This window comes from Empidonax traillii, unplaced genomic scaffold (genome assembly GCF_003031625.1).
Source record: "Empidonax traillii isolate 1590-97213 ecotype Southwest subspecies unplaced genomic scaffold, ASM303162v1 scaffold1104:size183874, whole genome shotgun sequence".
Lineage (NCBI taxonomy): Eukaryota > Metazoa > Chordata > Aves > Passeriformes > Tyrannidae > Empidonax > Empidonax traillii.
This window is the reverse complement of record NW_020956297.1, coordinates 1-70,008: the sequence shown is the minus strand read 5'-3', so window position 1 is coordinate 70,008 and position 70,008 is coordinate 1. Positions and strand designations below refer to the sequence as shown.

General features: G+C 47.7%; 2 protein-coding genes across 11 annotated transcripts; one reads left to right on the top strand and one right to left on the bottom strand.

The window, feature by feature from the left end:
• Positions 1-20,395: 20,395 nt before the first annotated feature.
• On the bottom strand, positions 20,396-45,139 carry USO1 (USO1 vesicle transport factor). Of its 9 annotated transcripts, none has more exons than XM_027904925.1 (26): positions 45,036-45,139; positions 44,737-44,823; positions 44,552-44,616; positions 40,685-40,764; positions 39,694-39,705; positions 37,286-37,386; positions 36,318-36,420; positions 36,105-36,160; positions 35,721-35,841; positions 34,217-34,395; positions 33,633-33,773; positions 32,796-32,884; positions 32,131-32,285; positions 31,790-32,001; positions 30,952-30,972; positions 29,124-29,234; positions 28,353-28,471; positions 27,975-28,156; positions 26,976-27,097; positions 26,165-26,303; positions 25,260-25,423; positions 24,591-24,680; positions 23,767-23,853; positions 22,364-22,462; positions 21,700-21,915; positions 20,396-21,319 (listed from the first exon to the last, which is right to left on the bottom strand). In XM_027904925.1, the coding sequence occupies exons 1-26, from the start codon at positions 45,099-45,101 to the stop codon at positions 21,242-21,244; spliced, it is 2,895 nt and encodes a 964-aa protein (XP_027760726.1). In that variant the 5' UTR covers positions 45,102-45,139; the 3' UTR covers positions 20,396-21,241. The 9 variants fall into 9 exon arrangements, with proteins under 9 accessions (XP_027760726.1, XP_027760728.1, XP_027760727.1 ...); XM_027904927.1 differs by having other exon boundaries at positions 23,773-23,853; XM_027904926.1 differs by having other exon boundaries at positions 31,790-31,995.
• Positions 45,140-47,720: 2,581 nt separating this feature from the next.
• On the top strand, positions 47,721-66,474 carry G3BP2 (G3BP stress granule assembly factor 2). Of its 2 annotated transcripts, XM_027904923.1 has the most exons (12): positions 47,721-47,852; positions 54,857-54,975; positions 55,795-55,876; positions 56,844-57,017; positions 57,338-57,428; positions 57,701-57,803; positions 58,670-58,850; positions 59,803-59,901; positions 63,662-63,764; positions 63,982-64,110; positions 64,287-64,405; positions 65,140-66,474. In XM_027904923.1, exons 2-12 carry the CDS (start codon positions 54,881-54,883, stop codon positions 65,410-65,412), a joined length of 1,449 nt encoding a protein of 482 aa, XP_027760724.1. In that variant the 5' UTR covers positions 47,721-47,852; positions 54,857-54,880; the 3' UTR covers positions 65,413-66,474. The 2 variants fall into 2 exon arrangements, with proteins under 2 accessions (XP_027760724.1, XP_027760725.1); XM_027904924.1 differs by lacking the exon at positions 59,803-59,901.
• The last annotated feature ends 3,534 nt before the right edge of the window (positions 66,475-70,008 follow it).

Sequence of the window (70,008 nt, the reverse complement as noted above, 5' to 3'; positions counted from 1 at the left end):
GGAGCCATGGGAGCTGCTTCACTGTGTGTGGCTATAGGCTGGTTTGCTCCCTGCAGGAGCAATCTGCTGGGCTTCAAACCTGAGCTGACCCAAGAGGGAACCGTGCTCGATGGAACTGCCAGAGCAGTGCAAGCTCAGCTCAGAGAGCCCGCAGGCTCCAGCTCTAGACATCAGTCCAGAGGAAACCTGGTATCGTGTGCTCCTTTCTGGGGAGCGAGTCCTTTCAACAGGCAGCGAGGGGACAGAGGAGAGAAGAGAAGAAACCTGTAGGAAAAAGCCTTTCTGAAGCTCAAGCCCATCCTTCATTCTTGCTCTGATCCCAGTGCTTATGCAAACAGTTTGCTAAGCCTTAGGAAGCTGAACCGGTTGGCTGCTGACGTAAGCAGCTGTCAGTGCACTGTCTGAGGGCACCGCTGTCTGGCAGGGGGGAGGACAGTGTGAAACCAAGGGCTGCTTTGACACTCCTGGCCTGGGTCGGCAGCACGAACCAGGGACAGAGCCAGTGGTCACCTTTCTCTCTGGTTTATTTACAAGGCTCAGGCAGCTCATCTCAGCTGCACAGCACAGCTGAAAGTGGTCAAAAGAGCATTCAGCTACAGCTTTATGTTATAGACCACGTGAGGCACGTAAAAAATAAATGACTGGGCCTCCTCATTCTGACACTTCATAGAAACGGTATTATTCTCAAAAAAACGTGTATTATAGACACTTTCTTATTTACCAGCTTATTTCTCAGTTTGTTAGATGCATTGAAATCAGGTTTTCAATTCTTTTGTCCACAGCCCCGAGGGAACAGAACATATATTAAGGAAAAAAACAGAGATTCATGTCTCATACAGAAATTCCCATCTTCTGGGGTCTTGAGGAACACTCAAAATATTCCCAAATTAGCAAGAACTTGCAATTCTTAGTCTAATATGTCAGAAGAAGTTTGCATGGATTGTGCATACAAATTATTATTCTCCTGCCCTGCTTGAAATGTAGTGATGCCGGGAATAAAGCTGGCTGCTCCTGTCAGTGAAGCTGCTGCAGCGTGGAGTCCTGGGCATCCAGGGCCTGCAGAGCCCTGGCCAGCATCCTCTGGCTCTGGAAGCAGACTGGTGTGAGGCACTTCACCAACAGTATTGGCTCTTCAGTGGGCAGGAGGTACTGGGGCCTCGCTTGTTCCCTGTAACATGCACAGTTCCTTAGGTTTGGAGTTCCTTACATTTGGAATATGGAGCTCACCGGGAGAGATACATTTTGTGGATTAAGGCTGTGCTCCTTCTCCTTCTGATTTACAAACAGCAGAAAGCAGCAGCATCCGAACTATGCATTTGGTGGGCGTAAAAGAATGACTCATTAGCTTAATGGAGAGCTATCTGGGCAATAAATGCATGAATAGGAATTGTGACAGTGACTCACCCTTTGATTGTATGCCTGGGTGGAACGGATGCAGGTACCATTTTGCTAGGGACTGGTGTAGGGCAGGGTTCAAGATGGGTTCAGGGGAGGTAGGATGCTTTTTTCAGAGCTTAACTAAACACCTTTAGCTGTAAGAGGGCGTTGCCAAGCTTCACTGGATTCAGACTTCCCAAATAGGGTCAATCTTACTGGCTGGAAAGGTCATGAATCTACTTAGCTAGATTCGCCCTGCAGGAACTGTCTGCAGGATCTCACAAAGAAAACCTAATCATGTCCAAATCGTGTCCAAAACAGAACCAACTTCCATCAGACCCTCTGTGTTCAATCCTGCCCCCTGCCCGTGTCTCCCCTCACAAGTTACCAGCTGGTAGCAAGCACTTTAAAGTCTGACAGGAGGCTGAGGCTGGTCGTGTTTTGGCGTCCCCTAAAGCCCCTCAGCACTGCCAGGGCTTGTGGCCACAGGTGGCCCCGAGTGTTCCTAAGCTATGCCCCTCATGCCTGTGGCTCTGCTGCGCCTAAAACTTCCCAGAGCTGAGGGAAGGGTGCATGTGCTCCCTGAAATCCTGGGCAGGAATCTCTCTCTGTGGGTTGGAGCTTACGCTTTGATTCAGAAGGGGCTTTTGTGACTCGTCTTGGACAAGTGTTAGCCTAGGTAGGGCTTTTGGAGCGAGCCACAGTTTTGATGCCTGTTCTGAGGAGGAGGTTTCGGGAGGAGGACTGTACCTGCCTGCTGATGAGCCTCAGTCGAAATGTTTAGTAGTCATAAGATCCTAAGTCATTAGTTGCTCTTTAAAGTTCTGGCCTGGAATTTCTGATGGACGGTAGATGCCAGAAAGTGAAATTGCTCTTATGATCAAGTGAATCCTCCCAGTACGTGAGGGAGTTACAAAACTTCATTGGCACCATTACACAACAAACAATTGCAGCTGGTTTTGGGAGAAGAGTCTCCACCCTGAAGTATGGTCTATAGCACTGCTCCGCTCACGTTTTTGCAGGGACAGAACTGGATTTGCAGGTGCTGGTAAAGTTGCTCTGTGTGAGGCCGTACAGTAGCAGGGGCTGCAGCTGACCTGGTTGAGTTTGTGGGCCTTCTGATAACCACGAGAACGGGGCACCCAGACCTGCTGATGCAGATAGGGATGTAGCACTTCACTGCTGTATGTTTCTTCCTTCAGACTTACAGCTGACTTCTCCAAAGCCAAGTGTGGCCAGTACTGGGGGGCTGGGGTGTCACCTGCACCGGTGGTGTTATCCAGAGACACTGTGCTCCCCACACTAACCCTGTAGCATTTGTAGAGATCCTTCCTGTCATTCCCATCAGTGCAGAGACATCTTCCTGGAGGATCATCTTCCCAGGTAACCAGGCAGCACAATCCACATGGAACTCTGAGCACAGGTGTTTGATGTGGCTCCTTCCCCGGGGCCAGCCAATTTCCCACCCGCCGCAGCACTCGGAGTAACAGGACAAACAAGCAGCGCCGCCGTGGCAGCGCTGCCAGGTGTTTTGACACCAGGGAGTTGGGGGAGTTCACATGGAATAACAAACAAATAGCGTGGATGGAAAAATACTCTCCCCCTCTAGCAACTCTGGAAAAGCCAACGGACAGTCAGTCCAAAGTGCCACGCGCCTCTTAGGACTCGGTAATTGAGTGAAATCATACGGACTCGTGATGACAGGGCACAGGAGTCTAAGGGCACATTGCTCAACCCTCTTGGCATCTTTCTGGATCTGGAGTGGCTCTCCTTCCGGGGGACACCTGCCAAGGGTATCTAGCAAGGGAACAGCCCAGCTAATGGAGCTTGTTGGAGAGAATGCCTTTAGTCCAACCTCAAAATGCAGGTCAGCACCTACACACATCAGTGCTCTGGGTGTGAATTGTGCTGTTGGCATAAATATCCAGTCAGGAAACTTTACATACACACACACTGATTTTAGCCCCCTGTGCCACATCCATGCAATACCCAGTGAGGTCAGGGAGCAGTTTTACTTGGAGGACTTAGTAAGTATTTTAAGCTTTGTGTAGGAATACAGGACTGGAAAGTAATTCCTAGTGCCTCAAATCCAGCCACTGGCGTGGTAAACAAACACACTGTATAATCCTGTTAATTCATTTCTCACGCTCCATTTTAAACCCACTTAGTTTTCCTGCCCCAGCTTCCCTGGCTGAAGGGACACAGGAGGGTTCATCCTTCTGGGTGCATGCACAGCTCTGACTCTCCCTTTGATCGCTTTTAGGCACAAATTTGGTTTCTAACAAGTTTCATATCCACCTAGCTGGTTTATTATAGGCTCAGAACCTCAGAGAATTTGATGAATTTGAAGAAAAAAAATGAACAAAACCCAAAGCCACAACAGCCTGCAATATTTGACACTCCTGCTTATCAGAGACTCAAACCTAATTCTTTGTGCTGGTTTTGTATATGCCTTATACCTAGAAGAAAAATACTTGCAGCAAAAATGCAAATCCTTCATTCCTACCAAGCCAACAGTGGGTGAAGGGGAAACAACTTCTTTCTGTTGCAGTGCTTTAAACAACATTTAGTCTCTGGGTGAAAGCAGCCACCAGCAAGAAACTCAATGTAAAATAAGCTTTTCTTTGTTCCCTGGAATTGTGAGCCTGAAATGTGGCCCTGATTTAGAGGTATTTGGGCATAAGGTAATGATTCCCCTCAAATGGTGCTGTTCTCCTCTCCAGCTGGTTTATATTTGTATCCCATGATGTTCCCTTGTCCCCTTTGTATGGCAGATCATGAGCAAATTGTCTGTAAGGTGCTTGGTCCGTGAAAAACACAAAGGACATGAAACATGAAATGTACTCTTTTTTTGTAAGTATTTAGGAAGGTTTATTTTATTTCTTTTTTTTTTACCTGTCTGGTACCACAACAAACACTGTGGTTTGTCACTGTAGGATCTTGTTGTTTCTCACTCCTCAAAGAAGGGGTGATAACATCAGCAGACTGCTGGGGAACAACATCATTTGATGTCTGCCACGGGGCTGGTTGTGTGTCAGGGTACAGCTCTCCTGAAGTCCGTACAGAGGTCCCTACTCAGCTCCGGGAGGATCAGACCGGGTTTTATGTTCTTTTCTAAAAGACCAGGACCCAGGAACACTTAGTGTGAAGAACAGTCGGTGCAGGGGCAAGTCCTTTGTTTGTGCACTCAGCTGCAGATCAGACACGTGATGGCAGTGCTAATTACGGGTCAGATCCAGTTGCCATTCCACTGGGCATTTTCCACATCCCGTGTGATCCAGCTTGAGCCCAGCAGAGTTCCTTCTATCCATCAGCCTGTTTCATTCATCTCTCTGCACTGTCTCATGTGCCACAGAGAGCCCAGGAAAGGGAGAGAGGGAGGGAGAGGGTTTGGAAGAGGGAGAGGGAAGAGGGAGAGTCACCTCTGGTGCCAAGAGCATATCCCAAAACCTGCAGCCAGCCCCAGTACCTTGTGATTTCTCTGAGTGTCAGTCAGACTCCTCTCTGATGAGGTTGGTGAGTACTTATCAGCACTGCAGTAGCAGGTGTAAAGCAAAACTCAGGGCCCAAGCCTGAGTATCAGGGCCCTCCACAGAGAAAAAAAAAAAGAGCTTCTCTCCCAGTGCTACGCCCTTCCTTTCCAACCTCTCCCCTAAATCCAGGTTACCCAATTTCAATATGATTTACCTCACAACTGCCACTCTGAAATGCTTTCCTCCTGTCACCCTTGTCTGCCCTTCACTATTAACCACTGTCACATGCCTTGCATCGCATGACTTAATCGTTTGAGACTTTGGACTCGATTTACATATATAAACAAATAAAAAGATACACACCTGCAGTTGCTGTGGCCAGCTGGCAACTGCCTGAGCAGTAGCTGCGTTCCTGGATCATGACATTTAGCAGGGCAGCAGATGGGAATTGCATGGAGTGCTCCTCGTTGACAGCCATTGGCAGCATCAGTGCCTTTGCTCTCTGTGGGCCTGCTCTCATGAAAATCCAAACCCAGCCAGCTCTGCTCCTTTCTGTGCAAGCAGCTTGCATCTGCTGCAGCACGTGAGCTGGGAAGTTCAGCCATGCTGTGGAAATAGCTGGGAGTCTCCGTGCAGAACTGAGGCAGCAGCATCCTGGTTGTACACACAGGCAGCACACGGGGACTGGGCCTGTCCGAGAGCTTGCCATGGGAAAAGAGAATTGGAAAGGTGGATAGGTCTTGCACTGACAGAATGCAGACAATCCTGCAAGACTTAAGGCACAAAAGGTGTAGCTAAAGCCCTGCTTAGTTTCAAGGGCACGTTAGGTGCTCAGCACTTTCTGATAAGGGATTTGGGGTACGACATGTGAGGGACTAAGGTTAATAAACAGTCAAACCTGGTTTTAATCCTTACCATTTCTCGGCCTTGCTTGAAAAGCATTGGTAGCTCCTGTGGCAGGAATGAGAGTACCCACATATTTTAAGTCAGGCTTGTGTTTAAACACTTGAGTCAATTAAAACTCTGGGGCAGCACAAGTTTCATTAATAATAATCCAGTGTTTCACCACAGGATACTCTAATTGTTCCTCATCAGGAAGATGTGATCCCAGGAACAGAAAGATTAACCTTCTAAGAAGCTCAAATGATAACATTCGAAGCACTACCCTAAATGATAATGAATTGCCTGTTCATCTTGTAGACTTTGATGATAACAACCAAAACACATGCACGTTGGGCAGCTGGTTTGGGGGACAGACTTCCACTGGATAACAGCAAATTTTTGGGCAACAACTTATCACAGTTTAGGGAGTCCCAGTATGTCATGGTACTTAGCTCTTCCAGTTCAACTTTCATAAGACCCTTGGGAACTTTGCAACCCAATAATTAAGCCTCTCTGCTCTGTTGAGAAATAATCATGTAGGAGCAGCACAGCATCTCAGCATAAGCAAGGAAAAACCCAGATGATTGATGTGATTTGGGAAGTCCCATGGGTAGATGGCATCGGTGCCCAGACCCAGGGGGCATCTCTAAACTTTACCCACCATGGGCCGCATGGTGACTGTGCAGGAGGCACGGCCTGTGGAATTAAAGTAGCAAATTAAAGCAGCAGAGATCACCAACAGAGATCAAGGCTGTCTCAGAGACACGTGGGGAACACTTTATAAGTCAGGAGTTGTTCTCTCCACCTAACCCATAGCCAGCCTGGCCTTCTCTCCACACTCTACCACTTTTGACTCAAACACCTTTAGCCAGGAACCATGCAGGAAAGGTGTCTGGAGCCAGTGGGCAACCACACGACAGACCAGCCTGTGAAATCACTTCTTTCTTTGTGTCTCTCATTTAGATCCCTGCATCACTTCTGCTAAGCCCTGTTGGGGAACCAGAGCAGGTTGTGCAGAGATGACACAATCCCAGGGGAACAGTTACCAATGGCTGGCACCAAGAGAACACCTGGTGTGGGCAGTGGCTGGAGCTCAGCATCCTAGCAAGGTAATTAACTCTTTCCAAAATTCAGGATAAACACGGGATAGAAGCTGATGGGAGCATAGGTGACAGAAAGGAGACAGATCCAACCTAGGTGAAGGGTGATCGTGGGATTTATTCACAGGGCTGGACAAATGGTATCCTTCCCATGTGCTGCCCAGCCGTGGTTTCCATGGGCTGTACCCTGAATGAAGGGCCCTTCCTGCCCAACTCTCTTTGGACTCTAGCCTTATGGGTGGGCAAGGCTGGGAGCAGTTGGGTCAGAACCTCTCTCTGCAGCCCTTGGGCTGCATCCAGTGGAGGAGCAGATGCCTGCTGGGGTGCTCATAATGGGAGAGGCAGCCCCTGGAAGCAGCAACCACCAGCAGCACCTTGGCATGTCAGCACAAGGCTCCCGGGCACCTGGCTCTGTTGTCTCCCTGTGACAGCAAACGTGCCCTTCTGCAGTGACAGAACCCCCTGCTCAGCCCCAGAGCCCAGTGTCTGCTGGCCCCACGGGCACCCTGCTGGCCCCACGGGCACCCTGCTGGCCCCAGGCACACCAGGCACAGGGCAGGAGCCCCGGGGGAGCTGGGCTGTCCACGGGGTGTGCCCGGGCCAGCGCTGCCGCACTGCCAGCTGAGATGCTTTCCCAGGGCAGGTTACAGCCGGACAGAAGTCAGCATTAAAGACAGATCCAGAGATATAAAAGCTTAGATTTCCAGCGATTTACTTTGCCACATCATTCACAAGCACACTTTGATCTCGAGTCATCTGTTGCTATAATTACTGAGCCATGGTTGATGCAAACACACTTCCCACTGTGGCTGGGTCACTGCAGCAGGGACTTGCTTGCTCGAGCACTGACCCAAGCTTGTGTTCCCATTCCTTTCTCTGTCCAAAGGGCTTCCCACCCAGGGTTATCTGACCAGTAACTATTCTTTGGCTATCAGAGCTTTGTGACTGGCAGTCAGTTATCCTCTGCCACAGGTGTGGAGCTGTCACTGCAGAAAGAGGCTCTGGTACAGGGGAGGGCTATACAGAGAGCTCCTGGCGGGCAGACAAGCTGCTGAGCCGTGCCTGGGGGCACTGGGGATCAGACAGTTGGGTGCTTATCTGCGGATGATCGCTGCACCTTTTGATGTTCCCCTGCTGCTGTTTGGACAAGCCCATTGAGGAGCTGTTCCAGAAAAGCCACTCCACTGTACGGTTTTAGCAGAGTAAGGCAGGATCTGATCCTCCATGTAAACACACCTTCAATAAAACAGGTGCATTTTATCTTGTGCAGCTCCCTGCCTCCTCCAGCGAGGTCAGCCCCGTGTGCCTGCCGCTGCTCCTCTGCCTGGGGATGGCATTCCTGGGGACAGGCCACAGCTTGTCCTGGGTTTCTTTGATGCTACCTGCAGGCTGCAGAGGATGTGTTGATGTGGAGTAGAAAATGCTGCTTCATGAGAAAGGGAGAAGGGAAACTGCTGGAAGCAAGGGTGACAACAGCAGAAGCCCCTGACATCCTGGGGATGAGAGAGAGAGGAGTTACTCTAGAGATGCTGTTCCCCCTGACTGTGTGTGCTGACATTATTGCAGGGGCATCTGGATGCCTCTATCTTACTCAGGTTTGGTGGGTGGCATCCCCCCAGTTTTAAGGTAGAAGCTGCCTCGGTCCTATCTGAACTCACTGTCCTTTCTCTCCTTTTCTGCCAAGAGCAGAATGACATCAGGGGCCCTGAGTCATGGACAGCCACGTTAGCCCAAACCTGTGCCCTCTGGTCTTTAAAGAAACCCTTCCTAAAGCAGGTCTCTCACACATGTTAAAGGCCAGTTTAACCGAGGAGGCTGCAGCCAGTCAGGAAAGGAGAGGACTTTTTATTGTTTTATCAGTTTGCACTTTGCTGTATCAGTGGTTTCCATGTTCTCTCACTTGTCCTTCTCATCCGTGCAGTTTCACTTGCTCCTGGGGCACTTACAGTCAGCTTCTGTATCTGAGCAATTGCCACACAGTGATTTGACTTAAACAAATAACGTAACAAGTAGCACACAGGAAATGAGAGAAGAAAATATTTATGGGAAGTGGAATTTTTGAGGAACAGACCACTTAGTGAAGTTTGTTTCAGATGCTCTGCTAGGAGGCTCTTTTGCTTATATGTCACATAATTTCTTAGGCAGGAGACGGGGGGATTTCCGTGTATATGCAACTGTAAGTTCTTTATAATAAAACTACAGAAGGTGCTTAAATGGGAATAAAGACTTTGAAAAGGCCAAGATTTCAGAAGCCAAAGATCCATGTGGGAAGTACCAGGTTAATTCTCACTGTTTCGGTGGTAATACAATGTCTAAGAGGAGGAGCCTTTTCCAGGTTTCTGTTGCCTTGGATCAAGATCTGAGTAGCTCATGGTCCAGAGAGCAGCTTTTCCCAGGCCTCCAGACATCCGCCACCTCCTCGGACCTGAGCACAGTGGTGCCCAGGCAGGGTGCCTGTGCTCATCAGGCAGCCTCTTGGCTTCCCAGCCATGCTCCTCTGCAGAGTATTCTCCTTTCTTTCCTTCAGGTTTCCTTTCCGCAGAGGCTGCTCCCCTTCCCTTATCCTACCTCCAAAGAATACCTGTATTTTCCACGGGTTTCTTTGTGTTACAATTTGCTTTTACGGTTGTGTTTATTGCCATCTTATATCTCAAATGCAACGTGTCATCACTGCCTTTTGACATAAAAGTATTGTCACCATTGTCAAAAGCAAACACACAAATCTTGTGGCAACAAAACAATTGCATTATCAAAACAGCAAGTTTGTGTTCTTTAGGATTCCCGTTCCACGGGAAATTGTCAGCTCTGGACTTTTGCTCCTATCCAACCATGGAAAAAGCTACAAAGTCACTGCTGATTGAAAAGAGTCTCCACATACTTCAACCCTGCTGTTTTTCAGACACTTCCAGTGACTATTGACACAGACCATTGAATATCTATCATCTCGGGTCATTGCATTCAGTTGCAGGTGCTTTCTGGAAGGAAGGAACCTGAGAATAACTCCCTCTGCATTAGCACCACCAAACTACTGCAGGATTCCAGGCCGCACGTGACCTCTGGCTCTGCAAGGATCAGCCTCACTGGAGCTCCTGTGTGTAACATGTGAAGCTCCTGTGTCGCAACAGCCCGCTGCCAGCTCCTGGGTAGGAAGGCGAGTGGAAAAGTACTGCCGAGGTGGACTTCCCTCACCCCCTCATCAAGGGCCAATGACACAATGGAGCACGCCTGGGCTCCTGCATTTCCCAAGCCTCCTCTCTGCTAGGGAGGGCCCTCTTGATGTCTGCAATAGATGGGGCTGATAAGGTGTGCCCACGGCAACACCGAGGAGTAGGTCACACGAGGCATTGCTGGGGATGGCAGCATCGGGAATTATGTCACGTCTGCTTGATCAATGTATCACCACCTCCACTGCAGAAGGGATCAAAGCAGCTATAAATAGTTTAGGTAACCTGTCCCCCGTGAAGGCCTGTAAAGAATATTGGTTTTTAGGTCACAAAACAAGCAATTATGTGCCAAGAGGAAATCGCCCAAATATTTGCAATGCGTGGTTGCTTTTCTTAAATTCACCTTCATGGTGTGTCAGTTCCAAAGGGTCAGTCATGTTTCCGGAAGACACGTGTTTCTGTAATGACACTGGGTGTCCAGTTTAACCCTGCAGTCTGACCCTGGCCCTGGGAAATGTGGTGGGTATAGAGACATCAGGCTGGGAACCCCTGAGCATCCTTCCCCAGTGCCTGCCTTTCCTGGCACCTAATGGCTGCTCCACAGCTTTCTCAGGCTGCCAAGGAGCCAAGCCCCCTGCTTCTGAAACGAGTAATACTGCCTGGGAGAGAAGTGGTGAACAACAGCCCACTCTGACCCCCCTCTGGAGCCTTCTTGTATGTCACGGGCTTTCCTGGTAGGAAAAAAAAAGGCAGGAGAAGCCCACCCGTGGGGAGAGTCCTGATGGCAGGAAGGAAGTGGTTAGCAGGTGACATTCAGAGCTCCCACTCATAGCCAGCCCTTCCCTACCAAAAGGAAGTGCTCCTGCTTTGAAGTTTATTTGGAAAGCTTTAAAAATACTTACTAATTCAGGAACACTCTGCAATGTAAATATGCTCCCTTGGTACACTAAGAATTAGATAACAAGCTCATACCTCTTTTAGGAACACAGCCTGTCACTGCCACAGCCTCTCAGAGGCCTTGAGTTATTCTTTTCCCTCTGTTCATAACGAGTGGTTTCCGTGCCAAAAAAATTCCATGTGGAAGTGTGTATGCTTTGTGTCTCTCCGATCAGTTTTGTGTCCCATCTGTAGCACTAGACAGAGAACTCCAAAATTCACCCAGCCCAGTCCATCTTTGCCAGCAGAATTAATCAGTTAAAATGAATTCCCATTTCCCAACGAGAGCATCCGTGGGAATCCAAAGGAGTAAGTGGCCCTTGTGGGGACGGCCCTGCCCCGCTGGGCGCTGCTGCGGGGCCGGAGCCATAGCAGAGTCTGCAGGAGGGACGGGTAGGGCACGCACCACAACAGGCTGCAGTGGAGCCAGGTGCCACATGGGAGAAGGTCAATAAACCAGAAGACGTAAGTGATGGATTGTTTCTGCAAGATAAATACACATAGAGTTATCTGGAACCAGTGTGAACTAACGAGGGCATGCGGGGGCAGGGGGCGGGTGGGAACGGGGAAGGGAAAAATGGACTGCTCACAAGGGTGGGTGGGTTTCAGAAAAGGTGTATAGCTCTAGCAAAGATTCTGACCAGGTGAGATGAGCTTCCAAGAGGGAAAAGTATGGACTGTTGTCCCAGACAGCTTCCTCCTTGTGAGTATTGGCCATGTTTAAGACCATTGTGCCTTACCTGTATCACCTCTGGCTCTTGCCCTGTCATCTATTCAGCTTTTGGATGTCTGTGAGGGAATAGTAAAGGTGGGACCCAACACACTTCATGTAAGCAGCACTCTTTGAAACACTGCAGTCCGGTTCTACCAAGAAATGTAGCCTTCCTCGCAGCTCATGGATGTAATTCCCTTTCCTCATCCTTCAGCCAGGCCTGCATGCCCTGAGTCTGGGGCCCAGCTGGTAGACACTGTCTGGCAGGAGTGCACCTTTGACACTTGCATCATGATTAAGTGCCAGTGACTCAAGGAGGTCAGGACCAGGTCTTCAGAGAGGAGAGAAGCTCCCATTCAGAGGGAAGCGGTCACAGCAGATAGCGAGGGCTGGTTTTTCACTCGTTTGATAATACTACTGTAGAACCAAGGGAACGAACGTCACTCTCACTCAGTCATCCGCAAATAATCGACCTAAAGTAAACCACCTCCACTTACTTCTCCTTCAGGTGTAGGCAACTTCCAGGTCCTGGCTGGGTGGGGGATTTCCTGTCTGCATTTGGTTTGTACCTTTTCCAAGGCTGGTGGTTTGCCAACTGGTTCGTGCCTTCCATTAACACCTGCTAGGTGTTTAATTCCTTTTTATTTTTCAACCAGGGGAGTGAGGCCTGACTTCTGCAACTGGCACAATCCATCCTGGCAGCTGAGTCTGTGCCTTCTTCTGCCTGCTGTGAGCCAGAGGGTGTGCTCAGTTTTGTTTTGCCAAAAATTACCTTGATAGTGTAGAAATAGAAAACAAATGGAAAGAAAGGAGCAACACGGAAGCACAACTTCCAAGTTCTCTCTGTTCATTTGCCAAGAGGCTGTGCGGAGCCATGCATTGCCCCCTCGCTCTCTTGGTTTGACACCTTTTGAGAGAGAAGCCGTTTCAAATGGGGATTTCCCTCCCTCCGTTTCTTTCTTGGGGAATCTGGGACTTGGGGCTTTCTTTGGAAACATGCACACCTGGAAATCTGTCTGGAAAACCACAGCTAGAGATGCAGGGAGAAGCTGAGCCTGGGCTCCTTCCTCCCAGGCAGCATTGTGGCCTCTGGAAGGTCTGGGTCGGGGCACCAGATGGGAGCAGACAGCTGAGGCAGGCACTAGGAGCACATCTTTGATAACATTGCTCCACGGAAAGCAGCGCTGCTTTCCGCTACTGGCAGAGGGGACTGGATGTAAGGAGGGGCTTTGGGGAAAAAGCAAAGATTCTCTGTGCAGATCCTGGTCTCACATGGACTTACAGCTGCTGTCAGTCCTGTCATCTTCTCAGAGATGGAAAGATGTGCTACATCATCCATCCTCTTATCCTGACACTTCAGTTGGGACATTCTTCAGGGAAATACAGCAGAAAATCTGCACGTAACAGACATTTATGGACAGGTCAAGCAGCATGTTACCTGAGGAACAACTGCTTTGACTAATGTCCTGTTGCATACCATGAAGCAACTGGGAAGATGGAATAATAGTTATCTGCTCAATCAGAAGTCTGCACAGACCTCTGATGAGGAGCTGGGAGCATCACCAGGAACATTTAAACCAGAGCTGAAACCTGAAGAAAATTTCTGCATAGCACCCCACTGCACTGCAAGGGTAAGAGCAGAAACGGGGGGAAATTTCTCCCTTGGTCTTTTCTGTTGAGGTCAGACAGGAGGTTTTTAGAGCAAAGGGCAGAGTGACTCAAGTGTATGTGAAACTGCCGGGAAATGGTCTCAAGTCCTACACTTGTGACATCAGAGCACTTCACCCCGAGCACCAGGCCCGGCTCAGGCCCTCGCACGCGCTGTGTGCAGAGCAGGGGCACTCCACTCGAGATGGCCAGCTCAGGGATTGCAGGGGGGATGTAAGTGCCTCAGAGAGCACAGCTAGTGCTCAGCCTCGGGCAAGGGGCATCTGACACTGCTGCACCAAGTGCAGACACTGCTGGGGACTGCTTCCCACGCGTGGGAGTGCGTGTCCAGAGGGGTCAGCTATGCCTGGGCCCTGCCAGTAAGAGGGGTGAGTAATGGGGTACCTGCAGCTGAGCTGCTCAGAGTAGAAGCCTTGAATGGGCTGCCCAACCATCACCCCTCTCCTTCCCAGTGAAGCACGTAGCATGCAAGATAACATTGGCTCCAGACAGCTGATGACAAGTTGACTGTAGGTGTCTGAGAGATTTTAAAAAAAAAACAAAAAAAAAACAACAGAGAAAGTTTGTTCTTATCCAAGCGGATTTCCTGGAGCGATGAGTGAGCCTGGCAGGTTTCCACTCTACCTTTGGCATATGCCTGTACATCTGGGCGGGCTGACACAGCCCCATCCCTTTCTAGTGAGAAAGGAGCGGTTGCCCTCACAAATACTGTGTTAGAGCCTGCTCTGTCCTCACCTCTGCTGCAGCAACCCCAGCCCTTGTGCAGCCTCTGGGGCAGCTCTGCAGGAGGGAGCAGGGGAGAACTAACCTGCATCTTGCTGCTGTCACCTTGAAATGCCACGCTTGCTGTCTTTGCTTGCTGCTCTGGGCCAAAACCCACTGCCTCTTCCCACCAACAGCTGCAGTAATTCAGACCCCTGGCTGCCCCCCTATTCCTGTACTCACTCGTGGCTGTGACAGGCCAGATAAGCCCTTTGCTCCTCACCGGACATCCTGGCAGGTGCTCTCTTCTTTAGCCACCTCAGAAAATGTTTTCCCCTTGTTTTAAATAAACCTGTGTCCTGACACTGAGCCAGCTGCTGCGACTATTTCGGGTTGAGGATTACCAAATTTAGGCAGCAGGACAGTAAGTTATATTACAGCTGTTTGCCAACAGCTCTGTTTAAAACCAAAAGCTTGGAAACCATTCCATTTGTGTAATCTCTGCATCTGCAGTGCTTGAATTCCAAACCTGCAGCTCAGGCTGGCCATGATATCTGGTGGCTACACTTGGGCTCAGCGAGTGCTGGGGTGTCTGGTAGCAAAGCATTCCCCAGGATCACTGTGGCAGGCGCAGACTGATGCAGAGCCATGCCTTGGAAACCCTTCCCCGCGTGTAACCTCAGCAGCCACAACACTTGTGTTCCTGCCTGTAGCGCTGGCTGGTTTGGTTCATTTGTGGGTACACCATGACATCTGGTGGCCACACTGGAGCTGCAGGTCCGTGAGTCTGTGACTGTGATTCTGGCTGGTTTGGTTCATTTGTGGGTACACCATGACATCTGGTGGCCACACTGGAGCTGCAGGTCCGTGAGTCTGTGACTGTGATTCTGGCTGATTTGGTTCATTTGTGGGTACACCATGACATCTGGTGGCCACACTCGGGCTCAGTGAGTGTCGGGACATGTGGCAGCAAACTGTTCCCCAGGATCACTGTGGCAGGTCCCGATCGATACAGAGCCGTGTCTGGGAAACCCTTGCACACGTCTAACCTCAGTGGTTTCAACACTTTTTCCCTTAGCCTGCAGCTCTGGCTGGGTTTGGCCCATCCGTGGGTACACTCTGACATCTGGTGGCCACAGGGGAGCTCTGCAACTGTCGGGACCTCTGGGAGCAAAGTGTCTCTGGAGACTTTCAGAGCACACCCGGACGCATTCCTGTGTCGCCTGCTTGAGGTGACCCTGCCCTGGCAGGGGGTTTGGACCGCATGATCTCCGAAGTCCCTTCCAACCCTAACAGTCCTGTGAGCCTGTGATTCTGGTTGGGTTGGCCCATCTGTGGGTACACCACGACATCTGGTGGCCACAGTGGAGCTCTGCAAGCATCGTGGTGTCTGATAGCAAAGCCCCAGGACCACTGTAGCAGGCCCTGATGGATGCAGAGCCTTGGTGGAGGATTAACAAGGCCTAAATAATCACCTTGGCACTCTTCACTTTCCAGACATTCGTTTCCCCCCGAGCCACCGGGAGAAGAATGCAGCCTGCAGCAAACCCGCAGGCCCACACTCAGTTTAGACTGAGTGTCCTTGTGAAAGTTCAGCAGGGAGAATGTGTCACCAAACAAGGGCCATTTGTGCTAATGACTTAAACCTGAGCGTCTCAGGACTCACCTACTTAGAGGGGAAGCCTTGTTTCCCCTTTGTGTTCGGACAGTATGTGTCTCTTGGGTTAAACTGGGGTTAAAGAACTTAAAGAAGTTCTTTATCCAGTGCCATGTCCAAGTCCGAGATGGATTTAGAGGTGTAAGCCCACCCCACAGAGGGAGCCTGTGGAGTGGGAGATGTGAGCGTGCAGCAACATGGCCCCTCTGCCGCCAAGGCAGCAGAGATCCTCCCACAGTGCACCTGTTTCGTGTCTTAAGCTGCAAATAGCAGCTGTGCAGACACTTCGTTCCACTCTGCACTTCGTTCTGAAAGAGGAGGTAGGAATAGAGAGGACAGGCTGAAACTTGGAGTGAGTTAGGTGATACAGAATGAATAAGAAAAGGTCTTTCAGGCAGCATCCATGAGAGTGTGTTCAGGTGTAGGCAATAAATCTGTCTTCAAGGGAGGAACAGGTGTTGGGAGTTCAGGAAGCAAATTTAGTTATGCAAGTGCTAGCAAAGCTTCTCCTTAGACTTGTGCACTTCTACCGTTTGGATCATGTTCTGCTGTAAAACTAGGATCAACAGGATCGAGGGTGTAAGCAGACAGCTTACCAGCTGTCTTTGGCCTCAACCTGGCTCAAATGTAGAGCCAAGAAGCCAAAGAACAAGATGGTTCCCTGCTGTGGATGCAGAATTTGCCTTCCTTGGGCTCACCACATGGCTCCATGGTGTAAGGCAGGGTGTTTAGGATTCCCTGCCCTGCCTAGAGCCCTGGCTGCACCAGACAACTCAGCAGCCGTAAGGGAAGCTATGGGAACCCCTCTTTGCTCATGAAACTCATCTGAGAGCTTTTCCCCTGTGTGAAGATGGGGCACAGTCCTCCTGTGCTGTCTCTGATGAGGGCAGAGACCGCTGAGCTGGACACATATCCATGCTGCCCTGTTCGTTTTCATGGTGACACTTCCAGGCACAGCCAGGGACTTGCATAAAAGTCAGACTGTTCTTGCCGTGCCTAAATGGAGACGCAGCAACAGCAGAGTCAGAAATGGCTCACTGCTGTAGCACGGGCCAGATGTTGTGACCTGTGTGCCGGGGGTCAGCCCTGGGAGCTGCGAAGCCCCTCTGTTCCCCTGGTGTGTCACGTAGCCTGGACACTCGGGGCCAGCACAGAGATATGATCTGGGTGCAGGGGCTGTGCCTGCTCACATGGTTTGGGGTCCCAGCTGTCCTGTGCCTCAGGTCTCGCCGACAGTCGGGGCTAATTCATTTTCTTGGTGCTGAGCTCATCTGTCACTGGCTGTCCCGGGGCCAGTCTGAGGCCCCTCTGTAACAATGACCCTGGAGTATGTACTTTCTCAAGGGCCTTCCCATGTGTAAAGGCACCGGCCTGAAGAGCCACATCCCTTCCTGACTGGCACTGGTATCTCCCTCAAGCAAGAGGCTGTCTGCCCCGGGAGTTGTAAAACATGTATCCTGCCGGCGGCCTTTAATGACCGCTGCGTGTCCCCTCCCTGCACGGCTGTGGCACTTGCAGCCCCAAGGCCCAGCACTGCAGCAATGTATTTTGGGCCTCGGCCTGACCTTCACATGAGCCTCGGGGTTCAAAGCCATTGCACCACCATTTGTTCCCAGCAGCATGTCCGACACCAGAAACAGTGTCATGAGATTATTGGTGTTTTGTAGAAGTGATAGGAGGTGACCGCAGGCTTGCCCAGATGCAGTTCTTGTTTCTGAAATGTTGATTCAAATAAAGGTCACGTTCTAGCACCTGCTTCAGGGAGCAAAGGAGCTGGGTACGTACAGTAAACCCCACAGCCTGCACAACAGGGCTAGAGAATTAGTAGAGCAGCTTGTAAGTGCCACAGCTATCTGTTTAGTGACAAATTCACCATCTGCCTCCACAGAGAGGGCCTGTGGGCTTTCAGAAGTCAATGGATCAGCATGCCAGGTGAACATGGCAGGGAACCACCTCCCAACACTCATTTCTGCAAAGGGGCATTGGGGAGGCTGTTCCATGCACAACTGTGCCATGCCAGTGTGAGTCAGAAACAGGCCAAGTGGTGGAACAGAGAAATAACAGCATGACAGAGTGCCACCTCAAATAGCAGTTGAGAGGGGTAGCGAGCAAATAAAAATGTGCTGCACTTCCCTTTTCACAACCAAGTTGTGCTGCAGAAGCAAAGTGCACGGCTTGGCCCGCAACAGGGATTTTGCTCTTGCTTGATGGCAGTTGTCCTTTTGCAGCTGCAAAATGAGTGCACAAGGCTGAGGTAACCCAGTCAGCATTCTATTTGAAGTGGAGATGCTGCTTGCTGAACACTTGGGCACTCAGGGGGAACAAAGAGGAGGAAAGGTCCTGGTTCTCCTCCAGGTCTCTGGGGGCTGAGGGACAATGGCAAACCTTGCTCGTGGGAAGGATGGGCTCAGTGAGTGACGTGGCCAGGGGAGTGGAGAAAGGTTCATAATCGTCTTGGTGGAAAGGAGAATGACACCGCAGGTGGTGTGGGGGCACCTGAGCCATCCCCAGGTTGTTTGCCAGCAGTAAATCCCTCTCACACCACTGACAGGCGGCCAAAGAGCAGCCCTATTCCCCAGACCCCACACCTGAGTGCCTCACCTGAGTGCCACACAAGCCAGGCCAGGGATTTCCTTGCTTGGCAACCAGTTTCCACCTTCAGTCAGTCTCCAGTCTCTCCCCATTCAAACCTCCCCTCATTGCTGTAGTTTAAAGAAAGTGAGACAGTCGTTCCAGTAAAGCATTTACAAAACAAAGATCTCTCAAGCTTGTATGCAGAGCTGAACACTTTGGTTTGATTTTATTTTCTAGGAAGAACTTCACAAATGAAGAGGGTTCGGCAGCTTTTGAGCTTGGAGGAGCAGAGGCTGCGTAACACAGGTCAGGCTGCTTTTGCTTCCCTGAAATCTGTATTTTGCAAACAACTGATCCAGAAACAGCGTAGCGGCGCCTACCTCAAAGAAATGCCAAAGCCTTCCCATGTTGGGGCAGCACGGACCTAACCTGGAAACCCTTCCTGGAAAGGGTGTGCACGAAGGGACCTGCACTGCCTGCTCTGGACATGGTGTGTAAGCCCCAGCTCTGGACTCCAGGTGGGTTATGGTGCTCTGCTCTTGGCATACCCTCAACAGAATTCTTTGCTCCTGCTCTTCCCTCCTGGTGTTCTCTGCCACTCAGCACCTCAGTTTCTCTGCATTATTGTTAGTAGGTGCAACAAGTAATAGAAATGTGTGATGCGTGTCCCTTTTTGCTGGCAGCAGTTGTTTGCTTTGACAAAGAGGCTCTGGGGAAGGGATCCAAACACTGTGCAGAGTGAGGACAACCACCGTGTGTTCACGATATCCCAGTCACAAGGGGACAAGAAAAGATTCAGAGAATTAAGAATCATTTTTATGACACAGCCAAGAGTGTAGACAAGCAAATACCTCCTGGGCAAAGGCCACCCATGTGACAGCAATACAGTTATCGCCAGGCATGTCTGCTGCCAGCAGGCAGACAGACCACTGGGATGGTGCAATAAAATAATCCACAAAACGGTTTGTCTGACTGGGAAAGGTGCTTTGGGCAGGCTGCTGTTAGTAACCATTTTATCTGTCTCCTGAACTCCCTACCTTACCTAGTTAGGGCTGAACTTCCCAAGCGTAACACGGCAGAGAATGGCAACAAAAACCATGTTGTAGCATCCCACCTTTTTGGGGAGGGCACCCAGCGGGGTCAGGTCACAGCATCCCTCATGTGCCTCCTGCTTTCACATGCTGAGGCCGAGTTTATTTTTCATGTGGTTTTGTCTCATTGTGCAAGGCCAAGGTTCCTTTATCTTTCCCCATCTGCCCTTCTCCATCCCCCTTCCCTGGTCTCTGGAGGCCCACGTGCCTCCTCAGGTATGATGTGATCACCTTGCAGGAGTACCTGTTCATTCTGCCCTCAGCCTCTGCAGAGACCTCGCAGAACAGCTCCCAGAAGTCAGTAAGGTAAAAGCACCTGGGGCAGTGTGAAGGGTGTGCAGAGCAGACTGTGAGGTCACAGGTCACCCAACAGGACACGGGGAGGGAGGAGCAATGTCCACACTGGTCCAACCCTACAGGGCACATCAGCTTTTCAGGTTTTCCACACACAACAAAGCCACGTACACAACTGGCACCGCTGCTCCTCCACTGTCCCCTTCGCTCTCTCCTGAAGGATCCAGCGCTTCCAAAGACGAGCAGCCTCATGGGACAGCTGACAGCAATGGGGAAGAGCTTCAAGCAGGGATGGGCAAACTGTCACCAGCTCCCTGGGGGTGGCACTGCTGCCAGTGCTCGCTGGACACGTGGGTACTGAAGCTGTCACCTCTGCCAGGGCTCTTACAGAAAGGTGTTGGTAAAATTGACTTCCCAAGCCTGGCAGCTGCAGCCCTGGGCAGTGCCCCCCACTCATGCTCTGAGTTGGAATAAAAACAACATCCCTGCAAAGCTTAGTACCATTTATGTCTGTCTTTCCTGCTGCTCTTCATGTTGCCCCCTGACTAAGAAATTATTTTGCTTTTAAAAAAGGTCCAAAGAAGTTAAGCAGTTACTGAAATCCATAGTGTTCCAAAAATCAAAAACTGAAGCAGGTGTACTCTCTGTCTCAGGTGGAGAGAGCTACAGGATGTGGTATTTCATTACTTGCATGTGCCAGAGTGGATGAGTTTTAGACTCTTATGTGTATTAAAATATATTTTATTAAGACAAGAGAATAAATGAGCTAAGTAGACATACCTATTTTTATTACCAAAAGAAGAATTTGATGCATTTACCATTTTCAGTTTTCTTTTAAAATTTTATCTTTTATTCACGTATCAAGACCCAATAAGTTATATAAATCAGAGCAGTTTTCATTTCCTCAATGAAGTAGTCAACAAGATTTTAACTGTTTATGCTGACGCAGTAGCATGTTAGTTCTTTTCCAAGAGTGGACTGGTCTTGGGTTTCCACAGAGATTCTTCTCCAAAAGGCTACCTTTCTGGTACAGCTTTTCATGGGAACTCTTCCATGGTACTAGCAGAGCACTGTCGTTCACCAGGAGGGTCTGAGTGCAGCCAGGTCAGGTGTCAAGGCACACACCTGTGGGCAGGTGCACCCCAAGGACCAGCCCCCCAGGCTGGCAGAGGCCACCCCAGCCCTTCTGCTTCCCACTGCTCTTTAGAGGAAGCCACAAACTGCCCTGAAGCTCCACACTCAAGGCAGGGGCAATGACTCCATGTGACAGGTGTTAAACCAAATACTTTTGTATTTAATTATAGACAAATGCACAGGACTGTCAATGACAATGAACCGAGGCACGAGCATTGTCATCTCCCTGCTTTAAACAGTGTCTAAAGCAACTTCTAAACAAGTACAACTTGGGATATTCATGTAAAACTGAAACTGTGATTTGCTTGCTTTACCTAGTACAAAGGGTTTTCAAACACTCCAGTAACTTGTAACTAGGCCCAGGGTTGCCATTTCCCATCTGCTTCCCGTAAGCAGATATTTTGCTTTGTATACCAGTAATAGATTTTTCCCCACTAACAATGCAATCCCATTTTCATGGTAACATACAAAAGCATTCTAGTCTTGCTCCTCTTCATCCCCATCCTCATCTTCATCCCCTTGGTCTCCAGATTCAATATCATCTTCATCTTCGACCTGAAATTATTAAAAGATCTGTTGTGAGCAGTAACACCTCTTACTTGATCCAGCCACTGGAAGGCAAGACAAACGCCTAGGGAGTGCAGCTAAGCTTATAGCTGACCTCAGATCATCCTCCAGATCAATTAATGCTTAATGCATGCAACTGTCAGAATGTCACAGTTTTCACTTCTCTGCTCATGGGGGCTGAGTACTGGGGATGAGAGGCAGGGGCCATCTTTTACTGCTGGCTGCCAAATGAAGTTGAGAAAGTAACTGAGGTACATTTGGCATCCCTCTGTTCATAGAAAGAGGCCTCACCAGACTCATTGGATCAAGCTTTGCCATACCCAGACTGCCTCAGACCCAAGGACTCATGGCTCCATTCCTTTGCTTACCGGTACACCAAGATCCTTCAGTTTGATCTTGAGTGCAGATATCTTCTGATCCTGGTCAGCCAAAAGCACCAGGAGATCATCCTGTTCTTTCTTGGATTCTGCGACTTCTCGCTGCAGTTTGCTCTTCTCATCTTGCAATATCGCAACCGTACTACTGGAGGAGTCCAGCTGCTGCTTCAGCGACTCCTTCTCCTCAGAGAGGGCTTTCACTTCACTCTGGCAACAGGAAAAATCCCACACCAGCTTACAGTACAAACACAGAACAGCTGCTCCCTAAAAACACATTCCATACGCTACCCTGACCAGCTCTAGCCCACCTCGTGCCCTGTGGCCTTGCTCCCACACACACACCTACACATCCTGACCCAAAGCATTGACCGGCACAAGTACTAACTGGGGCTCCCTTCTGCCCTGTCCAACTGCACTGTCCGTGCCAGAGTACAGCTGACTCCTAGACTTGTCCTTACTCAGTCTTTTAAGGCAAACAAGGCCTACATTTCCCAAGGGAAAAACAGGAGACATCCAGCTTCCACTACATGGCCTGAGACACTGAAGATGCTGAGGAAACAAACCACTTCCACCTAAAGCCTTTGCTATTGTAGAAACCCTCCTAACTAAAGGCTGATTATGTAGTGGCTTAGTTTGGTGTTCACCCACTACCCACCTTCAGTTCTTTTATTTCTTGCTCCAGTCGTGCCTCCAATTCAGAGCTGGTTGCTGCTGTTGCACCACTGTCTCCTAACACAGGATCTGGAGTTGCATTCTGTGGACAAGGAATTCACTATCAGTGCCTCACATACCAACACAGCAAGCTAAGACAGTACACAGTCATTTCTTTAAAGCATCTTTTCTTTTTACAGCATAGCCAAGGTATGGTCATTATATACATCCTGTGCTGCAAGGCATCAGCAAACAGATCTGTGATTTTGGGGTCTCAGGGAACTCATGTGCACAGGTACACATATGTTCACACAAGGAAAACGCAAGGTGCAAACTTTTATTACATAGAAGCCAGAGTTAACACAGACTGTTAGAGTTTCTTTTAGGCAGACCCCAAAACAGCCAACCCACTCAGACACTTGTGAGGGGCCAAAGATGCTTTTAGTAGATTTCATGCCCAAATGTCTCTATGTGGCTACTAAAAATAGCCCTAGTGAAGCCTCAGCCAGCCTTGCTCAGTTTTAATATCCATAATGTGGCAACTGTGTGTCAGCTACAGTGGCCACCCAGCACAAGTTGCAGACAGTTGCCTTCCCAGTTGTACCACACTTGAGCCCATGCTCCAAGTAAGGGAGGCAGGATGGAGGATGGCAGTGAGGTGGCCTGACAGCTGCTGGCACCATGGGACACAGACACACCTCTGCCTCACGAGCACACATGGCCAACACACGTGCAGTGGCATCTCCCAGCACAGCAGCTGACACTTGTGACTGTAGCAGTGTTCAAAGCCTTCCTCTCTGAGCAGCTGTCCATTAAACACTTGTTTGTCAACTGGTTGTGTGGCCCCTGTTCCTGCAGCTTCAGCTGTTTAGTGGGTGTGATGTCTGGAACACTTCCATACAACGTGGTGTTCAGGTTGTGTAGCTCCATGTCCCCTTCTTAAGCTGTTTGCTAGTGCTGAGGACAGTCACATTGATTTAGCTGTTCTGTGAGGCCTTACTGGTTTATCACTCCAGTACCCAGCCAGGAAAAGCTCTGCAGCATTTGGAGGCCTGCAAAGACACATGCACTTCCCCTTTGCCATTCAACTGTACCTCAACTTTCTAGTCAGCATCCTCATTTGCTTGTAGGAATAATCCCTTTTGTGAACATGATATCATAGTTGTGTCTCACAAAACTACTTGCTTTTATTAGAGTGTAAGCTTAAATCCCCAGTAGTTGCTATTTGCTTGTTTCAAAATCCCAAGGAGCAGTGCCCTCACAGAGCACTAGCTTGACTACCAGTCCCCTCTGTGTGTTCTTAAAACAAGCTTGGTTGAGGACAGCAGCTACAGACACTGTAAATAGCAAGGCGAGGCTGGAAGATTTAGTCCCCAGTAACAACACAAGCAACTTGTACACTGGTACCATTACTTGTAGCTTTTGATTCTCCTTCTGAAGCTTGGAGATTTCTGCAGACTGTAGTTGTATCTGACTCCTGAGCATTTCTAATTCCTTTGGGAAACAGACAAAAACTTAAAGTTAATTTGGCAAAGCAAGGTAGTTATTCACGTGATATTTTTGTCAAGTTCAATGCTACCAGACCCACTGCCTCACACCAGCAAAGCTGTCTCCCTCTCAATGGGAGCACAGCAAGCATTTCCCTAGGAGATCAAACTACACAGCAACATGCACTGTTTTCTACCCTGCTCTTAGAAACCATTTTCTCTGGAATGCCCAACCAAGGCACCTGTCTGAGCCCCAGTCACGTTTATCAAGGTGTTTCACACCACTTACACTCCCATGGGCACCTTCTGTCCGTTATCCCTCTCAGTGCACAAACCCACTATGACTTACTAATCCAGGCACGATTAGTTTTGTGGTCAGGCAAGCTCTGCCAGGTATTTTCTTGAGCAACAGCTACCTTAAATCGATGGATCTGCAGTTATTTAAACACTTAGTCTGTGCTGTACAGCCAATACCTGGACACTTCCATAGCAACATTTAAACCATGTGCTTTGCAGTGGATGAACACTTGTTCTTGTTCTGCCTCAAACCTGCTTAACAAAAACTTTTTTTTTTGGATGCATAACGTTGATGCTGCAAGATTAGGAGCATCATTACAAAGATAGATGATTCCAAACAGCACCACATTCACGGATCAGTGCTCCTCCCTTAAGGGGGAGCAAGCTCCCTTCCCATCCCAAGCTACCCCTGTTCAGCCCAGCTTTGCTGAAATGCCACAAGTTCACCTTCTGGAGCTCACTATTGTGCTCCAAGCCACCAGATTTGCTGGTCTGTGAAGACTGCTCTGTGGTTCCCATTTCCAACTGGGAAGAATTCTGTAAGAGCAACACAAAAAAAAAAAAAAAATCAGCCTTAGAATGAAACCCCTAAATATAGTCATGTTGTCAGAAAAGAAAAAAAAACACAAACAAACCCCAAGTGTTCTTGTGTGATCAAAATTCGCAGCAGAGAAGCTGCAAATAGACTCAGAAAGGCACATCAAAGCTCTCTGGTGACATGGGAGCAGCTGAATGGTCTCTCCTAAGGGGGGTGCAGAAGTGTCTCTCCCCAGTGCACACTAAAAGCAGCATCTGTCACCTGCACCGTGACAGGCAGGCCAGCAGGAGCAGGTCCTTGGGCATTACCCCCACTAAGCTCCTAGGAGATGCCCACCATTTTTTCCCACCCAAAACACACTAAAACTGATTGCAAAGCTGCACCAGTTTCCCATGCCAGCAGAGTGAAGCAGCACAGGCTCTGCTCGAGCCATCTCCTACCACGTTGCCTGCTTCCAGCACGCAGTCAGGCAGGATAGCGTGGCTGCCAGCACAGTCAGGACATGCACAGCTTCAGGCAAGGCACACTGCAAACCAGGAATTGGCAGCTGGATTGAGTTCTGCTGAGACAGCACTTACCAGTTTTTCTATCACAGAATCCTTTTCCCTTAACTGCCCTTGCAGCAGTTCATGCTTGTTTTTCCATTCTTCCAGCTCCTCTTTCAACTTGCTCACTTCTTCTGTCTGAATGCCATTCATCTGGAACGTGTCACTGTGGGAGTTATGGTGCTGGGTGTCCTTTCCTACGGAACAAGGGTTTACAAAGATCAACCACACATCATTCTAAAGCTGCCTTCGAGCACACCACTTGGAGTGCTTACTGCCTGTCCCCCTTGTGCCCCACAGGGCAATACAGGCCATTCTAACTCAAGAAGTAAAGCACAGTATGTAAGGGTTATTTAAGAATAATAAAAGTACACGATAAAGAGCTCTAATTTGCCATTCCTTGAGGTGTTTATGCTGCTTCAGCCATTCACTCCATCCAAAGTAAGGCCATGACAAATTCTATAGAGGGAAGATAATTGTTTCCAATCATAAATAATTAGGACTTTTTTCAAATAATGTCATAACCAGCTTATCAGGCATCTTGACCTTGGAATCAACTGGAACATATTGCCCTGATTTAAACACGCAGCAATTTCTCTAGTGACAGCAAAAGGCCTCACATGGCACATCTGCCCTACTGACATCTTCCCTAACCCCTGCTTTCATTCCAGATCCCAACTTCAGCACACTCTGGCCCATCTGTTCCTGTTCTGAGCCTGAACAGGCAGTGACTGGTTTGGATTAACTAGATCCAGAGCAGAGGCAGCCTCTCCCAGCAGCTCCCTGGTAGCCACAGTTCCCCAGCCACCATGTGTGCTGGAACTCTGCTGCAGCTTGCCAGAAATCAAATCACACAACATCCTAGCACAAGGCAGATTTTTATCTGTCATTTTATAGCATTCTCCCGAATATTTTACATTATTCTTCATGAAGCCTACCTAGCTGTACTTTGAGGAGATTGTATTGGTCCTTGTGCTGTTGGATCTGGGACACTTGCTGTGTGACAGTTGCCTGGAGCTGTTCATTCTGAGATGTTAAAGTGTTGATTTGTTGCTTTAGTTCCTCAAGCTCCTGGTCCTGGGAAGGGAAAAAATAGGGCACTTAGAACTAATAACACTTCTGAAAACAAAGGAAGGTGAATAAAGCCAGAAAAAACCTTAACAGGACCTGCACTTTAGTCCACTTCAAGAATCTTGAAAGAAGTTATGGTAACTGCAGACGTGCCATGGTCATTAGAGCCTCACTGGTGGTTCACATGTGCCCTAGACCCTGATCCCTCAACTCAACACCTGCTTTTCAGTTTAAGTTCATTCCCTTTGTTCCTCTGCTTGCTGCAGCAACCTTGCAATTGAACTACCACTGGAAAAAAGGGTTTGAGAGTCTACCCACAGTGGGTATAATACTCAAACTACACCAACAAACCATTTCTTCCTTCAGCTCCATTTCATCTGTCACCTTCCCAAAGGGAGAGCACAAAGAACTACATCTCTGAGGGGCTGCAGGCTACTCATGTGAGAAGAAACGCTCCAACACAAGAGCAGATGCACCTTAAGAAAAAGGAAAACTAACTTCTCCAGTATTCTGAACACTGACATTTCAGTTAAATCTAGGCAGAGGTGTTTTTAGAAGTGTTTGTGCATTGCAGGATTCCTTGTTACTTGTTTTGGAATGGGGTATCAAACTGCACTGCGGTGCCTCTGAAAGACAAAAAGCTTGTCAAGGCACATGTACAGGGTAAGGCCCTCTTACCTGCTCCCTAATGACTTTTTTGTAGTGAGTCACGATGTTGTCATGCTGTTCCAGTGTCTTCTTGACCTCCTCCTCCTTTTTATCCTCCTCGCTGGACTTGTAAATCGCTTTACTTATAACACCTGTCAAAAAACAGTCTTTGTCAATTAGAGCCCAGTTTACTTCTTTTTGTCTTCAAAAGAGTCCCAAAAGTCCCAGTTTGAGTTCACAGTTTGATAAACAAAACCTGCCCATTAAAAAAGCCAAGGTTTCATAGCAAGCGGTGATTTCTTTATTGCGGGGTTTGCACACTTACTGCTTTATTGGTTTCACACAAGTAAGTGGGTGCTTTGAGTCCATCCCATCAGAAAGGTTGTGTTTTACTTGCACTGTGTCTGCACTAGAACTGCAGCCCAAGTGGTTGTACAAATAAGTGCAAGACTTTGAACTACAGTGGCAAAACGCAGATCAAACTGCTTGGGCAAACCCATATTTACAATTGCTGCTTTAAGGCTTTTTCCTTCTCTAGTCTGAAGTATTATATTAATTAACAGGACACCAGTTACATGTCAGGAACAATGACAACCTGTCTATTCTGTGAGGGACAGAAAAGACTAAAGCAGGTGTCCATCGTGTCCTAGCAAGCCAGGAAATTCAGCATTAAGTTTTCTTAATGAAACAGTTGGAGACAGCCAATATTGGGATTGTGGACGTCAACAAATCAAGCCTTTATGATCATCACATGTGCTCAATACTTGAGTTTCCATGTGAGCACAGGTAAACACCTCCTGGCCACTGTGTTAACTCCCAGAATCTGTTAGGAATAGTTTCACCTAAGAACACAGTAATCCAGTTCAAGTATTTTTACTAAACACTTGAACTGCCAGCTCAGGTATATGATGACTTTCAGCTATTCCTGTAGCCTTTTCGTGTCATCACACTACTTCAAGATAGCTACATTCAGCATACTTAGTAGCCACCAGCTCATCTCAAACTAGAGAAATAAGTGCAACATCTCACCTTCCAATTCCTTTACCAGCTTGGTAAATTCATGGTCGAACATCATGTGGTCTGGGCTAGAGAAACTAGGCTGGGGCTTCTGAGCAGCTCTGGAGTAAAGTTCATGTTTGCTAATGAAGCCAAGCTTCTCAACGAAGTTCTCCCTGCCAATCCTCTTCTCAATCAGCTGCTTCAGCTTCTCTCTAAAAGCAAGAGACAAATCAATCCCAGTGCAAGAACTGAGAAGAAGTGAACTCTTTCCCTCATGACAGCTTTTACAGTTGCAACTCTTATCTGTCTCAACCCCACTGCCCTGTCCCACTTAAAGGCTTCTTAAACCACCACCTGCCATTCACAGACCCTTCTGCTACGGTCCTTTTATTCCTACATCATACTTACTTCCTATAATTCTCAAGGGAATTGTCATTGTAGTAGATGGAAATGCCAAGCAAAAGTGCACACAGGCCTTGGACGAGCTGCTCCTCTTCTCCCAGGTTCTCAGCTATCTGCCCTGTGAGCTAAAGCTCTTGTTAAGGATATTGGAGATATTTCAGCATCCCAGCATATCCAATGTGTTTCTCCCTGTATACATTCCCATTTATTTTCACAAGTAAGGCCGAGCTTGATTAAGAATCAGGAAAAAGAGCTGTTAAAACCCTTGCAAAGTTAACTCCTATTTTGAAGGACTTGTTTAATCAGTGGCTTTCCTGAAATTCTCCATGTTCAAACCAAGACATTTAGTTGTTTCAAAACTAAAGACTTGCAGTGTAGATAAGGTGACAGTTTAGCCTTCGAGACTTCAGTATTTTTTTCCTGAAAAGCAAGCACATAATTTCTTCCTAAACAGAATTATGAAGCACTCTTCCTGCCTCCTGAGTACAAGCTTAATTCACACTAAAATCATCAAGGGGCTTGTTGCAGTAACATACCCCCCTTGGCTGGCCAGCTGAGGTGCTTTTCCACTGTACTTTGGTATGTGCATCCTCCAGACAGGGCAGTGTACACAGAGCACTGGCAACTGAAGGCTGACTTTGTCTTTTGGCCCAGTGCGTTTTCTTTCGTGTCACGCAGAATCCCTGCAGCCTCATCTACACAAACCTTTGACGGGAGCAGGAGTAATCCAGGTAATGTCTAGGCAAGGGGTTCTACCCACAGGCAGGTCAAGGATACAAAAGGTACATTGGCTGGATTGTGAAGGAAGTGGGTGACAGCAATGGAGCAGTTGCTCAGCCAAGTGCAAAGCAACATCAGTAGTCCAACCCTGGTCTGTACTTTGCTGCCCTGCAAAGAATAAAACCCCCCGTCATCACCTTCACACAGTGGATACTAAAACACAAACCCCAAGCTGTACTGGATCAGAACTCACCTACTCCCACCTCATCATTTCAAAAGCAAGTCATGCCTTTAAAAACAATCCACTCTTTAGCTGTTCTGGAAACAGTTTTAGGGCTTAGATCAAACCAAAATTAAACTGTTCATACTGAACTGTCTTCAGAGCACACCAGCAAGCCACACAGATGTGAATCATGACTCAAGGCAAGTTAGCACCAATATAAAGTCATAACACATTAGTTCTGCATTTGTAATTAATACAAGGGTGGCACAAAGGAACATACACACAACCCCCCTAAAGAAGGAACAAGGTGTACGTTTAGTCAGGTAAGGATTCCCTGGAAGGGATGCATCACCAAGACTTGCCCTGCTGGCTAAAATCTGCCAGGTGGTCCCAGTATTTTCTAGGTCAAAGAAAGACAATACTGGAGTGAGTGGCTTTCAATTCACACAGGAATGCTAATGGCAGTATTTTATTTTTGTCAACTTGAGAAAATTTGGGTTTGTCTCTGAATTGACTGTCTAATTCCGTCTCTGCTGCAGGGTTTTGGGGCCAGATATGCTAAAACAGACATCCATCTCTTCCAACAGTCAATAGTCAGATGGAAGCAAAAGTGCTCCCTCATTTCCATTTGCAATACTGGCTGATTGGCCCAGTCCATACTGGGAATAACCCCTGGAACTGGCAGTGCTGCCCTACAGCACATGGGCACACCTCAAGCTTCCTGCAAATGCTGGCACACACCCTTAACTCCGAAACATGGACTGACTTTTGTTTACATGGAATTACTAAGTGCAACCCAGCACTTACAGCACACAGTTTATGCTGGAAGCAGCTGCAAACCACATTCATTCTCATGCACTGCTTCCTATTCTGAGGTCAAACTGATGTATTCTGCCTAAGGATTTTTACACAGTACAAAACACCCTCTTTAAAAAACAAGTTAGTTATTTTCTTGTTATTACACCATGGCAACACCCACTCAGAGAAGACAGCTCTCCATGGCTGCTGCCCTACAGTTCAGGCCTGGTAACAACACAACCCCACCCCTCAGGACAGCTGTGATCAACAGGGTAAATGAAAATATTCTACAGCAGCAATAATTTTTTTTGTGTTTCAATTAACAGCCTGGAAGTCAAACAACTCTTCAAGGGTCATTTCCTCAATGAGAACCCAGCTATTCAGGACCAGTAGAGCCAAGGTCAAAGTATCTGCTGGTAAGTAGAACACACCAAGTGTCTGGAAGGCAGGTTAAACAGTTTTTCTTTCAGCAGTCAGGACACCAGCAGCATGTTCCCACTTCAGATGGTCCCAGCTGTTTGCTACAGGCCAGTCAGAAAACAGCACTTACAATAGTTTTAGTTTTCCTTACAAGAAAGCACATCTGTTACACGAACAGATGGTCCGTGAGTCCACCCCACTGCAAAAAAGCACCCGTGCTGCCCAAGACCTGTGTCCCAGAGTTCTGTGGAGCACCCCCAGAGAATCCCCTGGAGACACAAGGGGTTTGTTATGCCAGGGAAAACCCAAACCCACTGCAACACAAAGCTGTAAGTAGAAACACAAAAAAAGCAGTTAAAGAAAACCTCCCCAGCAAACCCCAGACAAGAGGGAAAGGCCTGCTTTTGGCAAGAAAATGCCCAAGCTGTGCCAAAAAATACATACCCGTCTGTCGATCTTATCACCCTGCAAGTTACACACACATTACTGGAGAACCTTCAAGTGGAACATAGTTCAGAAACATCCCCCCAGTTCCTTCTATTGTTTAGGACCCGAGAGCCAAAGTTTTACTGACTCAAATTTACCATACATAAAAATGCCAGGAAGATAAAAATGAGTACTGGCTCTTCTGAGCTAAAGCAGCTGAAAGAAGTCACATGAAGGAATTCAAAATTCCAGCCAGTATTCTCACTTGCAGGAAAAGTCCAATTACCACCAGAGTAACTAGCTCCTTACTATTCCATGTGCTTTCTTCCCCAGACAGTTCTAACAAAGGGGAATGTCACAAAGGAGGTATGGGCTAAGACGGGAACTTCCCTCACCAGGCATCTGCCAGGCCAGGTATTAACATGTTGAACAAGTTCAAAAAAACCTTTTAGCCTTTCATAACGAAGGCAACAATCAATACATGAGAGCCTGCTGTTTTCATGATGTTGCTAGTTAGCAGGCCCAGGTTAAAAACCAAATGGGCACTTCTTGTACACAAAAACATCATGACCGGGGATCCTGTCAGTTGGCCTTGTCTCTTAGGCCAAGTTTTGGGGTTGGATGCTTCAGGGCATCTGAGGGCAGGCAGCATCAAAAAGCCATGTGATGGAAAAGCAAGATTTGCTGCTGTTCTCCTCCGTGTGAAGCACAGAGTGTTTTAAGCAGTGCTTAAAAACCATCTGCAAAAGAGAACCCTCCTCGTTAGGCACCCTGTGTCCCTGCAATGCCCCTGTCCAGGAGCAGCATCCCCCGGGCCACCCGGAGCTGTATCCCGAGGGTGCAGGCACAGCCGTACCTGGGAGAGGATGTTGGTGCACTGCTGCAGCAGGGACACGGGGGGGTTGCCAATGCTGGTTGCCAGCTGGACCCTCAGCAGCTGCTCTTTCAGAGTGGCGTTCTCCTGCAGGGCATGGGCCAGGGCCACGGCAGCACACCAGTTGGACAGGGAATCCGTGGAGAAGAGGCCCCCGCACAGCAGCTGACCCGCCGAGACAGAGTTACCTGTAGCTAGCAGAGAGGCCAAGAGATTAAAACAAGCCCCAGAAACAGCCAAGTATTTAGGACAGCATAGACTTGAAACCCGGGAGGAAAAAACCCCCAAAACTAGTGAGGTTTTACAGCACTCGCCTGCCCTACCGTCAATGGTGGATGGCAGCAGCGTGGACACGATCTCTCCTTGGCCTTTTTGGTTTTTGTAGAGGAAGCACTGGAAGCAGTAGAGAACAGCACAGCGCAGCACAAAGGGCTGCCTCTCGTTCACCATGGACATCAGCAGGACTACGATGGCAGGCCTGCGGGGAAGGAAGGCAGAGCCACCAGAACAAACGTGTGAACACAGACAACCTCAGTTACAATTTGAAGGGTGTTCCACAGGTAAGGAAAGTGATCTTGGCCTACCACTGCATCTAGAGCCATTTTAAACACAGCATTAAAATACCAGGTGTTACTCAGAATTTTTTTAGTTACTTAAGACACAGAACAGCAGATGGATTATCTATCTTCCTTGCCTCCAAATGCTCTTGTAGACTGTCCTTTGGCTGACAGGAGCAGCTGATCCTAATTTAGGAAATTCTCTGCTATTGCTCATTCAGTTTTCAGGTGCCACCAAATATAAATTCTAGGCCTCATCTCTGTACAAACACACCTGACACCTTCATGCTGTACCCAATACCCCCCACATGAACTCCAAGGTGTTGCTCCAGATCGTAATTCCAACTCTGAATTTAAACAATCCTTTGCATTAGACTGTCATGAGCTGTACCAATACACACTACCAGGGTTAAACACTTTCCCTCCCCTACCTTGGTGGATTAGAAGGTGCATTTACAGAGGCAAAGTAGTCTTGATTGGTTTGGCATCCTCGGATGACCTCTGATACAGTATTAATGGTCTAGGGAAAGGGCAGAGAGAAAAGTTAAAGATACTGAAATGTGAGCCATCATCTACCACCTAGACCACTTCAAGTTATTCAGCCTGACCCTGACAGCTCAGTATGTAAAGGCCTCAGCACAGATCAGTGCAGTAAAACCACTGCACATGAAATCAAAGCATTTACCAGCTGTGAAACACTGAGCTAAGGTTAAGGGACAAAGAGCTCAGGTGGCTCTACCACACCCAGTCACCTCCAAACTTAATTTTTTCTGCCAGATCAGTTTTGCTACCTGAGCCAGTTCAACGGGACACCTCAAAGCAGTGAAAAGGTGAAACCTTTTAAGGAACAAAACTGCAACAGAGTAAGCAGCCCACACTCAATCCACTGCTGACAAGGCTTTCTTTCTAGAATGTAAAATTCCTCATCATTGGAAGCCTGCCAAATAAGAACACTTGTAGACTCTCATAAGAGAGAAACAATAAAAAAACCCACCCCCAAACCAGGAAAACACAGATCAATTCAGCTGCTCTGGGATATGCTGAAATCCAGCAGAAAGAGTAATCAAATCCCAATCCTTTCTGGCTGCAGAACACAATGTAAGTGACTCTCCCATTTATGCTGCCCACACAGGAAGCTGACACCTCTGGCCTCTGAAATACTTGCTTAGCAAATACTCCATTTGTCTCTGCAGCAATGGGTCTCCCTGTAGACTGCTGTTATCGGCCCTTTGGTTGCCCCCATCCTGCCATCCATTTGCCCCTCTTACCTCTGTCAGGATGTCAGCAGGAACCCCAGTTGCCATGAGGATCGTGCAGAGCTGCTGTAACAACCCGCAGTGGAACATGGCCTTCTGACAGCTGCTCGTGGCACCAGGAGGGTTTGTGGGAGACACCAGCACCCGCACGAGCTGGAAAAAAGGGAAACGTTCCCATGTGAAGAGAGCCCAGGACATTGTGAAATGCAAAACCAAGCTCATTTGAGGTTTAATTGTCAAATAGAATTGCTCCTCACAATGGAGGCTGGAGAAAGCCAGACTGTGAACCTCACTGCTACCTATGGCTGCTCCATTAGGAGTTTCATACGGGGGATTCTTTACACAGAACACCCCTGATTATGTTTGACCTTAACTCGCTGCTACAGCTCAGGTTACACGAAGCTGTGTGATAGAGCAGCCATTACAGGCCACCTATGGCAGTGCTGGTGCTGAAAGCAGCACAGCTCACGAGCACTGGCAGCTAATTCTAAGCCCAAGGGAACACAGGAGTTTCACAGCTGTGATGTGACACTTCACCACAAGGGAGCTGACAAAGGGCTGGCACTGGTGCTTAGGAGTCAGAGCAAGGGGTTTACCTGCAGCATTAGGTGAAGATTAGTGACTTTCTGTGCAGACCACCCACAGTTGTCATCTCCCACCTCAAACCAAGGCTTCATCCGCTGAATGTAGGAGCCTTCTTTGAAGAAGTTCTGATTAGAATTATTATTCTTCAGCAAGTTTTGTAAGAGGAGGAGACAGTCTTCCACTACTATTCCTGATGAGAGCAAGAAAAGAATCTGAGTGAAGAGATGGAAACAAACTAGTTTCCCCTTGCAGGCAGGATGTGTTAGGTGGAACAGAGAGCACACTTCTGAGCTCTTCATTCTTAACACGTTACACTTGGATCAAGAACTGGGCACCTCACAAATTTAGAAAATAATCCAAGGACACTCTAAATTAAACACATTGGTGTTGATCCGGCATATTCCCAAGGAAATCATAGTTGTTTTTCTTTCACAAGTCCAAGGCAAATTTCCAGAGCACATACAGCTCATGGTCAAATGAGTAGGAATGGGAAAAACCTCAAACAAAACCTCACCATCACTGTGTCCTGATGTTCACCTACTCTAGAGTCAGACTACACTGTCTCTATCATGTGCACTCAAATGAAGTTCCTCCTGAACTGCACTGTGGTTCCAAGGCAGCAGTTTCTTCCTGGGTTACACAGTCATTCTCTTCTACCACTGGTTACATCTTCAGTTCATTTCAAAGCTATTTTCTAGTTTGTGTTACCCTCAGATAGAGGTTCCTCCTACCAGAGGAACACATGTAGGAAGGGAGAAGCAGAGAAGCCTTAGCACTTAGGAATTTACATACCAAGTCCCCTAAAATTATTAACTGCCTAAAAATAGCAGCTTTAAATCAAAGGTTTGCTTAATATTTCCATGCCAACATACCTGGAATAACTGAGCTGGAAGAGGAGCATTAGCTGCTCCTGCAGCCCACAAAAAGGTCATGTTACTGAAACAAATGGTGTAGTAAACTCCAACTGATTGTCAACTCATCGTGCGTTGCTAGTAAAAAAAGAGCCCCTAAGTGCTGCACTGTTTTTGCTCATTTTTAAATTCTTTATCCCAACAGGTAAATCACTTGGCAAGGAGCTGACCAGAAAACTGAAGTTATTCGAGCAGCTGAAGGAACTCAGCAAGTTGTTATTTCCAGCCACTCCAAGCATCCAAGGATCTCACAGGAGGAGTGCAGATGCTGAACTCAGTAAGTGGCAAATGCAGCACATACATGTGACACTGCCATTCCAAGTCCATATGTTCCCAGGCCTGAGCCAAGCAAGAACACATGAACTCACTCACACATGCTCAGGGAGGTTAACTGGTGTTTTAACTGTCAGTTTTGAGGAGACACAGAAGCCCTGCCACTTGGTCCATCTGGTTTTCCTTGCTTTGTTACAACCAGTGTAAGTTTTGATCCCTCTACCCACCGACCCAGGTCCAATGACCCACGTAGGGGTAGGAAGGGGTAAACCTAATATAAACACTCCCTAATAGCTGGTGCAGAAGCACAAGACTGAGTTTTAGACTTTACCTCCATCGCTGTTTCCTTCCTCTGTTATGATATCCAGAAGTCTCTCGAAGGCATTTTCAAAGGCAACAATTTTCTGTATGGCTGCATTGCTTTTGGTCAGTTGCTGTAACAACAAGACTCCCTTGACAGGAGGGGGAGAAGAGAAATTCAGGTCAGTTTTTCCAGAACTCCATTGCTTTTCTCAAGTCACAGCCCTTAGAGGGATGCTGAATGAACAGCATAATCCTCAGCCGGGGTTACAGGCCTGGACTTCACCCCCTGCAAGTCAGCACATCTCAAGCCCCACCACAGACACCAGGCAGTGGTTCCCTCATGCCTCACTGTACAACACAGAGGATGAGAGTGGCCCCACAGAACAAAGGGGGAAGTTCCTTCTGTACTTACATCATTCCGTATAACCTCCCTAGAGTCTGCCAGTAAATCCATGAGTCTGGAGACACCTGCAACAAACACACTTTTTTAAAGGACAGCATTAAAAGGTGCAGCTTGTTTGTGCCAGGGGTCTTCAAGACCCTTTGCTCAAGACTCCTCCAGCCCTCTGCCATGACTGCTGAGCTTCCAGCTCCAAGGTCAGCAGCAGTGAATTCAACCACTCACCCATGGGGCTGACAAGAATGATCTGCTGCACTTGGGGGCCTTGCTGCTTTAAAAGGGATGTGAGCAGCTTCACTCCAGGCCAACGAACATGGAAATCAAATTCCTGCAGAGATGGAGAGGAGTATGTTAAGGAATCCATCCCTCAGTATTTAACTCACATACACTGACAGATGCTTAATACTGCTGAAAGCCTAACATGGGTTCCATATGGGAAAAGCACAGTATCATAGTGAAGTTTGACTACCAAGAAAAAATTAGGGTATTTGTCTTGCTCTCTTCAAGTATAATACTTTTAGTTTAGGAACAAAATTTTTAACAGCTGCAAGTGAAGAGGCAGTCCTGGAGGATAAAACCATTGGAAAATGAGTTAAACATAGCACGCTGCAGGAAAGCAGTCACCCTTGCCACTTGAACTCCATCTCAGACATTACTGTCTCGTGATCATTTAACGATCATCTCAGAAATTATCCTCGCACAAGGCACAGCTGCTGCTGTTTGGGGAGCAATAATTTTCATTGTTTCTAATCCAGTATCTAAAACCCTTTCCCAAGTAACAGGATAAGAGGAAATGGCCTCAAAGTGCACCCCGGGAGGTTTAGATTCTTAGGTATTAGGGAAAATGTCACCCCTGAGAAGGTGTTGAGGCATTGAACAGGCTGCCCAGGGCTGTGGTGGAGTCACCACCCCTGGAAGCGTTCAGAAACACGTGGATATGGCACTCGGGGACACGGTTTAGCAGTGAACATGGTGGTGCTGGGTTAACAGTTGACTCCACGATCTTAGAGGTCTCTCCAACCTCAAAGATGCTGTGATTGCACTGCATGTCACCCTGCTTTAAAAGCTGCACTGATGGTGTTCATCCAGGTCAGTCCTGACTCCCCTCCAACCCCACAGTCACTAGATGCCAGCACACCTCACACAGGCTTCACTAGGACAAAACTACTGCTCTCTGCAGCCCAAGTACTCACCTCTACAAGAGTCAGCAGGAGAGTGACATTTTCTTGCTGTTTGATGAAAATCTCTGTGAACTGACTTCCCAAATCATCAACTTGTTTTGCTGAGTTTTCTTCTGTAATAGCAAAAACCAACATATTACAACACAATTGGAGCAACTTCAGCAGCTGCAATTTTTATTCTCACTAAAATAGGGCCAGGGGTGACCAAAAGATTGAGTCACTGCTGTAATGTTAATGGAATTATTTTCAGGACAAACACCAAAACAAGCTGCTCCCAATACAAATCCCCTACATTATTCTAAGTGTAACTTAGAAGTCTCAGAGCAGTCCATCCCCGTGCAGCTCAACTGATCCAGGAGAGCAGCTCCCCACAAGGACCATTCACTGATGTGGAAAAGCAAAGCACAAGTCACACCACTGCTGCACAAACAAAAAACAAATGCAGAAGTATCCCACCAAGTGACAAAACCATGCAGACAGCCTCTCTGCACCACTGCTGTTTTTCTAGGCTGAGTGACAATTTACATAACTGCCCCACAAAGCAATGGCATGTAGGCACTACTGCTTGGCACAGTTAGGGAATGTCAGCTGAAAAACTGAGGAGGAGCAACTCTAATCCCAAGGGAAACAGATTTTTTAATAATAGAAATTAACAGAACACATACAGTAAAGCTAATGAATTTCTGACTAAATCTAAGACTCTTCGGATTTTTCCTCCTATTTGAAGTGCAGGATTTAGAGCCTTATCAAGAAGACATAAACCATTAACAAGTGAGCAGCTATAAAAAGGGTCAAAGGCCACACACCATCTCCAAGCTCTGCACTTGCAGGGGAGGGTATGACAAAACAAATCTGGTGTCAACAACATGAATTCAATTCAATGAACCTAATTCGAACTGTTGGCCACGGGGATTCACTGCAAGGTCCCAGTAACATCTACTTGTTAAGGATTTCCAGTGCAGCACAAGTCTTTTGTTTGGCTTCCCAGACAGCATAGCTGATCATTTCCCATGTCATACAGCTGCATTTCCCCCTTCAGCAGGCTTATCAGTACAGAGCTTACAAGAGGGACAGAGAAGCAGCAACACTCTCCTGTAAGTTTTTTGCTGCAAAAATGATAAAATATTACCAAAAAGGGATAGAAGAGAGGGCAGACTGTTTGCAAAAATAACTGCAGCCTAGGCATGGAGCACCTAGCACAATAAATCCCAGAGTGAGCTCTCTGAAGCTGAGGGTCTTAGCAAGTCTGGCACACTCCTGGCGTACATAAAGGAAAATAAAAACTCCACACAGGTTCAGCTTCTGCACTTGCTGCTGCAGAGTTAAGAGGCAACTCAGTTGCACTGTAGTTTGCTGCAAGCCCAAGAGAGAAAGCCCCAAACCCTAAACATTTTACTTTTAAAATTAAGTCCAAATGTCTCATTTTGACTTTTCCTTGAGCTGAGACTGAACATCTTGTCCTTTTCCCAAGCCCAGCTGCAAATAGCACGTGTTTGAGCTCTTTGTCTCAACTGTTGTCCTTGCACAAGTTCCAGGTGCTAAGGCAAAACCTGAGCAGTAGCCACAGCTTGCACAGCCTCTCTCAGCTTTGCTGTAGTTTATTTACTCTAAGCCAGGATTCTTCTACAAAAGGGCCAATTCACCTTTTTCCTCTCTCAGCTCTTGCTTACTCCTGTCAGTATTTCTTCTGCTCTATTTAGAGAAAAGAGGGAGCTGGACAAAAACAGGCAAAGGGAAACTGCATCTTCCACTTACACGGATACATCACACATCTTGCAACCAGTCTTCTACCCATAACTGCTCTTTGAATCTAGACACTCACAGGGTTCTCAAATAAAAGACATACTTCCATCTAGTAAGATCAGCCCTTAGCAATTCACTAACAAGCAGCACAGCAAACTAGAATTTAATCTTAAAATAAACAGATGAAGTGCATTTTGATAAAATCAGTTTAAAAAAGGAGAACGTGAAAAGAATTAGTGGTGACTTGGAGTAGAAGTGAACACTATTTTAACATGCACTGCTTAAAAAAGACACTGTGAAGGATGCTCACATGCAGCTCATGCATCTGTGCCCAACTTCAGGGCTGCTTGCAAACAAACCCTGTTCACAGACCTCGGCCCATGAAAATCCTACCAGCTCTGGAGCTGCACACTTGTATGACATCCTTATCGAGAGCTTATCATGCAATCTCTAGAGATGTGCTGGCATTCAACATGCCAAGTCACAGGAGCAATCCAACCGGGAACACTTGAGCTCCAAGGAGTAAGTGTAGAGCAGCAGGCAGAATGCTTCCCCTGAGCTCCGGTTCAGCTTTTTACAGTGTCCCTTTTAAGTGCCAGCAAGTGTTACTGGTGTGAGTGGCAAAAGTGAGGAGCTAGAGTAAAGTGCCATATTCATACAAGTAAAGGTTCTTTTACCTTCAGAGTCATCTGTCAGTGCAGATAAAATAAAAAGAAAGAAGAGACAGGTTTACAAGTTGAACAGTTTTCCACACCACACAACCCATGACAGCATAAGCTCGGGTTTCCTAAACAGCCATCCCAGCTTCCTACAGCAGCCCTGGCTCCTTAGGAAAGTTCTTATGGAAGGGGCTGAACCAAACCATCCCTTACTCTTTTAAGAGTAGTGATCTCTCACACATAAGTCTAGTTTGACAATTCTTTGCTCATTTTAAGAGACTGCCAATAACACTCTAGTCCAGTCCATAATCGAGGCCGCTACCACTAACATGGATTCACTAGCACTGTAAAACTCTGCCCTTGTTCAAAACATCTTTCATTAAGATCAGGGAACTGGATGAACAAGGAAAAGAAAGGCAAGTAAGCCATGCAGCAATCTGCTAGTGGTTGAGACTAACAATCGCAGGCCTTTGAGACCAGCTTTGCTGGCAGAGCAAGAAAGCAGCATGGATTTTCACAGCCCAGTTGTACAGTCTGCTTGGCCATCTTGGGAAGGACTGGCACAATCACTCTGTAAAGTGCCACAGCAGGCCTGAAAAGCATCTTCATACTTACATGGTATCATTATCACAGGTACCTGAGATCTTAGATCTAACATCCCTGTTAAATCATCAGATTGTAGTGTCTCATTTGATAGTAACAGCCAGAATTATCCTTGAACAATAACAAACCATTACTTGATTTTTAACTTACAAAACTAGAGAAAAACAATTATCCCATTCCAACCTGACTGCTGTTCACAGAACATAGTTTTTAAAATTAATAAGCAAGAGATCAGTGTTATTTTAATGCAAGCTGCATACAAAATTTTTAGCACTGCCCTAACAGCTACACAGTAACAAAGCAAGTCTCAGCATTAGTAAATCACAGTATTAGAGTTGATGATTTGAACAAAGCCCCAAGGAAAGGAGCCCCACAGTTAATACAACTATTACTACCGAGTGCTTACCTTGCTCCTCCTCTTCTAGGTCATTCGATATTACATTGTAGAGAGTGTCCAAGGCATAGCCAATTATTTCAGAATCTGAACTGCAAATGAAAGAACCACTTTTCTTTAATGACTTATTTGCAACTACTCTTACAAGAGATCGCCCTTCTGCACAGGCAGTTCCCTTGGCAGCTTTAGGTCAAGCGAGCAGCACAGATTTGCTGCAGTACCACGGAACTGTGAGCTGGGCAGTCCCTGAGTGAGCCAAACTGCTGTTCTTGCTTCCATACCCCCAGGAGAGCCTCAGCAAGTCTGGGCACACAAGATGACCACAGGAAGCTTCACTGTAGGTACATCTTATTTCCTGAGTCCCCTTCTCCAGCCTGGTCCTCAAGCGTACCAGCAGAAAGCTCTGGGAAGGCTTCAGACCATTCCCCAGAAAGTCACCCAAGGAAGCTGCAGACAAGCTTCGGCACCATCCCACGATGTCAGCCAGAACCCTACCAAAGCTTGGAGGAATGCAGGACCAGCTGTGAATGCTCCCAAACAGGCCAGCCTCTGTGTCACCAACTCCAGCTACACCCAGTTATTACGGGGTTTTGAACTCCAAGCATCCCCATGAATGCAGGGCAGCCTGGCTAACCCCAAAGCACTAGTTCACCTGCTCACACCCAGACCTGCCTCAGGACAGACCTGTTTCTTCTGCATTACCAAGACTGAACCATCTGTAAAGCCTGCACTACAAGCGAGACACAGCCAAGACTCCGGGAGAAAAGTGGAGCCATTTTTCTGCTGCTTGCTTTGGTGCTCTTAAACCAGGAAACAATCAAAGCACAGTTGGTCAAAAAAATAAAAAAAGAGAAAAAGAAACCTAAGATCACAGAGGAAGGCACCTCTGGTTGCAGAAAGGCACCTCACAGTACTTGCATGACTGTGCCAAGTATCTGAAAAGTGCAATGTCAAAAGAAGAGTTCTCGTGCTGATTTGAAGTGCTTGCCCGCACTGCTCTGCAAGGCATACCAAGTAAGGCTCCACACCAAAGACAGATTTACATTTTAGGAGGCTGCTAGGTAGTTCAGAGCAGAGGCCTGAAAAACCACCACACCTTTTAGTCCATGGAAATGGTCTCATCTAGCAGGTATGATCACATCTCCAGCCTGCTCATGTTTTCCCTTTGTCATGTTAGTTCTTCAGTACACTACTACAAAGTCTATGCTTTCCTTTTCATAGAACTGAAACAATTCTACATCTAGTAACACACAGAAGTTTCCTGGAAACCTAAAAACATCCACCAAGCTGTGGCCTTGCTTTTCCTTTCCACTGTTAAGGCACCCTTGTATGGCTGTCCCACACTATGATCTGTGCCTTAGATAAAATAGTTCTCTTAAGTCCACACATTAGGCTCCAAGCTCTTTCAAATGTCACACTGGAATTCAAAAGCCTTCTAATACATGTAGAGACCAAACATTAAAGATCAAGTTGGCTTCTCACTGCCGTGCCTTTTCTCACACCAGCAGTTCAGTGGTACTGGCCTATTCTACAGTCAATGCCAAGGTTTTTTCCAAATAATCCCTAGTGGGATGTAGTAACATCCAGACAGCAAGCGAGTAGAAGTCCTCTACCACATGCTACCTCATAATGCAAAATAAACACATGGCGTAAGAACTCTGGTGTAAGAGTCTGGCAGATGTAAAGCTGACTCGGGCCGCAGGATGCTGATGCTCGGAGCTGGAACACTAGTCCAAGAAGCCAGTTTACTAGAGAACGAGTTTTAAACACTCAAGCAGGAGACAGAGCTTCAGGCAATCGAAAACTGTTTAATGAGTACAATGCTGCCTTCCATTTAGGAAATGGTATATTGCTGCCACAGGATAAAGGCTATAACTAATTTGAAACAACAGCCCCAAATCCAAGGACAGAAATAAGAACAGGACATGAGAAACACCTTCACTTATCAAATTAAACCTTCTATAATCTTAAACTTCACAGCAACACAGTCAATGTACACAGCCAGCACATGAGTGACTCACATGAAAACAGTGACATGTGAGAAGACACCTCGAGTCAGTCATTGACTTCTCTTTTCTCATCCTAAGCAGTTGCACTGCAAAGCAAGTGAACAAGAGGCGGAAAAGAGCATTTTCTACTGCTGCGTAAAGCTTTAGGGTGCCTCAGGTGGACACTAGAGAGGTGCAAAGGTCACACACCAAAACAGCAACCACAGCACTGCCCTCTGTCAGCCAACCTGCCTCAGTTCAATATGCCTGTCACACTGGGCACGGGGACAGTGAGCCTGGGAGTCACTTAACCAGTTATTCAGATGAGCTGGCTTGGACCCGTGTTGAAATAATCCCAAACCCCTCACCTCTACCATCACTGACAGCAAACAAAGCACTCCAGCCCCTTTAGCGCTGGTCAGACACAGGGCCTGCAACGCTCTGTCGAGTACGCCAGGGCACACAACGCTGGGCCGGCTGACATGCCGCCAACAGTAAATCAATTTACCAACATCTTGTGGCACACAGCATTTCTGCAGCTGAAAACCCCAAACAAACATGTATTTAATGTTTTTTTTGAGCTGCAGTCTGAGTCACAGAAAACATTTGCAGGGGCCCAGGATACTCAAATTCCCAAGGATCAGCTAGAGGCCAAAAAGCATAGAAAAGCCCCAAGGCCCTGCCCTGAGGGGCTTGGTTTGGCATCTCAGGTAGGAGATGGGTAAAGCCCCACCTCCTTTCTCCAAGTTCAGGTCTGCCCTCAGGAGCAGAGAAGTGGATGAAAGCAAGGCTCCTCAACCTAGTTTTTCTGAAGGGTTTCCCCATCATATCAGTGACAGTTACTCCTCTAACCTTCCCTTTCACTGTTTGCACCAGGTCAGACATTCAACTTCAATTAGCCAGGCAGTGCAATAGGAATAGCATGGACTCACCTAGACAGCAGCCCCACACCTTCTTCCCAGCTGGCATAACTGGCTGGGCAAGGAAGGCCTCAACCAGCAGCCTCGGGTTGAGCGCTGAAGGGTTTCATGTCCTACATCCATAACTAGAGCAAGAGGCCTCCTTCCAGACACACAACTGCTGCTTCCCTACCTGTCCTTTGTCTGGGCATCAAGAGACACACACTTGTCCTTCCCATGTATGCACAGCCAGGTATTCCATGTAAGACCTTAAGGCTGTTTCATATCAGTTTATCAGTTTAATGGTTCAAACCCCGATGGAAAGACTGTCCCAGTCCGAGCACTGCAAACAGGTTCCATGTTACAACCCATGCGTACTATCAAGTACGGCCATGCAATCAGCTGCAGAGATAGATAACCTATTTCAAACACTGGACTGCACAAGTACTACAAACTGGGCCACCCAGAGCATTCAGACTAATGTCATCTGTCACAGCAGCAGCCCTGGAATCCTGCTCTCCTGTTAACCTGAACCCCTCAGTGTCAGTGCCTGAATCATTCTACCAATTCATTTTCTAGCACAGCAGCACAAACACACCCCTGTTGACTTCATTCACTTCCTCTTAATTGTGCCTACTGTACCTTTTGCCCAATAACAGGCTGATCTGGGTTATTTCAAAACGTGTATTTAATTAACATTGTCATTTTGGTCTCGCCTTCCCACAGTACTGAAAACTAACCACCGAGAAGCATGAAGACACTTTGGTACTACCTTCACTCTTGAGCTGGTGTTTCTGTCCCTCATCCAAGACCTGGAATCCTGTCCTTATCCCCTCTGAATATGCTCGGATAAAGACAATCATCACAAGAAGCCAGTGACAGGAACTGTTAGAAACACTTCCACGCCTTGTCAGTCCAGAGCACCGAGTCCGTATTAGTTGTTTCAGCAGAAAAGGGTCACGTCACTAGCCAGAGGAGGCTGCAGCACTCACCGGTCTGTCTGGAGAACATGGATGAGGTGTTCCATGGCCTGTATGCCGACTTCCAACCGGTATTTCTGTTCGGAGAAAAACAGAGTTGTCAGCGGTCGAAGCACGAACACCAAACAAGGCTTTTTTAGTAGTACATGTCAAAGGCACGTCAAATCCACGCGGCTCCTCGGGAAGTTGGCAGTTACCTTGGATAACGACTTGAGAGCACGAACGGCGTCCCTCCGGTCATCCAGCAACGTGGACGAAGCCACCCGGTCGCAGAGCTTCTGGATCTGGAAAGGTACGTAACACCCGGGCTACAGTGGCAGGGCAGGACCGCGGGACGGGCTCCCGACACCCGGCCCGGGCTCCGGCACCGCACGGGAGAGCTGCCCCCTTCCCACCCCGCGGCCCCGGGCACATCCCGGGCCTGGCAGCGGGGCCGGCACCGGCAAGGCCGGCGCGGCCCCGCGGGTCTGCCCGGCCCCCCAGCGAGCCCGCTCACCGTGTCGGCGCCCGAGGGTTGCGGGCCGGCGCTGGGGCCGCCCATGACGCCCCGCAAGAAGTTCATGGCGGCTCGGCCCGGCCCGGCCCGGCCGCTCCCGCTCCGCCACCGACCCCCGCGGAAGCGCCGCCGCGCCTGCGCTGCCACGTGGCGCCGACGCGGCAAGGGCGGGGCGGGGCGGGACAGCGGGGACACGCTCCGGGAACAGCGGGCAACCCGGCCCTACCGGCACCTCCGCGCTCCAGGAGAGATCCCAGCCCTTAGCGCACTTCCCGGCCTCGCTCGGCATCCACGGCTTGACCTGCATTTCTAGTTAGGGGGAAAAAAGAAAAAAATCCCAAAGGGGTGTGAACAGCAGGGTCAGCTCGCAGAACGTTTTGTGATGTACTGGCGCCCAGGGACAGACAGATGTGGGCAGGTGCTGGGGGCATTAACCTGTCTGAAAAACAAACCCAGCACGTCCCTGTAATCCAGTTCCCCGAGGCTTCTCAGAGGTCTGTGCACCCAGAATAACCCCAAGACTTGCAATTCAGAAATTCGTCTTAAGAGTAGCTAGCACTTCTTTATTTTAACTACATGTAGAAAAGCACTATTGTGTTTTTGAGACTCACTCACCTTAGAGATAAACAGAAACTTACCCCAATAACACCGATGGCTCGGTCCAAGGGAAGGGCACCAAGTAGTTGAATTTCTTTCAGACGCTGAATTTCCCCACACTGGACACTACCACAGCACTTCCTGGATTCCTGCTGAAGAGCAGCAGCCAAGGACCATCACTCCAAACCCTTCAAGCACTGCATCTGCACACCAGCTCCCTGTCTGATGCTGCCCTCCTGATGGTTACTGGTAGGATTTGGCAGTGTTTGCTTTATTCTACATATATAGTTAAAGCAGTTTTATTTCCAAATACAGCAAACGAGCACAGAAAGCTCCAATTACGATAGTCAGTTCCTAAAATTGGTTCGTGTCATTCCAGGGAGAAAACCCCTCTCACAGCACAATTTAAATTTGGATCTTCAAGGATTTGGTTTTTCCCAACTAGAGAACAAAGTCAATACTTTACTTTGAAACATGTAACTGAAAGCAAACATTTACTCTTTCTATATTCTACAATTAATAGCTTCCTCCTCCATCTCAGGCACCAAAAATCAATGTGTTAGGTGTAAAAAGATGAAATACCACAGCAGTTATTACAAAATAGGGTTCTGTCAGGCACTTACCTTCATTTCTAACTGCACTTATTGTAGCATCAGGAGATGAAGGCCTGAGCACCTCCAGCCCTTCAGGACCCACCCAAACATCACAGTTGACCCGTTTTGCTTTTCCATTGCCCCTGTTTTTCCCCTGTACAGACACCACCCAGCACATGGCCCCAGAGGGCTTTTATCTTGCTGGGCAAGGTCTGGTCACCAAAGTAAGCAGGTGCTTTACAGCAGCCACAGCTGGTCAGCTGCTGTGTGAGCCACAGCAGGACAACTCCAGCCTGCAGTCGCCTCACACCGAACCTGCGCTGGGCATCCCTGGCTCCGCTTCTCACTTCCCCTCCCAGCAGAGCATCTGGAGCCAGGTCACTCACAACTGGCCCAGTCTGGAAATTCCTAAGTTCCTCTTATAGTGTTCAGTAGCAGCAAAATAAGGTGATGGTTTGTTTTGGTTTTTTTTTCCTCAAAGAAAACTTAAGCTCCTCTCCTAAATCAAAGGGCTTCAGATACCACTGAGCTAAAAAGAAGTCCCCCCCGCCCTTCCCAACAGGGATGGTTGAAGGTATTCATCTTTCTGACCCAGTGCACACACCAGAACTCACCTGGAACACTCAAGTCAAGCATAAGGAGAGTCTGCTCCTTACCAAGAAACAAACAAACAAACAAAAAAACCAAACAAACAACCAAACAACGTTTTTCCACCAAAGAAATTCATTTATTTCTAAGTATTTCCATACTTACACATACAGCCCACAGGAAAGTAAGTGAGTTACTTGCAAAAGATATGTTTGACACACCCCAGCTACCCTCTTGGAGATACAACACACTACAAGGGGCAGCTTTTGTCACCTCGGAAAGAATTATTTGATATTTCACCTCCAATCTTAGCTTATTTTATATGCCACCGTAACTCCAGAAAAATCCTGTTTCAGCAAGAAGCCCTAAACTTCAACCTGAGCTACGGATGGGGGCACAGCTCCGCACGGACCCGCAAGGTATCCTAACACTGACAGCACCCCTCGCTCTGCAGGCGGCTGGAGACCTCGGTCCAAGCGAAACGCAGCTCCGGTCCGGCAGTACAGAGCCGGGGAGGTGTCAGCAGCCAAATTCCCCAGGCAACACACTCCCGGCGAGCTCGTGCCGCGCTCCACGGTGGACAGCGGTGCCTTGACCCCGACGCGTACCTAGAACAGAACGAGAGCAGTCAAACGAGGAGCAAAGAGCAGAGCGCCCGCTACCTCCTTACCGCCGCTCCCGCCGCCATTGCCGCTGCTTCCGGGACGCCCCCGCTTTCCGCCCACGGGAAATACGCGCGAGAGGATGACGTCACCGCGGGGAGCCTCCGCCCCCTCGCGACCCCGGCCCCTCGCGGCCCCGCCCGCGCGCTCGCCCCGCGCAGGCGCGCGCGCGCACGCACGCACGGGACCGCGGACGCGCGCCCTCCCCCGCCCGACTGTGACATCGCTGCCACCGCCGCGCCCCGCCCGCCCCGCGCTGCCCTCGCCCGGGACGCGCTGCCGCACCGACACCCTCGCCGCGCCCGGCACCGAGCAGCTCCCGGCGGCGTGCGGGGAAACACGCCCCGGCCCCGCGCCCCGAGATTTCTGTCGCTGAGGTGAGTGAGGGGCGCAGGGATCGCGGGCGGGGTAGGCCCCGCCGCGGGCTGTGGGAGGTGTGTGTGTGGCGGGGGTGACCGTTGAACGGCCGCCGCGCTGAGGGAGCGGCGCGCGCCGCGCTGAGGGAGCTTTGGGAGCGAGGCTGAGCGAGAGGCGGGAACGGCGCGCGCCGCGCTGAGGGGAGCGGCGGGCTCGGGGCTGAGGGCTGAGGGAGCGGCACCCGGAGCGCCGCCGTGCCCTGCGCCGCACGACCCGCCCGCCGGCTCGGTTCCGATCGGGGCTGGGGGGTGGCGGCTTTTGTTCGCCGTCACCTTGGCGGCTCTTCCGCCTCGCCCCGGGCGGCGCGGGGACGCCGGGGAAAGGCGCCCCCAAGCCCGCGGTGCTCGATGCGGGCTGCGGCGCTGGGCCCAGCCGGCCCTCTCCCGGGTCGCCGCGGGGATCGATCGCCGTGCAGGTATGTGGGCTTTGGCGCGGACAGCGGGCCGCTCCGCCCGTTTCGCTCGGACTGCAGAGCCAGCCTTAGCTTCTCGAGCTCGGCTCGGCGGGCCCTCTGCTCTCCTGCAAGTTAGGACTGCCATGGCAGCGCCGGCTCTGAGGCCTCCTCCAGCTCTGCAGACCTCACCCTTCTCCGCTCCCCCTTTCCCCACTCATAACCGGGACCACTCTGTTTTCACACAGAGTAATATGGCAGAAATTGTTCGAGCACGTTTTATTCTGCAGAGCTGGATGCCTTGAGTAGATGTTGTCCGAGCTGCTCTCATTTGTCACCTGAGCTGAGCTCAGTGTGTTCTCAGGCTTTTGTCCCCCTTCCCCTCAGAGGTCACTGCAGTTGCAGTGTGGGTACCCAGAAGCATATCCACAACAAAGCTTTTAAATCCCTTGGATAGCTGGGTGAACCTGGGTCTTGAGCTTGGTGCCGAGCACCACTACATGAAAGAACTATCATAGGAGAGAACAACAGCATATGAGATTATTGTTTGATTTCGACTAGAAAGACTTAGTCATTCATATAGATTTTGTTATTGTAGCCTTCCATGCTGGTTTGGCAGTTCCCAAGCCCTCTATATGTTCTGCATACTTCAAGTTCAGTGTGCAAATGTTCTGCTTCAGTACAGAAAGCAGTGTAAAGATACCCAAGGTACTTTTGAGCTGTTGAGAAATAGGGTAACTTACATCTGTCCATACTCAGGTTTCTTGAGGTATTATGTCTGTTACTGTAGCATTGCAGGATTTGTCAACTTGGATTCTGAGCTGAGAAGTTGTGGTTGCTGACAAACCGGTGTTGCTTTAGCTCCCGGAGTTGATTTATCATTAAGGAGACTTTCTGAGTCCATTGTGACATCTTTTCTGTGAAAACTGGCTTAAACTGAAGAGAAAACCAAGTGAGCAGGCCATCCATCTGCTTGGCTGCTGGTACCCGTGGGAATAACATGTTTTCTTTCATGGAACCAAGGTTTCAAATTAGGCCTCTACTGTCACACTTAGGATTATTTCACAGCACTGGAAATGTGCTGAGGAAACGCAGTGCCTTAAACACGGTGTTGGATTTGAGTCTTCCTTCTACTGTAGCAGTTGTGGTACTGGATATCATTGCTATTGAGAGTGTTTGACAAATGAACTGCACTGCGACTCAAATAACATGTGAAAAGATGAATATGTCAAACTAATAGATGTATCTGATGAGATACTAGAAGAAGGGCACTGCATTTGGTGTTGGATGATGACATACATAGGGGTAGAATGGCTTCCCCAGAACAGGTCACTGCTCTTGCTGCAGTTCGGGTGGGTATTGGCCCTTTTGGGTGGCACAGCTGAACTGCCCAGAAGCTGGTCCCCTATGGTAGTTGTGGGCCTAAAATACAGGGCGCTGTTAAACTCCTCCCAAAAAACCCCACCACAAACCAAAACCAAACCAACCTTGCAGATCAGCATGATTTGAAAGAGCTGCACACTGTGCCTTGGGGCTCAGCCAGCTCAGGTGGTAGCAGATTAGGTAAAGGAGATCATAAAGTAAAGGGAATCTGGTAGATCACTCAGCTCTGCCGGGCCTTACTGCAGGTGGAGGATGATCTTACCTTGCAGGCCATGACAGAGGGAAGGTGGTTTCAGTACTGAAATGGGCTGTTGGAAACTTCTGATTGCTCTTTCTGAATTCTTTTCCTGGCAGCTGATGCTAACTTTACTTTTCCATGGGGTACCTGCCAGTCTCTACAGGGCTGTACTCAGATGCCAGCTGGACAGTCAGCTGCCCGTTGGACTTTTACCTTTATTCAGGGTGTGGCTGCTCACACGATGTGTGACAGTGGTGGGATCTCGGTCACGCCTATGGGCTGCAGGAGCAAACACACTCTGTAAAGTGTTAATGGCTTGTCTGCAGTAGGAAACACGGTTTACAAGTGGTAATCTGAATTCAAGAGAAACCTGTCCAAGATGGAGCTGCTCTCCCCTTCCCTTCTGTTTTCCCTGAGCTCCTGTGGTATGGGAAGTGACACGGTGTCTCTTGTGGCTTTGCTGAGTGTGCTTATGGTGTGGGGAGCAACTTTCTGATTTGCAAGAACATTTTACCCAATTTTTTTTTTCAGTTAAACGCTAAATTCAGATCTGATCAGTAGCTTGGACAGGAGCCACGCTGTTGCAGATTTATGTAAAAGTATAGCTTGATGTCTGTATGCTTTAGTTATGGACAAATGCTATGGATGAACAGTTCAGAGGGTAAAATTTGCTTGTTAATAAAACAAGACACTCTACTTGTTTATAGTTCGTTATTAAAACGAGCGGTGGGGCCCACATCTCTCTCACAAAGCTTAGAAGTTTGTCTCGACGGAGGTTACCTTCAGCTTCAGGTGGCACTTTCTTGAGCTGCTGTCAGAACTCGGTTCAGACTTTCAGCATCACTGTTGTTGGTCTGTCTTGAAACAGGATGGAAGTGGTTTTGAACTACCTCTTTGGGCACAACCCAAGACTTAGTGCCCAAGTTTATTCTCTGGATACCTAATGAGCACGTAGGCACCATTCAGTAGCTTAGTCATTGCCTCAGGTAACGGTGCCTTGCCACAGAGACTTGGTCACGTTTCTTCTTTCTCTGGCCAGGGGAAAGAACAGCGGCGATGCTTGTGTGTGCTATAGGGGTAGAGGCTTCTCCAGTGCGCCAGCTGCTTACTGAGCACAGTGCGCGCCAGGGCACGCTGACTGCTCAGGGCCCAGCCCTCTGCAGGGCTTCAGAACTGCTGCTGCCCCCCTCTGCAAACTAAGGGCTCAGGAGCTGGGCTTTGGGGTTTGGCTGGGTTTTTTATTTAGTTGTAGGAACAAGCACGGCTTAATAAAGTTCTGTGTGTAAAGATGATTACAGGCTGAATGAATTTTCATGCTCTCACCTCAGCGCGGACAGGAGAGATTATTGCAGCAGTTGATTCTCTCATGCCTCAGCACAGCGATCCTAATTTGAGTGAGCCCTGTGTCATCCCTTCAGCCCACAGCAGTTTCATCTCCTTGCAAGGGCTGACTTTGTGCTTTATTTGTCACAGCCATCCAAAGATGTTAAATAAATCTCAGCACTACCCTGCAGTTGCTCTTTGGAGGAAAACATCCTTTCTGCTTTTGTTCATTTGCTTAGCTTTGCCTGCAAATAACAAATAATTCCTGTCCGTGCCAGTTCTCCCATTGTTTTTGTTCTCTTGAAAGAAATCCCACCTGTAAAGTTGTTGTTCTGAACCTGTGTCACACCTATCGAAGTTGCAGGCAGTATTGCACTGGCACAAGTGCGTGCTCCTTCAGTTTTTGAGTTGGGTCCCTTGGGTTCCTCACCTCTGAGTTTTGTTTAGGGCTGAGGGAGATTGCGTGTTTCATTTAGTCGTCCAGCTTGCCAGTTTATTGCAAGATCTGTCCTGTGGCTGCTGGTTCTCCTTAGATCAAGAACACACTGCAAATCCTCTGTGCCTTCCTGGCAGCACAGGAACCAGAAGTACTGAAAGGGTGGAAATGACATCTGTCAGTGAATTATGGCAGCCCGACATGGGCAGGATTACCTGTGGATGGGCAGCAATTGCAGGGCTGGTTGTGTTACTCTGTGCGTGTGGCTTATCTAGTCATGTGCATGGGGGAGGGATTTTTGGACACTACAGTTGCACTATAAAGAAACAAGCAGATAAATGTGTTTGATTTCTGGCGATTGCCCATTCCAGTTTCAGTATTTTGTTTCTGGGCAGTGTGTACATGAGTGCCTTGAGCCCTAAGTTCTCATTAAGACACTTTCCCAGTGGCTGCTCAGGCTGATCTAAGAATGTAGCTTGTTTCATTCAAGTGGGAAGAGCACTCAGGATCTTCTTTTTTAGCTGTTATTCATATTTGCTTGAGTATGTACTGAAGAAAATAGGAAGTTATAGAGTATATGTGTTGATGGGGCTGCCCTTGGTGCCTGCTAAGTTGTGAAGGTACAGTTCTTTGTAAGTTTGGCCTCTGTAAACTTGAGGGTGATGCCCTGAGGTTTGACTTCGATTTCACTGGTGCCTTTACCTCAAAACCCCTTGGGCCTGCTAAGACTCAGTTCCTTGACTTTAAGGAGGTTCTTTACTAATTGGGACATGTGGAGATTTCAATCTTTTGGAAACCTGTTTTCATGGTGCCCGTGCTGCTATCAAGGAGTACCTGCTGTTTTATTTTACTGCCTTATAATGACCTGGGAGACTTTGAACAGTTCATTAAGCCTCTTCTACCCCTACTGAGATCTCTGAAGAGAGAATGAAATAATACTGAGACAGGTGAGGAACTGTAGAGGCACCCTTTAAAATACTGTGACTGTGTGATGTAAATTGATAGCACTGTCACTGGAAACATGGAAGGGGGCACAGTGCTCCCATCTGTGAGCACTTAAGCAACTTCTGTTTGAAGTCCATAGGGAAGAACTGGCTGTGTGTGATCATTGCATACCTGCCTCTTCCAGATTTTCTGAAAGGTTTTGGCAGCCCTTCCGGAAATGGGACAACTTCCAGTAAAGAAAAGATGTAGTGTGATACAGATCTCATGGAGTGGAATGACTTGTCACAGATTATTATGTTTTGTTCCTTGGGGCATTTTCAGTGTTCCTTGAGGTATGCCAGCAATGTGTTACCAAATGTACTTTGCTTATTGCTATGTTCATAGTCATGTATGGTGGCTATCATCTGCTTTTTAATAACTTCTTTAAAAAAAACCTGACGAAGCCCCATTTTTGTGTGTTTTCACAAGGACTGGTGGTGAAGATCCTGTCACCGATTTTGTGTTCTTCATCTGCTTGGGGGACAGGGGATGAAAAAAAAGAATAGTCTCACCTGTAGAAAGTGAGATGTCCTTGTTCTTTTAAGGCTGGTTTCTCACTAAAATTCCTATGTGCTGCCATTGCTGTAGTATGAGTCATGTTGGGAAGATCCTCAAATTGCTCAGATTTTGTTGTCTTTCCTTTGTTCCCCATTTGAACACGCTCAGGGCTCAAACCTTTGATGTCCCTTAGTATTCTTAACATTTAATTTTGGGTCTCATTAACACAATTACTTCCCCTGGGGCTTCCTGTAAGGCACAACTAATACTGTGTTCCAGAGTCTTGGAAGGTTATATTGACAATTTTGGATAAGCCTAAAGTAAGCTTGCCGATTTTTTTTATCCCCAAGTTCATGATTTCTGTTTCAGGCCTTGCCTTCTGCCTTACTTACAAGATTGTGAGATTGTTATTTCAGGTGTGGATCCTGGATAACTGTCTTTGGGAACAGCTTTTGGTGTTGTCTTGTGTCTTGGATTGCTGGATTGAGATTATTTTGACTGTCTAGTACGTGTAAACTATTTCAGCTGCATATTTGGGCTTTTTCCTTTTGAGTTCCATTATGATACAGGATCTGATATGGTTGTGGCACTGCTCCTGTGTGTGTTTTACCTTTATTACAGGTCCTTCTTGAGCTGAGGTTAATCTCCCAATTTCACTTCAAATGCTTTATGTCCTGTCTGACTGTAATTGCAAACAGTCCCTTGTATTGACCCTTAGCGTAGATTGATGGGTCAAGGTTACTTTGGTGAGCAAACAAAAATCTGTTTCTAGGATTATCTCTGAAGTTGGAAACTTGGGGTTTTGACTTGGTCTTTTTTGCCTGATGCCTTGCCTACACATTAGTTTTTGAGAGGGAAAGCAGATTAAGCTATTAAGCTTCCGTGTGAGAACTGGAGGGTATTTCATGATTGGAGACGCTGGCAGTTTTAAGTGAGCTGGAAAAAACGATGTGCTGGCTGCTGACAAGCCAGCAAAATATATTCCAGGATACTGAAGATCATTTTGTGGCAGGGATGGTCTGCAAGACAGTGTGGATGGGTAGAAGCATAGCAGGTTGAACCAGGTGATCCACAGAAGTCCTTTCCAACTATTTCCAATTATTGTATGACAAATGTGAAATGCAGTTTGGTTGGACAAATAGTACCTCAGACTTCAGTTGTCTCTGAGGACTGAGGGTTTCCCTCCCCAGTCTTCAGAGGATGTGAATCCAGCCCACACAATTACTTTAGAATATTGGTGCTCCTGCCTTCACGTTACAGATGTGACAGTGACCTTTTGAAGCAGATGTGCTTTAAGAGGGAGGAATGGTACCAGCTGCCTTAAGAAAGGATATTCCTGTTTGCTTTGCAGCACTGTGGAACTCAGATTTTTAAATGTTTATTGGTTTATTCCCAGAGGCTCAAGAGGTTTTTAACAGGGTTGTTGCTTGGTTGTTTGAGGTTTGGGTTCTTTTAAGCACCTGTTCTGTGAGGGACTTTGCATCCACGGTTCCCTGCTCATCGAAGTGATACATGAACTGACTGAAATCTTTTTATTTAATCGAATGAGGGTTGGGAGGGTGTCCTGAATTGGTGGGTAGTTTCTAGTGAATTAAGTCTCCGTTCACAGAATTGTTTCAATTCTAATATCTCTGTGTTCATCCTGTTATGGGGAAGCTGTGATGTATGGAAGTTGTGATCTTCAAACTAAGGTGAATGTTTTTGATTACAGCGTTTGACACTGTGTGCCAAAGAAATGGTGATGGAGAAGCCAAGTCCCCTGCTTGTAGGGCGGGAGTTCGTGAGACAGTACTACACCCTGCTGAACAAAGCTCCTGACTTCCTGCACAGGTGACACTGCCACACTCTAAGGGATTAATGCTTTGAACAAGAGTCTGTGCTGTTTGTTATACAATTATTTCTGAGTATGGGAGGGAGTGGACCTGACTAACTCTTACTGCAAATTCCTTAGGCTCTAGAACCAAGTCTGATCAGACAGACATATGGCATGCTATCAAGGTGTTTCCTCTGGGGAAAAGCGAGCTGATTCTCAGATGGTAAAATGGTAACATGGACAGATTCCAGAAATCCTTGCTGAGGTTGGGGGGGCTGGAGCAAGCTCCTGAGCAAGCTCCCCTGGTGTTCAGGAATATCCTCTGTCCACTTGAAAGATGGCACAAGTATCACTAACAGCATCTGTGGAGCTTTTCTCAAATACCCCTGCACAGAAGAGTCCAAGAGGCTTTGGTCTAGTTTGGTTGAATCATATCCAGTTCTTGAACTGCTGGTATGAAATACCTTCTGGGTGCTTGCAGTGTCTGCCGCTGCTGTCCCTTTTTTGTTCTACTGAAAGCATTTGTCACATGCTTTATAAACTGGCAGTAAAAATCCAAATCAAAAGTTGGACTTGGCAACCTTCAAACCAAAATGACCACCTTCCTTCAAGGAAGCAAGTGAAGGGTTGATACAGGAGTGTGCTACATTACCTTGGGCAAACGGGAATACTGAATACAACGTTTGTATGCTTGGAGCCTCTTGAATTGCTGTTTGTTCTGAAACTCCTGTTGCATTGAGCTCTACAACTTTTGGCTAAAATACTTGTTGGATTTGGTTCCTTTTTTTTTTTTTTTTTTCTTCACTTCTGTGACTTTCATGTCTCTTCACTTGCAGGTTTTATGGCAGGAATTCTTCTTATGTGCATGGAGGACTCGATGCCAGTGGGAAACCTCAAGAGGCAGTGTATGGTCAAGCTGTGAGTATCAAAATCAGTCCTGTAGTCCTCATTAATGTTCAGAATAAATCAGGATTTTTCCTTACCGGTGGCTTTGACTTTCTCATCTGGTAAATAATGTATTGTGGTACTGCTTCCTGTTCAGAGATAGTTAGGAATTTGGTAGCTTGGCTTTTTTTGTTTGCTCCTTTCTGCTTTTACTGAGGGTCATGTTTGATTCATCAGCTTTGCATCTGGGATGCACAAAATACATTTGGGATGGGAAACAAAATCAAGGGGACCTGATAGACTTGTGCTGTTGATATATCTTATTTGGGTTAGAAATGGTTCCTTGGGAAAGGGACTGATCTTTGTGAATTGCATTGAATTTTTCTGTGGGTGCAGTTTTGTTCAAGTGGAATATAACTTTTTGAAGAAGTGAAGTGAGGGTTGCTTTGGTTGTACCTCTTTATCACAGTAATGTCTGTCACCTAGTGGCATCTGTTCACGTGGCAGCCACGTGTTTGAGCAGTGTGGCTTATTTAGCAGCACAAAAATCTTTGCAGTGCAGATGTTCCCCCCTCCTGTGACATTTGGGTACTTCGACAATGGATAGAGGGTTGATTTGGGGTGGTTTTGTTGTTGGGGTGTTTTTGTGTTTTCTTTATTTTTTACCACAAGATAAATCCCGTCCCTATCACGGGCCTTTAAAAAACGAAAACCGTGAAATATGTCATTGGTTTTAATGCAGCTGGAAAACTCGGATAGCAAGTTGTATGCTATTTGACTACTCTGAGAAGTATTTGAATCCTAGTGGAGAAATTCAGATTAAAAGTTAGATGAGCTCAGGTAGACTCTTCTCAGTAAAAGACACTTCTTAGTTCCTGCATTTACCTTTTGAGCTTCAGGGGAGTGCCTTTTTGTGTCAGTTCCAGCTCAGGTATTTCAAAGGTATTCAAAAGCTCTGTAGCAAACTCCCTGTAGCTGAATTGTGTGTGTGCATTTCTAGGAGATACACAAGAAGGTGATGTCCCTGCAATTCAGCGAGTGCCACACCAAGATCCGTCACGTGGACGCTCACGCCACTCTGAGCGACGGCGTGGTCGTGCAGGTCATGGGGGAGCTGTCAAACAATGGGCAGCCCATGAGGAAGTTCATGCAGACTTTTGTGCTTGCTCCAGAAGTAAGTGTGCCTGAGATTGTGGTAAATTTCAAATAGTGACGATGGAAACCCGACCTGTAGCTACTGTTTGTCACCTTGGGACAAAAGAGGTCATCTGGCTTTAAAACTTGGTCTGGAGGCTGTCACTGCATGTGTCACAGTTGGGCAGAAGTTACTGCCCACTCGTGTACTTAGGGAAGAGGTACTGCTTGGAAACAACTGTAGGGACATAGTCCTATTGCCAGATGTTGGTGTGTACCCACGGCTTACCTCTCATCCCTCCGTCTTGTGGAGTGCTGATAATCTGTATGTGCTAAACACTGCATGTTGCTCTGTTACAGGGATCTGTTCCAAACAAGTTCTATGTCCATAATGATATCTTCAGATATGAAGATGAAGTATTTGGGGATTCAGAAGGAGAACTTGACGAAGGTGAGAAGGCCTGTACAAGTACAGTCTGTGTGGTTCGTGTTCCTCTACCGTGTGTGCACAGCTGTCTCCAGCTTATTCTTTTTGTTAAAATCATAAGCAACCAAATCTCTTGAATGAGAGGAAGGGTCTTCCATCTTTTCTTGCAGCTAATTTTACTTATTTCATGTTGATGAAGCTTTATTTTGATTGCTACTATTTTAATATGCTTTTATTTGAGTGCAGCTTGTGTAAACTTGCAGAAATGTATAAGGAAGTTTTTGGTTTTGTGTCAGAGTCTGAGGAAGAGGTGGAAGAAGAGCAGGAGGAAAGACAACCATCACCTGAACCTGTACAAGAGAATGCAAGCAGTACTTACTATGAAAACCATCCTGTCACGTAAGAAGTCCTTTTTAATTACATGATGTTGCTTTTTTAATAAAAATGACAAAACTGCTTTGGCTTTGGACCCTGGATATGATTTAACAGGTAGTTCAGGAAAACACACTTGATACAGGAGTGTGTGTTAGGTTAGTGTTACATTATTTTGAAACATTGCTTCTTTATTGGAGAGAGGAAATGGAGGGTGTTATGTTTGTTAGTAATTTTCACTTCTGGTGTCAAAAGAGGGGTGAAAAGGTAGCGACCCCTTGTACAGGTATGTACACACTTAATGGCATCGTGGTTATTCTGACTTGGAACAGACAGCTGATACGATGTAGTTCATGTGAAGAGTTGACAAAGGGTGGTTCATCATAGAATCACAGAATAGTTGGAGTTGGAAGGACCTCTTAAAGGTCACCTAGTCCAACCCCCCTGCACTGAGCAGGAGTATTACTCCTCAAATTTGGGTATCACTTGAAACTGAGGGGGAGATCTACTTTTGGATAAGTTGCTGTACAGTTGTATTGGAAGAATAGGTCTCTGTCCTGTGTGTCTTCAATCTGAACAAATTTAAAGAAAAAGAATTATGATTTTATTAGAAAAATACATTTTATTACAAAAACCAGACACACAAAGAACCCCCACAAACAAACACCACCAAACCATTGTGCTTTTCTTGACACGTAGGAATGGCTTCATAAGGGCCAGAAATGACTTCCTGGTTCCCTTGTGAAAAAAAATCAGTTATGGCATCACTAGACAATGTCTGCTGAATGCATCAATGATCTTTTTAATACCAGTTGTTACCACAGCATGGCTTACAAAAAGTCATAAAATACAAAGCAGTTGAAAAGCTCATCAGATGCATTTGATTATTGTAGGAATGGGATAGAGGAGGCACTGGAAGAATCATCTCATGAACCTGAGCCAGAATTGGAATCTGAAACAAAGACTGAGGAGCTGAAAGCTGAAGTAGAAGAAAAGACCCTTGAGGAACTAGAAGAGAAGTCTCCGTCTCCACCTCCTGTAGAGCCTGTTTCACTACCACAAGAACCACCAAAGGTTAGTTAAAAGTCACATCTGTGCTACTGGATGCAGATGGTAAAACAGATTTGAGCGTTGCCTTTTTGAGTGGCCGTGCCGGTCCCTCTCTTTAGTGCCATGCTGTATGAACAGCTAGACATGAACCTTGAATGTGTAAAAATGTGAAGTTTCGCTAAAAAAGGAAAAAAATGTTATTTCTAAGTGCTGTTCATCACCTATTGTAAATTTTATGCTCTGCTTGTAAAGTGTGTGTGTGTGGTTTTATGCATGTGTAGACATTTTTAAATGTGGACTTAACATATGTTAAGAAAACACCTCGAGCTACCGCCACCAAAAATCTCCTACGGTGGGAACCACTGCTCTTCCTTGAAAAAAAAAGCATCACACACTGACACGTGCAAAATTGCTGACACAATGGGCCAAAATCAGAATGGGGGCACTGACTGTCTCCTCTAGGGGCAAGGTGCCTAATCTTAAAAACCACAGTGCACACTGTGCATCATCTGCTGTGGAACACTTGGGAGGTTTGGAAGTGTTGGGAGAGCCAGTGTAAGCTGGACAAGGTCATTTTCTAGCTCCAGCATGTCTCCCGTACTGTTTTTCCCAATTCTTTTTCTCTTTTGCATTTTCACTGGTAACTTCTGGCATCCACTGTCTTTCTTCGTGCAGAAGACACTTACCACTCCAGGGTTTTCAGTCCTAGGCTTGGTTACATGGTGGAAAGCAGTGATCTGGGATTGCTGAGGGAACGGGGCTCACTCAGGTAGCAGGTACACATTTGCTCCACATCATCCAAGTCCACAGACAGCTAGAACCGCGCATCCTCCTGTCGCTCCGTTGTAATGCTTGCACAACAATGATTTTAAAGTCGGATGTGAACCAAAAGTGTATTTTCAGCAGACGAGTTTCCCTGTAGGAATGTCAGTGGTTTGCCATGATTAGTAGCCTAGGTTTGTTGCATTTCCTGCAGGCTTTCTCTTGGGCTTCAGTGACCAGTAAAAACCTGCCTCCTAGTGGTACTGTTTCTTCCTCTGGAATTCCACCCCATGTTAAAGCACCAGTCTCACAGGTAACCCATCTGTGAACGCCTTGGATTGTCTCATTACTTCTGCAAACTGCTTCAGTTTTTTAAATTAACCGATCAACTTGTTTGACTTAAATTGCACAAATTAATTGTGTCTTAAATGTTAATGCACTCACCTTGTCGCAAGCGAAGGCACGTGCACATATCAGGTGTAACTTTGGGTGGTGGTAACGTTAAAATTGTTTATATGGAACCAGGAAATTGCTGCTGAAGGGCTTTTTTACCTGTCTTAATGGGATATGGTTTGGTTTACAGGGGGAAACAAAACACCGATTCCCCACAAAATGTTAGTTTTCTGAAGTATGTTTGGAAGGGGCCTTGGTGGAACTGCCCCAGCAGTAAAAAGGGATAGCACCATTTCTGAGGTGCAAGATTGCCTTGCAAGGCTAACATCCATAGAAATATGCTGGATTTCATTACCCACGTGTAATTAGCTTGTCACAGAACCCTGTACCAACTTATGACTGTGTGAGGAATGGAAGGATTCACATTTCCTTGCCAGGACAATGCTATCTTCCCATTCCTATGATGCTTGGGTGAGGAGGGGAAAGAGAACAGAGAGTTTGACCGGGCGATAGCTTATGTCCTGCACATGCCAAGTTGATGTGAGACACTGAGACTCTCAATTCAGCTTCCTCCTGAAATAAAAAATCCTGAAAACTTGCGTCCTTTAACTCCTGGTCCTAACACTGTGTGCCTGAGCGCTTTATGTTGTGGTAGCTCACGTCCAACCTTTTCAAAAACCTTCAGTTTTCAGCACAGCAGCTGGGTTACTGCAGCTGTTGGTTTTGCACTGGTTTCTTCTCAATTTTTTACTGGCAGAGAGGAACCCGTCTGGGATTAGCCTTCAGCCAAATGCATGTTGAAAAAGAAAACAGGAAAAACAAAATAAAACATCCAGACAAACTCCAGCACCTTGTATGATGTTGCTTTCGGGTTTTCTGGCACTGTCATGGACATCAGATAATGGCTGTGTAATGAGTTGGGAAGCCCGTCTGCCTTCATCAGCCTAAACAGGGCTTTGAACACTTAGGTGGTATTTAACCTGTAAGAACTGTGGGGTTTGTAGTACAGAATAGATTTTCCTTATGCAAAACCGAAGTGAGTTTGAATTTATTTGCAATAGAGAGGGTGGATTTTTTTAATGTGCCTGCCAAAATCATTTCAAATGACGTGTGCCAGAGAGCAGAAGAGAGCTTACAGATGTCCCTTAAATTCGTACATGTTGCCTCCGCTGCTTGTCATGCTTTGTGCCTTTTAAATGACTTGTGCTGTGACTTTATGTTCAAGCAGTCCTGTGTGGAAGCTTCTGAACAATACTGACACGGCAGGCATTTCAACTCTCAGCTCTTCTGCAGCCAGCACTACTCAGTTCTGAGCTCCTCGTCTTGCACACATTACAGAAATGGGACACAGAAATCTGGTAGGAAAGGCACCTGAACCATTTCTGCAAGGGGCTGCAAATCAGGAGCAGATTTTTCCTGTTCTCATGGGCCCATTAGTGCCAGTGTGCATGTAAACGAGGACAGAAGATGCACTGCTGGGTGGGTGGCTCCTTTGGAATGCTTTTCTAGCTGGTATCAGGGATGTTCCAAAGCAGTTGTTAACTGCACATTCCTTTCTCTGCATTATTCCAGTTCCCTGCCCCCTTCTATCCAGTTAAAAATACAACCCCTGTAGTGTTAACTGAGAACCCCTCCAAGGACTGCACACACACTGTCCTGGATAGAAACCAGTTCAGTTCTGTTTATTTACAGCTGTGGAGTGAAACAGGTCAGCATTTCTTGTTTTTCTAATTGTGGATGATTAGAAACCAACCTGCCTGCATTCATAAATGGAGACTTTGCTTTATAGCGTTTTCAGGTATTTTTATCTCCCATTTTTATTAACGTACCACCTGTCACAGGGGTGCAGAGGGGCAGAGGCAGGCAGGGTGCTCCCTGCTTCTTGTCTTCTGGCTCGGAAGGGGTGAGTCCCTTTCCCTCCCCACGTGAACTCCTGAAGAGAAGAGACAATGTCACCTTTTCCTTTCTTGTTGTCAGAGCTCCATCAGGCAGGGGTTTGTGGCACTTGGCTCCTTTGGTAGCTGTCTGTAGAAATCCTTCCTGGGTGTCTGTGCGTGCGCTCTGTGCTGGCAGGTGTGAGTTGCAGTTGGCTGCTGCTTGGGCTGTGAGTGGCAGCCCTGATCAGGGATCTCGGGACGCTGCTAATAATGGCAGTGTTTTGGGGAGCAGTTTGGCACCAGGGAGCACGAGGCAGTCTTCCTCTGTAGAAAGGGATGATGCTGATTAGAAAACAACGAATGAGATTAGCTGTTTGTGTGCTAGATGAGAAGTCAGTGGAATGCAAAGCGAGCAGGTACAAGTTAACCGCTACTCAGGATTTAATAGGAGGACACTAAGTATCTAAGGAATGGGAGTCTGAATGTATGCAATTTTGCTTTTGAGGTATCATTTGCATTACATTAAAGATGTGTGAGTAAAAGATGGCAGAGGAGCTCCAGTGACCCATGAGGATATATAATGGAACATGATTTAACCGGAAGGCTGATTTTTCTAGCTTATTCTTGGAATTGAAAAAGTGATCCTAGAAGCATTCTCAGGACAGAATAAGGCTTAGCTGTGTACAGCACAAGTGATAGGAGGGCTGAACCATTCATTTGGTAGGTAATACCTGCATGTTTCCTGTAAAATCTAGTCCTTTTTCCCCTGGGAGGTACTGTCTGGCTGGAACCACCAGCTGTCTTGAGCGCTTGAAGGAAAATAAGGGAGATGTTTAACATAAACTACTTCTCCACAGCAGTGTGGGCCTATAGCTGTTCCCCTTGTGTTTAATCTTACTTGCAGGCTAGTCCTGTGTTTTTATGCTCCTAAAGGATAATTCTGGCTTCCTAAGATAAGAACTCACCACAGCAGCAGCGCTTAACTGTTGTACAAAAAATGGAACTTAAAAAATGTTGAGAATTGCTTCAGTGACCAGCAGTCTGCATAGAAATATTTTTTATTGTTCTGTCTCTATTTCTCAAATTAGAAGCATTTTTGGCAAAAAATAAATGGAGTAGGTGTTTTAGTACCTGAATATGAAGGGTGTACTTTGAGGATCGTGGTCTTTACATCAGGAAGGTTGAACAGTATCCTCGGCAGGGTAGTCATTTCAGGTGGCTTTATTGTATCAGAAATACTTATTACACTTCCAAGGGCTTTTCTTTCATTCTCCTCTTTCTTTTTGGTAGTTTTCATATAGTTGTTCTGCCCTGGAGGAAGAGAATTCCTCAGGAACCTGGACAAAAACATGTGGTTTTCCCATCTCTCGGTGGTTATCTTGGACTGCCTCCTAATCTGTGAAGTTGGAGCTTGGCACGAGGAAGCTTTATGTCCTGTGTGACTGAAGTCAGGTTGAGGGATTTGTGAATAATGAAGTGCTGGGGTCTCAATGCCTGGTCAAACCTGGAAAATTCACCTTAGCCACATTCTAGGGAGATGCTCTGCTGGAGAGATGTTTGCTTTGCACCTTTTAGCAGAGAGAACTGAACACTGCAGTCCTGGATTGGTACAGAGGAATTTATAGAGGTGAAAAAAACATACTCCCAAACACACTGGCATGGATGTATATCTTCTGGAATTTGTTTTGTGCATGCCACTTAGCTATGTCTTGTGTTGTGGGGGGGGGTTGTTTTGGTGAGCTTGGGGGTTTGGGTTGGTTTTTATTGGGCCAGTGTTAAATAACGCACGTTCTCCTGTTTTAGCCAAGAGTGGAAACTAAACCTGAAGCTCAGTCTCAACCTCCTCGTGTTCGTGAACAGCGTCCCAGGGAAAGACCAGGCTTCCCACCCCGAGGACCTCGACCAGGTAGTGTGGAATCAGCTTGTGTGTCTGCTTGGGACTAGTTAATGAGAGGTGGCTGACAACTAACTGCCTGCTCCTGCTGCCTTCCATTAGAAATGAGGGAATGTGGAGTCCGGGCTGGTTTGAGTGAATGTGCTTGCTGCTGTCCGTGGATGTGTTCATCCGAAGCTACGCACATCTCCTAACCCCTGTGATTCTACCTTCCTTCTGTTGACCACAGGGAGAGGGGACATGGAACAGAACGAGTCGGATAATCGTCGGATAATCCGCTATCCGGACAGCCACCAGCTCTTTGTGGGGAACTTGCCGCACGACATCGACGAGAGTGAACTGAAAGAGTTCTTCATGAGTAAGTAGTGATGTTGGCTGCGGAGACTGAGATGAAAAGCTGTGTTAAAAAGGCACGGAGCAGTGACTTCGAGGAGGCCTTTACACAGGGCAGCACTGCAGAGGTCTGGAACCAGCGGAGCACTCGAACAGCTGGCACTGCTTTGGTAAAGTGCCTCTTCCTTTGTGTTTTCCCAGGCTTTGGAAATGTGGTAGAACTTCGCATAAATACTAAAGGAGTGGGAGGAAAACTGCCTAATTTTGGTTTCGTGGTATTTGATGATTCTGAGCCGGTCCAGCGAATTTTAGTTGCAAAAGTAAGTATTGGCCTTGAGTTTCCCCTTCCAGGGATGGACCGAATGCCCCAAACCCCAAGTAACGTGGGCCATGCTAGATTACATTGGGGTTGGGTCTGGCATTCAAAAAACAGCCGTAAGAAAAACCAGAGTTTTGTCATACTCATTGTGTCAGAAGTGCTGCGTAGCTCACAAAAGCTGTGCCAGTGTTCCTCAAAGTGCACCATATGAATTTGGGTCTCTTACCTCCACACACAGACACCACACCGAGCTCAGCGCTTGCTCTTAGAGATCCTTCTGAGATGAAAGTGGAGCAGGTAACCCTTCAAAGGGCATCACCTGGCTGTCTGAACACTGCACTCTGGGGCTGAGAGAAAGGAGCAGGGTTATTTACAGTTTTCACTCGAGGAGCTGGAGAGGAGAAAGCAGCAGTTTTCATTTCTACGATGTGAGAGTGAGACCGGTAGAGTTCTTCAGGAGGCTTAACCCTGAAGGGAAAAGGCTAAAGCTGGGCGTGAAGGAGGCTAAAGACAACCCTGCTCTTACTTGAGACAAACACTTTGTTCCTTGCATGCCAAGTGAATGTAGGAACGGTGGTGCTTAGGGCTCGGGCTGCGTGCTGCAGGGATCCCTTACCGGGCGCTGTTCGTGCCGGGCACGAGGCGTGCAGGCGGGGCAGAGCTGTCGCGCGCCTCGTGTCGGTGGCCCGTGTGACGCGGTGACTAACGTGTGCCTTGACCCCTTTTCCCCATAAGCCCATTATGTTCCGGGGCGAGGTGCGCCTGAACGTGGAAGAGAAAAAAACCAGAGCGGCTCGGGAGCGAGAGACCCGCGGCGGGGGCGACGACCGCAGGGATCTCCGCCGCAACGACAGAGGCCCCGGCGGGCCCCGGGGAATCGTGGGGGGCGGCATGATGAGAGACCGGGACGGAAGAGGACCTCCCCCCAGGGGGGGCATGGCACAGAAACTCGGCTCCGGACGAGGAACCGGGCAGATGGAAGGCCGTTTCACTGGACAGCGCCGCTGAAATCTCCACTGGGGGCAGACAGTCTTGGCAGTGGTACATTATCCATCGTGTTTGCATTCTTGTTAATTTTTTTTGGCTTTGGAATGTGACACAGCCCTTCTGATCATTTCTTTGATGTGAAAGCATCCTTTGGTTTCCAGTTTAAATTGAGGTGGACGTTCTTTCCCCAGTTTCACAACAGGAGTCACACTATTAATTTATAAATGTAGACTTGGAGAATTGAGGACTGAAAAAAAAGAGAAGAAAAAAAGACCGGTTAACTATCTGCAACAAAAGTGAACTAAAGGACACGCCCAGTAGAATTCAGGTCCTTTCAGTCCAAAACCCTCTGCTGCACATTTTGTGTAAGTGTTGCCGTTTCTGCCTACTACTGTTGGAAACACAAATAGTGCAATTTGTGCAATTGGAGAAGCTTGCCTTTTTTTTTTTCCTTCTTAGAACACTCGGCTCCAAACCAACTCGTGTTTACGCACTCATCAAAATGCACTAATGGGTCCTCTGAACTCATTTATACTGACAGCTGCAGGAGGCATCGGAGGGAAAGCCTTCATCCTCTGACTCAGACAGAATAGCTTGGGGAACGGTGCGGGCGTCCGCTCTGCTTGCTGTGACCAACCTCTGTACACACACAAACCTTAACGAGACTACACCTTTGTTCCAGAAGGAATCCATTTAGCTGTAAACTAACCAGAACCCAGAGTTTCCGAGTCGTAACCCTGAGTACGCAACAAGTTTGATAGCTCACGTCAGATTTTTCTATCTGCCCCTCTTCAGTGCAGGGATGGCTGCTCAACACACTCCTCCTTCCCCTTTCCCCTTCGAGAAGCGTTGTACAGTGAAACTTGTCTTGACTGTATTTGAGTTCTCTGGTAATGTAATAAGCATGATGGTGCCTTCTATGAATACATCATTCCAGTCTCGCTGGTGATTTTGTACAGTATAGTGTATGAAGTACTGTGCTGCAAAGCCAAGTGGCTGCAAAGCATTTAAAGGAAATAATTGGAGAATTGTATTAAAAAAAAAAATTGCAGTATCTTTCAATGAGTAAACATTGCTAAAATGCTCATCCACCTTGCTCTTCAATTAACAAGTTCACCTGTGTTTTTGCAGAGGGGGGGAAGGGAGGAAGAAGGCATCAGAATAGACTGCAGGTTGTCTCTTCTCTTTAATCAGTGTCAGAGTTAAAGGAAGCAGAGCTGCAATCTCTCTCGGACAAGAATTGCAGAAGTCAGTCCAGAACAGTGGATGCTTCTGGCCAGCTCCTAGTAGGTAGACCTGAGCATCCTTTGTGCAGGTGAGCTTCTAAAACGGGGATACTGCAATTTTCAGAGGACTAAACAGCAGCTCTTAAGTTCTCACATTTTCCAGCTGCACTTTTTTAAAAACTCGTACTCGTGTTGCACATAACTCTCAGCTGAAGTTGACAGCGATGTGGCTCTGGAGCGAAGGATAGCAAGGAGAGCTCTCCTCTGCAGTTGGACTGGTGGGTTTTCCAGCGGAGAGCTGTGTTCCTGGCTAACGTTGTGGAGCGCATTCCTGTACCGTGCAGCTGGAGCAGATGGCACGGCTGGAGCAGATGGCACGGCTGGGCTCTGTCAGGGCACGTGGCCAGCGCCGGCTCTGAGGTGTCGGGAGCAAAGGGGGGGTGCGTCTGTGCGAAAGTGTGACCACTCGAAGCTGCTGCTGCTGCTGAGCACGGGAGACCTCAAATACAAAAATGGCAATTTCAAGCAAAAGCAGAGAGGGCATCCTAGCAATCTGTCTCTGGATTATGCAATCATTTGCTGGTTTCCAGTAAGTTAGAGGATTTTGCACATGTTTTCTGTTACGCTAGGCAAGGTGGAGTGGCATCTGTGTGTTCTCTGCCAGACTTGAGGTCGTCTGTGTTCCATGGTAAGTCTTGCACTATTTTCGTACGCTTTTTTTTCTGGGATGCATTTCTACCGGTTTGCATTTTCATATTTCAGGTTTTTTGTTGAAGGTCTCACAATTTCAGCTGTTACCTGGAAATCTGTAGTACTTGAACTGCTGGCCACACAACTCCACTCCTAAGGTGTGAAGCCTCGGACAAATTGCTGTTACCAGTTAGCAATTTGCCACTAGTGTGGTTTGTGTAGCCTGGAGGTTTTTTTCCTTCTGTAGTGCTGTGGTGTTTTGCTGCCACCTAATTCATTCGTATGGTAAATGGCACTGGAAATAATCAAGAACAAAAACAGAGTAGTACAAAGAGCCACTGAGCCGTTCTGCTTTTTGGCTTGCTTCTTGTTTAAGTGACACGAACCCTTGGAACATCATCCAGAGAAGTTTACATGGTGATAGCTCACCTGCTGTACTGTGGACTCTTACGTGTTCTCGACCCTCTCGATAGTAAATGTATCTCTTAGAACAAAGGAAGGGATTCACTGACCATAACTGTTAGTTGCTGATTTGTGAATGGTGGGAGTATTTTGTCATTACGGTTCCATTTCAACAAACTTGGCTGACCATCTTGGCTTTAGTAGGTATTCAAGACAGTGGATTACCATCTTTATTGCTGTAACGTGTCAAGCATTATATGCTAGTAGATTCTAGTTTAATTGTTGCAGGTGGAAAGTATTTTTACTTTTTAAGTTTCCATTCTGAATGTGTTTTGACTAAACATACCAATAAACTACTGATGTCTGCAGCATTTATCCCTGTCCCTAATTCTCTTGCATGCAGGTGCTGTGGAGCACTGTCACCCCTGGCTTACAGGAAAGCTTGTAAGAACATTGGTGCTGACCAGGCCGGTGACAGTGGGAACCCACAGTACCGCAGCCTGATGAACCTTTAAGTGTTGGACTTTGGTGGCTTCTCTGACCTCAGGATGCGTGTGGTCCAGGGAGGACACGGACTCCTCTCAGAGGTGTCCCAGGTGGCATTTCTCCACACCCTGCCGTGCAGATGCTGTGGCATCTGGCTCCAGGATACAGCTTCCGTGGATGTTGTGGTGGTGCTGGGAGGACTGTGAGCTGAGTTGTCTTTAAAAAATGAACTGGAATTGCTTGCTTTGCACTTTAGGGCTGCTTGCTTTCGATAGTGCAGAAGTGATGGTCCCTGTTTTGCCACTTCCTGTGTTAGCAGTTACCCAAAAAGGCTGGTAAAAGGGTTATTCTCACACTGCTCATAGATCAGGCATAGCTGAGTCATGGAATCTGGAACTATTCTGCTCTGGGTGAAGTTCCTGGTAGCTGCTCTCTGCTGTGTCCTACAAAGGCACGTTCTGGCTGTAGTACTTCGTGATAAATGGCAGGTGGGAAGTGTCTGAAAAGTGGTGCAGTTGTGTGAGTTGAAACACTGGAATGAAAAACCAGGATCCTGTAGAAGCCCCAGATCTGGAGTCACCAAAAAGTCCTCAGAGGAGCGGCTTCGACAGCTACAAGATCTGCTGGCACCAAAGATGCCCGAAGGAGCTCGATCCCCTGTGCCGCTGCTGGGGGCCCACAGTGTTCAGGCCTTGGGGCCTTGGCTTGCGAGGTAAATGGTGCAGACTTGTGTTCTCTGGGGCTGAGGGGGAGGGCAGGCCATCATGGGATCCAAAACCAAACAGGGTTGGCTGGGGCCTGGTTTTAGTTGTGCCACAAAGTCTTGCATCTTTAAAGTTGTCAAAGAGCACCTTTTATCAGCACCAGAGCCGATGTTTAGGCCTGTAGTGGGAGTAAAATGTGAGGAAATGCCAGGGCAGCTGAGGGATGTGACAAAGCAGCGACCTGCTCTGTGCTGCTGAGGCCTTGCCTGTTCCCTTGGCAGTGCCCACTTGGGGCAGTGCCCCGTTAGTCCTGTAGTTTCACAAATGCCTTTGCGGTGCAGCCATTGCTGGATGTTTCCATTTCGTGTGGAGAAATACAGTGAAAAAAACTAGAAATTTAAAAAACTAATGTACCGCATAGCAGGGCACCAAGGACCAGGGGATGCCCTGCGGCCCTCATAGCCAGCAAGTCCCGAAGTGCAGCTACACGAGGTCTGTTCTTGGCAACGTGTGGTCACCACATGTGTCCTGACCAACAACACAACCTTGGAGCTCTCATGTCACCTCCTGGCCACTGTGACCTGCCAGCACCTGGTACGGAGTGGGTGTGCTCTGCCTGCAGTGCAGGGAGGTGAGGGGTCTGTTTGGGATACAGGATGGGCGATTACTTCCATGGTCTGCACCAAGTCCGCTCTCTGGCTCAGGGCCCCTCAGCAAAGAGGAGAAACAAGAGGCGTGTCCCCCGCAGCACGTGCAGTGAGAGCTTCCCCGGGCGGGAGGGAGCTCTTGGCCTTTCCCTGGTGCGTCAGGCTCTGCTGCTCTGCTCCTGCAGGCGGCAAGCGGGCAGCGCTGGGCCGGGGTCGTGGACGGATGGGCTGTGCTCAGCAGGAAGAGGATCGGGCAGAATTTCACAGGGAGAGCCTTCGGGACGCCCCCCGGCCGCTGTACCTGTTGGGATGCCATTCTCGCCCCTGCAGTACCGGTTGGAACTCGCCAGGCGGCGCCCTCCCTACTCGCGCAGCCCACAGCACCGCTCGGAACCCACCAGGCGGCGCTGCAGCCCCAGTGCCACAGGTGTTCCCGATCGGCTGCAGCCCCGGCCCGCCCCG

Bases quoted from the DNA above. Each gene is read 5' to 3' on its own strand.
- G3BP2 (XM_027904923.1), top strand. From the start codon at position 54,881: ATGGTGATGGAGAAGCCAAGTCCCCTGCTTGTAGGGCGGGAGTTCGTG. The intron at 55,877-56,843 runs GTGAGTATCAAA...GTGCATTTCTAG, and splicing joins AGGCAGTGTATGGTCAAGCT to GAGATACACAAGAAGGTGAT. The intron at 64,406-65,139 runs GTAAGTATTGGC...TTTCCCCATAAG, and splicing joins AGCGAATTTTAGTTGCAAAA to CCCATTATGTTCCGGGGCGA.
- USO1 (XM_027904925.1), bottom strand. From the start codon at position 45,101: ATGAACTTCTTGCGGGGCGTCATGGGCGGCCCCAGCGCCGGCCCGCAA. The intron at 27,098-27,974 runs GTGAGATGTTGC...GTTTTTTGACAG, and splicing joins GCTGGTAAAGGAATTGGAAG to GTGTTATAAGTAAAGCGATT. The intron at 22,463-23,766 runs GTACCAGTGTAC...CCTTGTCCACAG, and splicing joins ATCAAAAGCTACAAGTAATG to AATGCAACTCCAGATCCTGT.